Source organism: Sinohyriopsis cumingii, chromosome 5 (assembly GCF_028554795.1).
Source record: "Sinohyriopsis cumingii isolate HCF-2022 chromosome 5, ASM2855479v2, whole genome shotgun sequence".
Lineage (NCBI taxonomy): Eukaryota > Metazoa > Mollusca > Bivalvia > Unionida > Unionidae > Sinohyriopsis > Sinohyriopsis cumingii.
In genome coordinates this window covers 137,378,904-137,439,851 of record NC_142965.1, presented here as the reverse complement: position 1 = coordinate 137,439,851, position 60,948 = coordinate 137,378,904, and the positions used below count along the sequence as shown (strand labels likewise).

General features: G+C 35.6%; 3 protein-coding genes across 7 annotated transcripts; all 3 read right to left on the bottom strand.

Annotated features, from left to right (window-relative positions):
• Positions 1-7,763: 7,763 nt before the first annotated feature.
• Positions 7,764-22,745, bottom strand: LOC149800329 (uncharacterized). Of its 5 annotated transcripts, XM_089959921.1 has the most exons (9): positions 20,830-20,991; positions 17,317-17,545; positions 15,752-15,847; positions 14,957-15,009; positions 14,250-14,333; positions 12,070-12,271; positions 11,460-11,549; positions 11,069-11,170; positions 7,764-10,241 (listed from the first exon to the last, which is right to left on the bottom strand). In XM_089959921.1, the coding sequence occupies exons 3-9, from the start codon at positions 15,830-15,832 to the stop codon at positions 8,373-8,375; spliced, it is 2,481 nt and encodes an 826-aa protein (XP_089816047.1). In that variant the 5' UTR covers positions 15,833-15,847; positions 17,317-17,545; positions 20,830-20,991; the 3' UTR covers positions 7,764-8,372. The 5 variants fall into 5 exon arrangements, with proteins under 5 accessions (XP_089816047.1, XP_089816048.1, XP_089816046.1 ...); XM_089959922.1 differs by lacking the exons at positions 17,317-17,545; positions 20,830-20,991 and adding an exon at positions 22,604-22,745; XM_089959920.1 differs by lacking the exon at positions 17,317-17,545 and having other exon boundaries at positions 20,830-20,989.
• A 14,621-nt stretch (positions 22,746-37,366) lies between these two features.
• LOC149800328 (nocturnin-like) lies at positions 37,367-52,643 on the bottom strand. Its single transcript, XM_089959919.1, has 3 exons — positions 52,475-52,643; positions 43,579-43,762; positions 37,367-38,758 (listed from the first exon to the last, which is right to left on the bottom strand). The coding sequence occupies exons 1-3, from the start codon at positions 52,502-52,504 to the stop codon at positions 37,929-37,931; spliced, it is 1,044 nt and encodes a 347-aa protein (XP_089816045.1). The 5' UTR covers positions 52,505-52,643; the 3' UTR covers positions 37,367-37,928.
• A 3,780-nt stretch (positions 52,644-56,423) lies between these two features.
• LOC149800327 (protein CFDP2-like) lies at positions 56,424-59,185 on the bottom strand. Its single transcript, XM_089958387.1, has 2 exons — positions 59,075-59,185; positions 56,424-56,732 (listed from the first exon to the last, which is right to left on the bottom strand). Exons 1-2 carry the CDS (start codon positions 59,183-59,185, stop codon positions 56,424-56,426), a joined length of 420 nt encoding a protein of 139 aa, XP_089814513.1.
• Positions 59,186-60,948: the final 1,763 nt, after the last annotated feature.

Here is a 60,948-nt window from a genome sequence, read left to right as displayed (position 1 = left end):
AAAATCTTTTACATAATCTCAGTGACAACTGTTTGATATTTACATATCCATTTATATCCTGTGGGCAGATCACATGTGTTCCAAAATTGGAACCTAAACCCGTAAGAATTTAATGCTTCAACTTAAGCAAAAATTAAATGCTTGCAAATTATTTGTGACAGTGGATTATCCGATTTGGAAACTAACTGTTCCGCATAAAGTAGACATAAAATGAAAAAGACATGAATCCAGATATATTTACAAGTTTTAGTGCTCTATACTGACACCGCTGAAAATAACTAGTTTACAGGTACGTGATAAAAATACTAAAACAATATTAGACTCTAAGACGCTATCCAATTATTGTCTACACTATCCTTGTGTTTTTCGGCAGATTTATAAATGTAAAACCTTGAAAACATTTCTGAAGTGATACAGTGGGGTAACGAAACTTACCAAAGGGAAACCCATTGCCTGGAATATGATACCATTATCTCAGAATCAATTGTGCCATCAGTAAATGATAAATTCAGAAACAGAATTGCTTTATGTCTACATGAATTGAGAGAAACATATGGACATAGTATCCACAATTTTGACAAACTTTACTGTGATCCTCCCAGAATACATTTCAAGGCTGCTTCTATATTGTGGAGTTGAAGAATCTCTCCGAACAAATGTAATTAAGGGTGTGAACACATTTATCGTTACTTCGGAAGAACTAGCGCCTTCTGTGCATGACTAACAGTGATCAGGTTTCCGATATGAAATGTGTTTATGTTGCCAACCCTTGACCGCTTGCCCGACAGAAATACAGCAACTTCATTCATCTTGATGCCATGATTAAGTAGTCTTGAAATCTCTGGAACTATGACATTCGTTTAAATTCTCGTACCATTAGTAGATGGACAAAATTACTCTTTGAAAGTGTCTGTGTACTTGTGCATAAGATGTCAAAGATCTTCGATGTTTAACAAAAATTACTTTATATTTATATTTTAATTTAGATGTATCTGCTATTTAGTCTGAAAAAAAGAATTAGCATCGTCTTCTTATCTATTATATATATATATATATATATATATATATATATATATATATATATATATATATATATATATATATATATATATATATATATATATAATTTCCTGGTAATTTACATCATAAATAGTAAGTACTATGTGTAAAAATAAACTTAACTTCTTTTTGATGAAATATTTAGATTGCTTTCCAAAATTGTATTTATATCTTTATCAGTTTAGCATAAATAAACCTTTGAGATTAATCACAAAACTCACCAAATGAACATTATACATCCTCATGAAGACCAGGAGCATTCTTAGTACCTTGTGGTAAGATAAATATTTAACTATGGGCGCTGATCAAACCAAATAAATGCGACTAGACTCAAATCCACCTGCTATTTTGAACATTGCTTCTTTTATCTGTTTAATTTTGTTTTACTTAACCCATCTACTGGCGTGTATTGGCTAATGGTACATCCACAAACGTTGCTCCTATATCTGTACATAATGGAAATGACCTTCATCGTGTGTTTTCACTATCATTGTTCACATAGAAAGTATGATCTGCTTCAGCGTATATATTTGATATCATTCTAATCAGTGGGAGCATGTCATAGTCTCTTAAGATATTCAATTTCGTCTCATGATATCCTTAAATTAGCATTATAAACTAGCAATGATACACACTAATAGTGAGTACTATACTCATGTAGCTTTTTCACACCAATATGTCTAACGTTCTCGAGAATTGTCACATAGTATCAAACTATTCTTGATGACAAAATAATTATGTAGATCTCCGGTGTTTGAAGGTCGAAATATATTCGACGATACCCCAAACATACTATCAACTGTATTACGACATATATTTGAAAGTTAACTGAAGAATTCAAAACATTGCTTATTGATGTATAGCCGTTTTAGCAATTCCTTTAATATTATTGATATACGAGTATGGTTAGGCGTCCTCTGTAAATGTTTCAGCATTTAACTGTTCGCCAGTGGTTTCATACGTTCGCACATGCGTCTAGACAATCCAACTGTCCTTCTGATAGTTATTTATTTCTCTTTTACGTAACCTATCAACTATACAAACCTTGCTAAACGAAATATATTTTACATCTTTGTTTGGAAATATTGTTGCACATTTGCCTGCATTATTGTAGCTAATGCATTGACTGTCAGACGGCTTTCATAACCGGATAAGCTAGGAATGAACAGAGTATGCGTTTTGGATATTTAAAACTTAAATTATATTAGTTATGTTCTAATCTTATAAATACATGTAACGTGATTATGATCACAACAAATTTGCTAATTTTATTTTCGTTTTCTCACAAAACAAGCATTATTCGGAGAGTTGAAATGATGATCATCTTCATCTGTTGACAAGATGGTTTTAACATCTTTCGATCTTAGTTCTAGTTTTTCATTTCATTATTTGCACAGTCTTCCCAAACGAATGGTAAAATACACGAATAAGTCTGTTTCTGTGTAAGTTTATTTGAAACATGGTCAGTTCTATAAGAAAGATGTAATAGGTGCTTGGCAATAAGTTATCAAACTTATGCAAGCCCTCACCTTGCATAAAAACACTTTGCATTAAATACGAGAGAGAGAGAGAACCACGAGTAAAATATATCGACATGCTTGATATAAATAACGATATTTGGGAAGATATGATAAACCATTCTCTACATAAATATTATCAAAATCGAGAAATTGGTATTGTATTTAATTAAATCGTTCACAGCTTAAATCTAACACGTCAGATTATAATATTGTTGAGATAAACCTTGGCGTAGAATAAAAATATGTTTGTGGAAAATGTAGACATAAATAATCACCGCGATGTTTCACTCAAATAATCACATTAAAAATGACAAGATGCAGTTTCATGTGCCACTCTATAATTTGTAAAGGATATGACTCTCTATGGAAAAACAGCCCAACAAAGTCGTGACAATAATACCAAATAATAACAAATATATTTCCATTAGTAACAAGTGTGAAGTCCATAGAGTGGAAATAATGGCAAAGACATAGTTTTGTACAGTTGCAGATTAAAAGCAATTATCAGATAAACGAATACTAGTGATGATATCTTCACGAAAGCCATGAAACATTTTGAAAACATGGAATCAACATATTTGTGAATGAATCTTTACAATTACCGGTATTACGAAGATTTTAATATGTTTAAACTCGATTATCCCAGTCGAATATCAAGATCGGGGACTAAAGAGGACATATACTAGCAACATGAAAGAGATGTCATTAAGAACATTTAGCTTCTTATCTCTTGTGGAATTAACTGAGGTTTTAAAAACAAGTAGTATGGACTGTGTTTGCCTATATTGATTTTCCAGTATGTCAGTATATCTCATGAACTCGGTGGCTACGTTTGTTACGGATTCGCTATCCATGGTTCCTACCTCCAGTACAATGAAGGTTTTGAAATCACAATAATAAACAAATATAACTGTTAATTCGTGTTCATTGTTATTTGGTTATTTTTGCTATTCTGCTTTTACAAATGAGCCCTCTTCTTTATGCCTATCAAGTCATCTACCTAGTAACATAATAAATTGTGTTTTGATACTTTTCTGATTTTGAACATATTTCATTTAGTAGAATATTGTTGCATGTGATGATATTAATTTTAAAATGAAATATATTTATAGACTATTATATTCTAATGCAATGGTACTTTTCATCTTTAGAGTCGATATATTCGGAATGTGATTAACATGTAATTCTCTCTCTCTCTCTCTGTCTCTCTCTCTCTCTGTTATTCAAGCCGATATTATATAAGACGTCAGATGATTCAACTATGTCATATTCATTTAGAGATATACCTAAATTACTTTTCAAGTTCTCTAATATAGTATATTTCTATCTGAATAGTACAACCAATAGCTGCATTATATTATAGGTGGCATTAAGGTTCATTGACATATTTTGGGATACGTTTGCAAATAATGTATATCATAAGTATATTACATCTGCAGGCATGTCATATTCGTCATTTAAACCTGCACATGTATGTTGTGTGCACTTAATTTAAAGTATGTGCTTGACTTTTGTCCACAACTGGTCATAGAGTTTTGGTGTACATGATTTTCGTGATGTTTGTAAGTCAAAAATACGTTAATATATTATTACTTGAAGGTCTATTCTGGAAGACAACTTGTGCCCACATTCTGGGTATGTTACTGAGTCTTAGATGAAGTGAAATTAGTATATAAGAATGAGGCAAACAAAGTTATTAATTCATGTTTTTAATAATTGTCTTTCAGAATCTGTGAACAGAGGTTTTAGTTGTGTAAGATATAATTTGAGAGAAATAAATTATTTTAATAATTCATTGGAATTAGAAAGTGCGCATCTACCTTTAGGGATTAAACACTACTTGAGGGTTATTTCGAATCCATTAAAAGACATACTGGATTATATCAGCTTCAAACGTCAAATCTATTGGCACATAAGAACATTCAATATTGGAATTCATTCGGAACACTATACTTTTGGACTTGTGAAATAACATTTAGGATTGTTTGGGATTTAGTTCACAATACCGTAAGTTCCTTCAAATCTTACCTCAGAGAAATACATTATTTCTTATATTAATTAACTTGTTGGTTTCGACACTTTTCTGTTACTTAGTTTAAGACTATAGAGTAGTAACATATTTATCATGAATATTTTGCACGATGCCCAAATCGCTGTATATAGATTCGCATACTGGTTTAGTTATATCTAAGGCAAACCACTTAAAACCCTTAATGGCAAAATGCATTTTTTACACGAAATCTTTCCCCATATTCCGCGACTAGCTAGCGAACACGTTGCGTACACATAGTGAATGTGCCACTTGAATTCTGTACGTAGGTCGCAACATACGAATTTGCACGTTGTGTGTGTACATCGTTCTACCTTTTCCTAATCTTTATCCTAATATCTTATATCAATTCTGTTTGCGCAGCATATTGCATCTGATTTATTTATTAGTGCAACCTCTACAGATCACAAGTTATTCCTTATTTATAGAGAAAATAGTTTCATCTCTGGGAACCAACCGAACCGAAGTACTACTAATTGGTGATCTAGCGCAAAATGCTTAGAGCAAGAGGCCTTTGTTACTAACACTGTCGCAATAATATGAGGAGTTTTTCTCGCATGCTAAGGATGGTATTTTACTATAGAGAGCATCTATGTTTGTCTGATATAAATTTTCCCCTAGTCTTAAAGGGCGATAAAGCTTGATCCCAAAAGATAATTATTTCAACATCCGATGGATACGGCGAACGTCGACACTAGAAGAAAAAAAAATTACGTATAATTATACCGATTATAATCGGTATGCCTATATAAAGACAGAAATATTTTTAGTTTTGGATCTAAATAAAATTTTCACTAGTGAAGGCGCCGATTAGGTACGTTGATTGGCATAGTCTTTATCAAGGACGGCACGCGCAAAATTGCGTTATAGATTTAATGTTTTTCTTTAATACCATAATGAATTCCACATAATGACTTTCACTGAAGAAGCACTGACATTGCGAAAGTCGGCTATATATCCTCATCAACATCTTTACTTTAAGAAAGAAAGAAAAGCATTACACACAAAAATTCAACGAAGTGTAATTGTGCTAACGGGAGGAACCACTATTGGTATTTAGTTAGAAAGGCATTAACAACTGACACAGAGAGACAGACAGAATGAGACAGGGACAGAGACACAAGAACTAAGAGAAGATCGAATGCCAAAATTGATGAATCATTCAACTTCTTCCATTCGGAAACAGCTTTGAAACAGTTGTTGTACTTTGCATTTGATATAAACTGGACGGCTACCCAATCGTGTCCGGGACACGGTGCAAACGGTACAAAAATGCTACTAAGTTTCGGTAATAAGAGCATGCATGTAGCCCTATTGGTTGGTCTCTGAGTGAGATATATGTATTAAACCAACTTATAATAAATTCATTATTTATTTATATTTTATATGTATTATTATTTAAAAATCTGAGTGAACATTTTATTGTCGACTAAATGTCTTTCACATACAATTTTCGAAAGCCTAATTAGAAGGCATTGTTCTCTATGTTCAATAGATGTGACAATTACATCGAAAGGAATAGCGATGAATATGTGATAAAATCAGTGTACTTGTAGTAATTAAATTAGGGTAGCTTTCACAAATTGAAATACAAATAAAGAAGACATAGTGTAACTAGTGGCTACAACATATTAAAAATGTTTCTTAAAGTCAGTATATATTGCATACAATCAGGAAGTAACTTTTACATTGAACAGAGAGAGTAGTATTGCTGTTTAACTCTGTGTATTTACAGGTTAACTCTTTATCGACCAACTATAATGTATGCCCATCACCGCTTTGATTATCAATATTGCCGATTTTAGGTGTCATCTTTAGTATACTTCTAGTACAGAAATACAATTTCGAGAGTATCTCTTCTAGAGGTTACAGTAAACGAATCCGTCTCTAAGTATCGAGGGTCGTACATTTCCCATAATTCTTATCTACACCACTGTTTATTATAATCACGTGGTTCATACCCACATGATGATTCCATAATATTCTTTCCCTTGTTGTCAAGATGGTCACTTATTTGGTAATGTCTCTCTTTCCTGCTATTTTCATCAAGTAAGATGACATCAGATTTTTGCAACTAAACTATTCCTGGATTTCATTAGTCGCTGTGTAAATTACTTGCACGGTTCTATTTTGGTTTTTTACTTTTCTATTTTTGATAAATAAAGCAGATATTATGTATATTTAATTTGTATTGTTTGTTGGCTTTTCTCAATAAGTGCGTACGTACGTGCGTGCGTGCGTGCGTGCGTGTGTGTGTGTGTGTGTGTGTGTGTGTGTGTGTGTGTGTGTGTGCTGTAAATCATCAGTGACATCGCCTCGGATACGGGACCTCGTGGGTTCGATCCCCGGCCAAGTTATACCAAATACTTACCAAAAACGTGGTACTAGGCACTCAGCATTCAGAGGTCGGTGTTAGGACGTGTCGGCCTGGTGTCAGGATAATGTCACCGGGTGGGACATCATGCTACATGTATGTTGCATGATGCCCCAGTGGTAGACGTCACTATAAACTGCCACACTGCAGACATCGTGGCGATATGATGGAAAGTTGTTAAAGCTACGTTAAAAAGTCCAAATCACACACACACACACACACACGTGACATTTATATTATAAACAACATGATGCATAACTGAGATTTCTCTATGATTATAGAGCAAATATTAAGATGGTTGCTAACGGGGATAACATGTACACTCCTCATTTTTGGATTATTGATACTCGATTTGAGTGTAGAACATTAAGCTTTTCGCTTGGATGTTCATAAACGTTTTGACAACATGAATGCCTTAGAGACGAGACTGACCTATGTCCTGGCTAAATATAGTGTCTTAGTTTTTTATAACAATGTTGTTTACTTGAAAACGTTCTAATTCCTGCCTTAATATCCTCAGTGGAATCAGTCTTGTAGTGTTTCAGCTCTTTAATATGGGCTGATTTATTTATTTAAATTATTCATTGGAGTTAGAAAGTGCTCATTAATACTTCTTGGACTAAATCATTAATTTGGAATTGCAGTGAATTCAGTCAAAAACAGTTTGTATTATATGATTGTGAAACACCTAAAGACTGTCAACACAGAGCCACTCTCCAGTCCACTGGTACAATAATACATTCGAGACTACAGGCACATCAACACATTCGATATTGGAATTTATTTGGGGCACCACTGAAATTCAACTGAAAATTTATACACTTGCACTTGTAATAAAACTTCTAGGACTATTTGGAATTTAATTCACAATACTGTAAATTATTTTTACATTTTCTCTTTTTAGACCAGGGAAATAAATTGTTTGAATTTAACAAAACTTGATGGTTTTCGCTTTTGTCTGTTAATTACTTTAATACCATAGAGTCTTAACATTACTTATATGCTTTTCACATTGACCTTCTGCCGTCTGCATAGTTTGTCACTTGAATCATTTTCAAAAAGACGTCCTTCATTTTTGTGCACAATTATATTCATATCAAATAATTTCTCACTAACTGATTTTGTACATTCTTTACTGCCTCAATCCTCTACAAAGTCTTTATCTGTGTAATATGTTCAACACATGCTCGTGGATTTTGCTAATCCGTCAGATACACGATTCTAAAATCTGTTTATTTCTTTTATAATTTTGCCTCATTTATGTGAAATAGAAATATTGAAAATCATATTGTTATTTCATTTCTCTACATTATTTCATTCGCATGGGACGATTCGCGACTTTTATGTCACTCCGCACAACCCTCTATGATTATATTCCTCCCTGCCCCTCTTCCGATAATTTTCCTTGGTGATGCTTTTCATTCTGTGGCGTCATAGTTGGGTTTGCAATGCCGTCATCAGTGGTCACTGCTAAATCGTGGTTATTGTCATCTGCTTTCTCACCTGGCCCAATGTTTGCAGACAAACTGCAGAAATCGCCAACTCCTAGGTTTTCCTCCTGTTTAGCATACACTTCCGGTCTATTTTTATCATTGCTAGGAGAGACAAAATCATCTTCGGTTTCTTTGCCCCTTTCATTAAGCGAATGTGGGGCATCCATATCCATAGTATGATCAACTGTACGAGTTTTATTTTCTAATAGAAATATATCGTTCGTTTTCTTTCCCAGTTCCATTTCGTTGTCATGGATTAACATAATAGCATCACCCTGTTTTCCACATTTCTCTGCTTGAATCTTTTCTCCAATTGTGATGCCCGTTTGAACTATATTTTTATGTTCTACTTCAAGAGTACTATCCTCCCCATGGTTATTTGAATCCGAAGAATTATTGGAGTTCCTACCACAAGGGTTGGATGATTTATTTTCATGTTCGTCAGGTAGAGAAACCTTAACTGATGTATGTACCCCATCTTCAACGTTTTGATCTAAATCCTGACTTTCTTCATCTTCTACTTTTTGGATTCCATTGGCATCTGTCATTTCCGTTTCTCCTTCCTGGTTCGCTTTAATAACATCTTGTCCGTGATCTTCGATGAAGCAAGGGTTATCAGGTATAGGCTGTGATGTCCCAACCTGATGTCCTGTCAACGTCAATAGTTGCATATCTATCCCCACATCATCTTCTTTTCCAGACTCATCCACTTGTAGTTCAGCTCCTACTGCATTACTAACATCGGTATTTAAGGATTTCACTTGTTCTACAGCCTGGTCTTTCCCAGTAATCTTGTCTTCAGCTTCCTTGTCCCCGCATCCCCTGTCGTCCTCTTTGTCTGTAGAAACAATGTTTCCAAGAGCATGGAGCTCTTTTTGATTCAGCGTTTCTTGATTTTCCTCCATTTTTTCTTCTCCTTCATTATTACGTATTTTAAGAGATTCGATTCCATTAGCGGTATGCACTGATTGTTCAGACTGTTCTTCCTCAGTTATATTTTCTTCATTTCCTTCCAGGCTGTTCTCATTTCCTATACTTTCGATTACACCTTGCAGCGAGGACTCTACTAAGGTGTCATTTTCTATTTGAGACCTTATAACATCCTGGAACTGAATTTGAACATCATTGTCAACAGCTTCTATCAGGTGCGTATCGTCGTCTTCATTAGAAGGTCCTGTGGATGAATTACCTTCAGCTACGATCGCATTAATATCTTTAGTATCCACTTGCTGATCACTAATATGATCCTCAACAGAAATATCTTCTAAAGTGTTTGGTGACACTCTAATTGGCATGCCTTCCAAACAGTATTCATTTACTTGAGAAAACTCGGTCTCTTGATGGTCGTCTTCATTGGGCTGAACCACCTCTTTGGTCTCTGTGCTAAGTTGGGGCATCTTCTTAACAGAGTCATCGAATTTGGGTGACCCATCTTCAGGCGCATCTACTTTGCTATCTTCGGTTTGTCTTCCTTCTCCTTCGCCTTGTGCAACACCCTTTCTCATTAGCGGTCCATTCTGATACAAATACAATACAGGCCACACGACATAAGAAATCTTATGTCCTATTTCAGTATACTCCATAAAATGGTTTTTGTTGAAAATGTCTTCTTTTTCACAGAAAATATACATCGGTGGGTCCTTGATACACATTAACCAACAGATTCGGACACACTCTTCAATATATTCACTGCAGGCTTTAACTCCGTGTTGACCAATTGTTTCTACAAGCTTTTCATTTATTTCCTGTGTAAAAATAAAAGGATAAGTTCTTATAATCCAAAGAGATTGTGGGAGGAGCTAAAAGATCAATGTACGATACAAAGCCACAAGAAAGACGTTTTATTTATTTATTTTTTTTGTTTCAACCGTCTAGGAATATTTATTTCCATTTATCTGCATGAATATATATAACTGTATATTTGTTTCGCTGAAGCAGTAAGTATGTATGTTTCTTTAGTGTAGACTATCGTGAAATAAGATATCTAGAAAAAGTGAATGTGTTTTACAAATACCAGTTTGATGCTCGTTTAGGTGTTATCGATTGAGGACATGCTTCGTTACAGAATTATTGTTCTCAATTACCATAAATCCCAAAATTAAACAGACTAAATAATTAAAGAATCACCCACTCTCCTTACCTCAAAATACGTGCATCTATGTTTTAAATGGAACCCGTTTTAGATATCATGCATTTTATATGGTATATTATATCACAAGTGTTATACCATTACCCTTTATTGCGGTTACAGAGAGCTGAATTTGACATGCGTCTCAAATGTCATTACAAGAATGGAAAATGTCCTTACTTTTTCAAGAAGGGACAGAGGTGGAGGGATGGTGATGAAACATAAACAAAAGATGATTGATATAATATTAATGTATATATCCTAAACAAACATTATAATACAATTCATCAAACATTCATTGACATCAGCAAACAATATTTTTCCTTACAAGAAATGTAGCAACAGTAGTAATACTAATAGTATCGTACGATATTTAAACAGACCGCGTTTATCTGAGAATTCTGCGAAGAAAATCACAAAGCAACACAATAATTTGAGGCATACCTTTGCAATGTCTGTTGGTACAGCACTGAAATGTTTGGTACGGTAAGATTTCATTTTATAAAGTGTTTCCTGTATTAAAGTGTCAAGCGTCTTCTCGGGTTCCTGCAAGACATAACAGACAAGCAAACATATAGACATCAATCTCACAATGAACTGATGAGCGTGTCGCTACTATCTATTTGAAAGTCTCATTTTCTTTGCTTTATAACCACTTTTCCCAAAACTGAAACAAGTTCATTTCATGAAACAAAAAATGCATTTACTGTACCAGGATAATTGATGTCCACAAAGACAACGGTATTCTTATTTGGATAGTCTAATAAGGTGTTGTCAAATTATGATCTTAACATACTTATATTATTTAGATTCGTCATTTAAGATATAGACTTACCTCATCTGACTTTCCTGCTAATGCCAGTAGTACCTTTCTGGCAGCTCCCGTAATTTCCTGACTTCTGTTAAGGGAGATTTCGTATGCAGTCTGAAAGAAAAGCATATAACCAAAACAATATACTTATACCTTTCTGCATTCTGAATCCTACGGTAATTAAATTTCCAATAAAAACAGATGGACAAATCTTTGTTTTCTTATGGTGCCCTTTTTCAGAAAACCCAATTTGATTGAGATAATATTCACGGCTGTAATTTCTATATCATTCAGCTTTTTAATTGATATATATTTGAAGACAAAACAACTTTGAATCAAGTAAGGGAGACTTTGGTAAGACTGTGGAGCAAGTACTTAATGATGTCAAAAAAATATCAAGCTTTTAAAAGCAAATCATTTTCAAAGAAAGAGGAACTTTAATTTCATTCCAGTGAAAAGAACGTTGAAAACGATTAAATGATCTTCGTGAAGATTGAATAGTTAATGATTAAATAATGGTGTTGCTCAGAATTTATACATTATGGCTAACTTTCTATGACCCTTGTTATTTCTAAATCCCAAGATAACGACTGCACAATAGAGGATACGAAACATTTTGCCCGTATGTTCTAACCTTTAAAATTGTCAAAAGTGTCTCCACGGTTTCTTGCTCTGATTTCGTCGGAGGATCAGCTAAGACCTGGTAACAGTCTGTCCACTGATTATCGTACAGTTCAGAAAATTGTTCTGCTATTTTGTCGGGTCGATTCTGGTCACTAAGGTCGGTGATATTCGGATTGCCTTCCGTTAATTGCATAGCTCCCGTTTCACTTAGTCTATATAAAGCAAAAGAAATATTACATTTTGTAATTTTGGAGTGAAACATAAACGTGCCCGCTCGCATATATATATATATATATATATATATATATATATATATATATATATATATATATATATATATATATATATATATATATATATATATACGTGTGCGAGTGTGTTCTAATACTGCACACAAATATACACAGGAGAAAGATGACAACGTCAACGGCAAAAGCTGCTGCAAATGGAGTGACAAACTGTAACGGACTCAGTAGTAATGGTATTGACAGTAGTCCTCTTGCAGTGGCAAAAACGGCAGCAACTTCAAAATCTGCAGAAACGTTGGTGGCATTATCGTTGATAGCAACAGCGGACATTTAGTAACAGTAGTGGCATTAGATATATAAAAAATACCAGAAGCATCAGCCAATCTAATGAACATCAGATCCACACAGTCGTACATGGACATCTGATGGGCAACAATGATTAAAGGTAAATTATGTTGACCTTCTAGCTCACCATTCATATCACAACTTTAAAATTTTTACAAGTGAAACGCATCATTCCAAACATATGGTTGCTAACGATTACACTCCCTAGCACAATTTTGTAACGTATGATCTCATGGGCTACTAGAAATAAGTTGACAGTGAATTTCAGTGATAACCCAAAATGTCAACTTTTATCGGTGTATGTCAGATTACCTTGTAGGACTGTGGAGATTGATTTAACTAGACTGCAGCATCAGCAATATTATTAAGAGTACTAGGACAAGAAGGATGAGAAGCGATAAGCCACCGAGTGGTCCTGCTGCAAAGGAAGTGACAAATTGTAATGGACTGAATAGCAGTCCTGTTGCATTGACACGGCAGTGACGTCATATTTGCGTAAACGTGGTTGCAATAAACAATACCAACAGTAGGAGTCTCTGTGAAACAAGTAGTGGAAGCTTATTAGTGTGTGTGTGTGTATGTGACTTGGATTTTTAACGTAGCTTTAACACTTTTTTCAGTCATATCGCTACGATGTCTGCAGTGTGGCAGATTATAGTGATGTCTAGCACTGGGGCATGATGCCGCAAACATGTAACATGATGTCCCATCCAGTCACATTATCCTGACACCAGGCCGACCAGTTCTAACACTAACATCTTAATGCTGAGCGTCAAGCGAGGGAGCTGTTAGTACCATTTTTGTAAGTCTTTGGTATGACTCGGCTGGGGATCGAACCCACGACCTCCCGCATCCGAGAAGGATGCTTATTAGTAGTGGCGTTGAAGGTAAAAAGTACCAGCAGCATGAATAGTAGTAGTAGTAGGATGATGTGCCAAGTCATTGAAAGTCCTGATGTATTAGCAAAAAAAAGCAGAAAATTGAAACTTTGCAGAAACGTTGGTTCCAATAGCAAGAACAATAATAGCAGTCTCCGTAATAGAAGCTGCGAAAACTTAGTAAGAGTAGTGGTGTCGAAACTAAATGTGCCAGCAACATCAGCAACAGTAGTAGCAGTAGTAATATGAAGGTGATAAAGATGAGGAGTAGAAGCGCCAGGTGAATGAGAATAATAGATAGGTCATAGTCTTAGAGGCATCAGAAGTGGTAACAATATTACTTGCAAGCGGAAGCGGTAGGTCCTAATATTGATAGTGGGAAAATTGTGGACTTTATGTTATCGCGATCGGCAAGTAGATTTTGACATCGTTATAATACAACAGAATAAAGATAATGGAACTTGAAAAGAACTGAAGGACCATCAGTTGCCTCCTGCTTTAGAGATAGTGTGATTACGGAACACGTTTCCTCTTTGTGTATTCTACATCTAAGCATGTTTCCTGACTAAGCTTTCCGTGACCAAAAGATTACAACAGATTGTAATTCGCAACAAAATCTGGCGCTAACCACGTCATTATGTAAACGGTTTTTAAAAAAATAACTTTCAATGGTTGCATTTTTCTGGAATGATAAAAATCTATTTTGACATTAAAATTACCTTGTGCGCAGATCATTGTAATCCTTTCTGAGTGTGTCCAGTTCCTCTTCCTTTTCACTGAGTAGTCGCTGTAACTCGTCATCCCTATATAATATAAAACATAAAATTATATATATATATATATATATATATATATATATATATATATATATATATATATATATATATATATATATATATATATATATAATATTATTCCAACTAATTTTCAGTACACCTACAACAAAAGTATTAATAGCTGTAATGTCAGTAACAGCAACAACAACAACATCATTTGTCAAATTGGTAAAAGGTGTGATTGCTGTAGTAACAGAAGCAAGTGTAGAAATCTGTGTACATTTAGTACTGTTCATTTATTAGCAGTTACTATTTTGATATTACCACGTGAGTGACTATTTTCTTTTATAGAACATTTCATGGTCATTTTTCACGTGCATATGCTATGAATACATACAAATCATTTTTACACTAGAGACCTCTATTAAACGATAATTATGTGGTTTTAAAAAGGTTTTATATTTAAGAGTTAACTCCTTGCAAAATGTCTCCACGAAATTTGAGGGTCAAGTGCAAAAAAATATAAAAAGAGCAAATGTTTCAACGCTTTGTAGTCCATAAAATGCTTTTCAACACAAAATAAATTCGTACAATTATAATGAAGTTACAATGAATGAATAACACAGAGAACGGATGTGGCTATGCGTTACCCGAGGGTTAATACATACTCAGCTTTTGCATTAGCACGTGCTTTTTCCTGGCTCTGAAATTAATAATAATAATAATAATAATAATAATAATAATGTCGTTTAAGTTATAAATTCAGATATAACAGCTTTGGGAAATAATGTAGATGGCTCATATATTACATACAATAATGTAATGGTATATTATTAATCATATATGCATGATAAATGAGAAAACATTAAAGAAAAATACAAAAGCAAAATCTTATACAGCCTTATATATAATAATATGGTTTACAGTTAATACAAAAGGTTTTTATTTTACCTTTCGTCAATGAACAGCTTTTATAAATTCAAAGAGGATCTAATATATATATATATATATATATATATATATATATATATATATATATATATATATATATATATATATATATATATATATATATATATATGTGTGTGTGTGTGTGTGTGTGTATTTGATTTGCATTTGCATTTGATTATTGTCTCAATTTATGCTGTATTCCGTTAAAAATATTAATATATCAGTGTATCAGTACAAGACGGTGTGTTCAGGTTTGAAATATTAATATATCAGTGTATCAGTACAAGACGGTGTGTTCAGGTTTGAAATATTAATATATCAGTGTATCAGTACAAGACGGTGTGTTCAGGTTTGAAATATTAATATATCAGTGTATCAGTAAAAGAAATACTGCAAAAAAAGTCGTGGAGAGGTTTCGTAAAGTTTTTGGATAGTAAAATTGTCGATTTTGGATAGTAAAATTGTCGACAGTATAGTGTGATAAAAATACATACTTTTTCATTGGTCTGCCATGGAATTAAATAGCCTGACACGTGACCCACAGCTGATGCTACTATCCTAAGTACATTCCCCATTTCATCTGGCGTACGCTGTAACGGTACAGTAAACTACTGCAGCTTATCTTCCTACGGTACCTAAATAAATACCTATACAGAAGTTTTGTAAGCAGCATGTACCAATGACTACGTTCAATCATTGCCCTGCATATATTAACAGCACAGATTTATCCATAATTTGGACGAGGCCATATAAGGCCTCCCATTTTTGTGGAACCGATTTACTTCGTTACAATTATCCTTCTAGGCAGAATAATTTTTTTACCACAAACGCCTGTTAAATAATATAAATCATCTAATATCGATCTGACGAAAAGTGCACCTGCGAAATAATGGCTTTAAAAAAGAATGATATATGTATGAGTTGTCTGCTCAAAGTTTCGATTCAAACCAGGTGAATGCTTTTCGAATGTAACGTATATAAGCTGTCTGCTATACTACATTGCGTCTCAAAAACGAATGAGTGGCTTTCATCTCCAAACTGTCTTTTATATAATATACACTTAGTAAATAGCGTTTTAATTTTGTGTGCTAAATAATAAACCCCAACATACAGGTATTCTAAAGACGTTGATAAAGCCACGAGGCACGTGCAAATACCCCGGTACTACTTACAAACAACTGATAAATGTACCACTTGAAAGGAAATATCCACAATATAGGTTTAGTGTTATAGTACCATGCATGTTGATATTGGTTTTAGGTGTACTATGACTAAAGGATGCACATTTATGAGAAAATATGGCTGTGAGGGATCAAACTCAACCTTCTCTTGGGAACGGGGAGGACATAAGACGTGTTCTCCACGCAAAATGATTGATGCGTGATACGCCATATTTTACAAACAATTACTACAGTTATTTCAAGTGAGTTGTAGCCGAGATGGTTAAAGCTAGTGTGTGTGTGTGATTCGGAATTTTAACGTAGCTTTAACAATCTGTCGGTCATATCGCTACGATGTCTCCAGTGTGGCAGTTTATAGTGATGACTAGCACTGGTGCCATCGTGCCGCAGACATGTAGCAACATGTCCCACCCAATCATATTACCCTGACACCAGGCAGACCAGTCCTAACACTAACCTCTTAATGCTGAGCTCCTAGGGAGACAGCTCCCAGTACCATTTTGTAAAGTCTCTGGTATGACTCGGCCGGTGTTCGAACCCGCGACATCCAGCATTCGAGGCAAACTCTCTAACCACTAAACCACCTAAGCAGTCGAGGTTGAATGTAGCTATCGGGCTTAGCAGCCAATGGGTTAGCAGGATCGAGTATACACACCAGCTAAAACTATTGATTAACTGAGGAGAGCTAATAGCTTCTATAATTTCATTGTGTGTTATGTATATCTATATTATGTGTGTTAATTTTCATCACTATACATTGTAAGGGTTATTTATTAATTAACATATTAAATACTAATATTCTTTATAGTTGATAGTTTGTACTTCAAGATGAGGTCATTCTTAAACAAAGTACGTTGTTTCAAGGTAGTGAGCTGCACCTTAAGTCGAAGTAAATATATGATCTGACTTCAGAGCATGAGTTCTTGAAAAACTAGGCTGATCTAATTCCTGATTGGTTTGGCTGCCGGAAATTCAGTCCAGGACCTGACCTTCTTTACGTTTTAGCTTAAATATGCATCTCTCATTCTGCTTTTTACATTGCGTTTTGGCTTTTCTTTTTCTTATAAGGGATAATGGACTGGAAATTATTTATTCTGAGCTTGATATCTGAAGAAGAAACAGTTGTATTCAAATATTAGCTGACAAGATTTGAGTTATTTTTTCTATTTTATTTACTCACTTGAATTGCAAATTGCTCCTAACCTCTGGATTAAGCGACTAGTTTGGAATTACCGTGAATTCATTTAAAGACATTTTGAAATGCATCGTTATGAAACATCAGGACTATTGGCAAATCAGCAGAATGGTTGAAATTCATTCGTAATACCACTGGAACCCATTTGAAATAATCGATACGTTTGGACTTGTGATAGAACTTTTAGGACTGTTAAGGATTTCATTCACCATACTGTAAGTTATTTTTGATATTTCACTTTGCATTTTAGGGAAATAAATTATATTATGAATTTTACAAAACTTTATGGTTTTCACTCTTTTCTGTTACCACATTTAAGACTATTGAAACTTGACATGTGCCAGTATCAAAGTCGATTCCATTGAGTTCTTGAGTGAAACTACTAACGTACTCCCGCACACATCAACAAATATGGTGTACTAAATTCTCTAGGGATAAATGGCATTGTCTTGTTCATTTCGTCCAACGACTGACAGATGAGAGCTACAGGACAACCTTTCTCACACTAATAATTTTATTGACTGCACTTATTTAAAAAGGGTAAATTTGGTTAGCGCCACTCGATTTTTGGCTACAAACTTAATGCAAAGTCTGGTCAAAACATCTGTGCCTAGCGCCGCCCATGTCTTTGGCGTAAACAGTTTATGCCAACTCTACGGATGTCTTTCACTGACGGCGAGCCCGCCTAATAGTGTGGGTTTAGGAGCAAGTTCATGATTAAGGCCTTAGTTTTCTTCACAATCTCTAGCAAGCGATAACATTGGCAAAATTGCGGCAGAAGTATGAACAATAATAGCTTGTTTGTTTGTTTTGGTAAGTTGTTTTCATTTAATTGGGGGGTCTTTTTCATTCTACCCATTTTAGATTGCGGAAAGGGGGCGTAGGTCAAGCACAGATTAATGAGAACTCACGGCGATACCTTTTTAACTCTGCTCGGCAGAGATCAATTCTATTTTTGCCACATTTCGATGAAAACCGAAGTGTGTACCTTGTGAACCGCGGCCCGTATTTCATTTTTCATGGTGGTGTAAGTGTGATATCGATGCCATACTGCGCGTTTACACTTCACCAGTACGTTTTGTAGAGGGCGAGCCTCTTTTCAGTCTCAGTCGTTAAGGACGTTTGGGCTTAAACTTTTATACGAAATATGTGTGGTCCAGGAGCTTTAGTTAATATGACATGGCAATTGCTCGATAGCAGTGGTTCCCAAAACCCCAAGTCGACACCCAAATGATGGCTGCGAGGATGTTACAGAGGGATATGTTTGAGTCACCAGGCCTAGAAAAGTTTGTATCTAGGGTCGCGATCAAATGAGTTTGGTAACCACTGCTCTTTGAGGTAGTGTGATATAAAAGTTTACTTGATCGCAAGTGTTGAAGGAGTGTAGCTCTTCTGCGGACAAGCACTTCTAGCCTGCCCTCGTGTTGTACTAACAAGACTGCGATAACACTAAATAAAATATCAGTGTGCTTAATCTCTTAAGATTATGAAATGATGCGGTTCTCAACATGTCCGCCAATACGGTCGCCAAGAGACACAAACACCACGCCCTCTGTTCAAGGGTTTAGTGACTTATTACTTTTCTCGCACACCACTTTATTTCAGCAGAACGTGTCGTCTGGAATATAACTCTGGTTTGACTTGTGATAGAGGCCTGTAATACCCAAAAGGATAGGTCAAGGCTGTGACCTTTCCACTAAATACAGCGCTACAGTAGCAATCATGCCAGATACAGTCTTAGAAACTCGGTACCTGTGGCTTGGTTGTTGATGAACTGACTGAAGTGGTCTTAGAAACTCGGTACCTGTGGGTTGGTTGTGGGTGAACTGACTGAAGTGATCTTAGAAACTCGGTACATGTGGGTTGGTTGTGGATGAACTGACTGAAGTGGTCTTAGAAACTCGGTACCTGTGGGTTGGTTGTGGGTGAACTGACTGAAGTGGTCTTAGAAACACGGTACCTGTGGGTTGGTTGTGGGTGAACCGACTGAAGTGATCGGATCCAATGCTATTTTTTTATTATGCGTTATATTAGACATTCTTTTGATCCTAATATATCCTCTATCCCAAGATCCACGTACCTTAAATTAAAATCAAGCCCCTGTGGGACGGGATAAAAAGCTTTCAAGCAACTATCCGAACGTTGGGTAAAACGAGAGAAAAAAAGGCTTTTAACTCCTATTTTAGAACTGGGTGAAAAGCTTTGCAGCACTTATCTGAAATAGGCCTCTGCCTCGGAATAATGTTATTTCGTCTGGCCATTCACTAGACCGGCATTTTAAGACATATAGATATTATCTAGAGATGTGCATTTTTCCTCTCAAATTGGGGTCCGTGTATTTTGAAGCTGTCAGAAAATCAAAACAAAATTTTAAACTATTTAATATACAAATATAATCTGACTACCTATTAATATCTTCAGGATGAAGAGGAATGTACGGGAACATATCTGACTCTTCAAAGAGTCTGTAACTTTGTTAATTGTGCAAACACTGTTTATCAAAACTATAAATATGGGACTCAAATACTGAATGCATATTTTTGGGCACATGTAATTATCACGTCTGCAAGGATTACCTATTTATGTGTTACAAGTCAGGGAACTTCTATTTAATTTGCCCGTGGGGTGAGGGATCGTGGGAGTTGAGGAAACAAATGTCCCTCCTCCGCCACGACAGCGTGAAAACAGTGCTCTTGCTGTGAATCGTAGACAAAATTAACAAAATCCATCATATTAGCTGAAGACAAATTATCTGGAGTTAAAAGAAAAATATCCTGGCTTTCAATTTTGAGAAACTCCAGGCCTTCCCCATTCCCAAAGCCATCTCTACCCTCCTAAATTCAATGATTTGTCCCAATCAGACGTGACTTGTGGCGGGGAGAATACCACAGAATTGTGCAGATCTTTAAAATTATGGTGTAGTGAGAATTTATAACACTAGCTAGCGGATTTGCCAGAAAATTTTTAATAAGTATGTTTCGATACATATTATCCTACCTTTTACAAACATATTGTACAGTTAATTTCGAAAGACATGGACTTCTATTGTTTTGATTAAAGACTATAGTATGACTATGATTCAGGTATTTATCACGGATTTTGTACAAATACAGGTTCTCCTAGTCGTAAATAGTTTGAGAAGAAGAAAAAAACGAAAGGACATAATTGTTTGTAACAGTGTCCAAAACATACTAACCTGTTCGAAAATGTTTGACACGGGCTCAGCTTCTAACTTAAACCACGCTCTGTCAAGGTGACCTCTGATGCTAGATGTGGAATTGTATTACTACCGGGTTCATTTGCAGGTATTAGTCATAAATATGTGCATGCAACTACAACTCGACCCAAACTAGGTCAAGGCGATCCCAACATATACATTGCGATGAGATCTTTGCCTGTGCAACTGTATGGAGAAGGTTAACGATCTACTAAGTTGCATTGCATTAAAAAAAAAAAAAAAAAAAAAACAACGAAACCCTGCTTTACTACACTTGTCTATTATTCCTTTCAGTGGTTTTGTTTGTAGCGTGTGCACAGCAAGATGATAAAACACGTAATGGTATATTGTTGCCTCTATACCGTAAAAATTGTTACGGTCACTTATTATCGTTATTTATTTAACCTTTACATTCATTTGAAGCCACGTATGTATCACTCGCTACTGGAAGACGCTTGCATCTGATAAAACCCTCATTACTGTACAAGCATTTAATACAAACAATTACTACGTTATATGAAAGAAGTCTTGGTTGGCGACCATTTGATGGATTGGTTATGAAACATTTTATCCCTTACAGAGATATAACTAGATACTAAATCAATTTTTTCACAAAATAATTTACCGATAAACTAACACCGGATTGTGGCATACATGTATTTCTTTGTCGGCATGGAAACATTAGATCAATAACTAAATGTATTCCAGGTATGAATGTCTGACAACATTGCACCGCAGTTTGTCATGATTATTGTTCAAATGAGTATTCAATAAAATCTCAAGCAATGTTTAAAAGACTAGAAATCAGATTAAAACTACCCAGATTTCATGTAAGATACACTTTCATACATCATGCATCCCAGCTGCTACTTCTTTTCCAAGAACGTCTCGAAATGATTGTCACTACTGGAACTTGAAGGAATAATTGGAGTGTATCTTACGTACAATCAAACCCTTTACTGCTCTCGTTTTATTCATAATTCGATCTATTTTCTTTTTTTCTTTCAATATTTTTTAATCAAACATTAAACCAGTAGATCAACGTATCATATATAATTTGTGATTGTCAATATAAAAACGTCATATGAAGAAAATAATGTGTAATTTGTCAGCACCTAGAAACGCCACACAGCAGACTTCTTGAGTATAGAGATCACAATACATTTATGTGATTAAAATTAGTGTTCACTGGACAAGAAGTTTATAAAACTTGAACATGGTATGCGTTCTCTTTGTGCAGCTTTGATGTACATCAATTGTCAGAAATAATAATAATAATAATAATAATAATAATAATAATAATAATAATTTTAAGAGGCTAAAATGTTTAGCATTTAAGCTAATACCCCATGTGGTTCTCATACAAATATGTACAAACTAAATTCAACTAAAATTTAGTTAAAAATCGTATACGTATTTAAAAAATAATATAGGATGGTCATTAATTGAAAACAACAAAAGAAGAGTAAAATACTTGTAAATAATCAAATTGAAATATAAGTTTGGATAGCATTAGCAGTGAGCCATAAGGTAATAATTACACAAGGACTTGAATTTACAGCCGGAGAGTGATTTTCTAGTTTCCATATGAACAGCATTCCATTACTTTAGACCAGATATAGCACGATACTTATCAAATAGGAAAAGCCAGATCGTTGTATAGAAACATAAATTTCGGAAAAAGAACGTTGGTCACCGCCATGGATTAGTGGTCTGTTGAGATAAGATAGATAATTAAGTGCAAGCTACTGACCGTATTTTACATCACGCAACTTTCTGGGAAGCAACAGTCCACAAAAGGGTAACCAATTTAATTTCGAATACATTTCATCGGATGTGAAAGTATCAGTTTTTAGAATCATTCGGGCAGCTCCTTTTGCAATTTAATAGTCTTATCAGTTTGAGCGGTACTGCAGTTGACACAAACTGTACACGCTTAATCTAAGTTGTGTAATGTAGCTGCCCCAAATAGTGCACCCTTAATATATGTCGTTTACAATATAGCTGTTGTAATATACTTTAAGAATATTTTCAGTAACGTAATTACAAAGAATTTTTTGTAAGTACTATCCATGTACTTGGTAAAAGACGTGATTAATTTCGGTGTCAAATTGAAGATGGTTATCAATATACCTTTTTTGAGTGTATACAGTTCAGCATATACATAAATCTGAGTGCAGTATGTGTCGACAGTTCTGAGTGTAGTCACTTATACAAATAGTTTTTATAGATTTATGCGCATTTCATTTTACGCACACGACTTCTGAAAATAATGAGATACTGGTCTGAAGATGATGATGGACAACGGATGTAGATGTGCCTGAATTTTGGTTTACTTTTGTCATCAGCGAATATATCGGAATTAGAGTGCTTAAGACGTGGATGCACTGGTACAAGTAGACTTTATCTCTTACCGATACCGACCACCCCACCCCGTATTTCCGGTGCGGCAGTACCGGTAATAAATATCTTAACAATACGGTACGGCGTACACGACCGTACCGGCTTATTTCCACCACCAAAGCAGATGTTGGCTCGAGTACTTTTGATAGTTTATTAGAAGGATGGTCAAGGTTGTAAAAGAAAATTGTGTCCACCAGACGTTTTATGATTTTGATTGAAAAGAGCTATATTAAAATCACCAATGATGATATATTCCATATCAGGCGTTGAGAAATTTGGACGTACAAGTTCAATATCGATTATGTAAATCAACGTAGCAAGCGAGTGAGACGGTAAACTGAACAAAAAAGAAAGGGTTTTGATATAAAGGGGTAAACACATATCCATTTGGATTCTGCAGCATTACTTTCGACTCTGTATTTGTACATTAAAACACTGAAAATATACGAATATGGAATACACCAACTATCCAGCCATCGATTCAGTGTACTCCGACTTAGATCGTTAGATGAATCTTTATTAGGACAAAAAATTTATTTAATTCCAAGGGAATTATTATTACAAGGCAGGATGATAAGAAACACTGCATATAATAAGAATAGAGCACATTAAAATCTGCAGAGGAAGTAAGACTACGGTGAGCTATAAAAGGTTGCATTCATGGCAAATAGACTTTAACGCAGAAATGGAATTACTGCGTAAGGGTGGGTCGCCGATATGACACCCAGTCTTACACTCTTAATAAAGACCATTTCTGTCGTTGTAGGTCAGCCTACAGGGTTTAGTGTGATTTACTGAGGGATATCATCTGTCATAGAAAGTTGACTGACTATCATAAATTCTAAAGTTTAAGTCATGTTTGTTGTACACGTTATGCTAAAGTCTACGACCAAAGTATATGTTACGGTCATCTATATGGGTTGCAATTTGATGTGTGATACATCCTTTGTATTCAGAGGGCTGTCTGAATGAGATCCAGCGAAATATGTCAAGCAGTATCATCTTAAATGTAATGTCTGTACAAGTTCCTGCCGAGGGGAATGTTCTTGGTCATCTCAAATGTACTATCTGTATAAAGTGCCTGCGGACGGGAATGATCTTAGTTCAAAAATTATCGTCCTGATCTAACACAACCCCTAACGCGATCCATTAATCAATTTGTAAAATCTTACATCTTTTGGACCTCCATGACAAATTGGTATGACGCATACAAGCGAAAGAGTGACCTAATCGTTTGTGTGACACTACAAGCACACCATTGCTCAGGCAATTTAATTCCCGGACGGGCAAGCTTAAGATCTCCATGGGTAGACCTTGACAGTACGTTAGAGATCGACCTGATATTTAATACAATGACAGTTGTATGTTCATGTGTTACAACCATGCACGTTGTAAATGGGGGCCCCGAGTGACCGAGTGGTCTAAAGCGCTCACCGTTCCGGATCACTGCCATCTCACCTCTGTCTGCATGTGTTCCAGTCCAAGGCTCGGCTAGCGTGGATACGTGGGAAAGCCTGCCAGTAGCTTCTCGTGGGTCGGTGGTTCTTCCCTAGGTTTTCCAGGGTTCTTCCTCCACCAGTTATGCTGGCCGCCATGTATAGCCTATCTTGTGCTAAAAAATGGCGTTAAACCCTCGAACAACAACAACAACAACGTTGTAAATGCAAGAAAACCTGTTCACATGATATATTATGAAACTGTCTCTTTCATGTGGCCCAAAGATTGTTTACAGGTGTGCCAAAGGTTCTAGCGACCCTGACCTCAAGCATGCACATATTGCTAATCAGGCTGTAATGTGAATGGCGACAGCTGCGGATCAGTTGAAAAATCTAAGATCGCAGGCAATTCAATCGATTCAAGATTGACTACCATTATTAGTGACTTGGCAACCAATGGCTGAAGTAAGGGGTGATTGTACTTCCATCAATGGCAACAGTGAGAGCACCATTTGGTAAGAATGTCAATGAAACTGCTGAATGAGGGCTCGCCTATTCGAGAATTGCAAATGCAGTAACGGGAAGCAAGTTGTGGTTGTGGATAGGACACAATAGGTATTACACGACACTGAAAATGTGTAAGTGACGGCAAAATGTAAAGATGCATCCAACCCCACATATTTAACATGGGCTCACCTGTAATAGTAGATCACAGCGTTAGAGATTTTCAGTATTATGCATTCCTGACCAAGGGCCTCTTGCCATTAAAAATAGAATTACAAGTGCAGGACGCATTTTTATTGTTGTTTTTGTGAGGCTTTCTTGGTAATTGAGGATAAACTTATACGTGTTAACATAGGCAACGATTACGACACAAGATCGATTAGTTAACAACTCCGCTATGACGTTCAATAGCACATATCACATCTCTGGAATCCAAATTTCAACCTTGTATTCGTGCAGTGGTGAGGGCAACTTCATGGAGCATGATGGTAGTTTTCTTTGTGGAATTTTTTGGTCATATATTTGGGTTTTGTAGAGCGGTCCAGAATGTTAATTTATGGACCAAACAGTTATGTTGACCCATAAGAGCAATGCCAATTATGCAATCTGGCATGACAATGGTGTGGTGGATAACTAAATTGAGCTGACAACATTAATATTGTACATGCCCATTCTAACCGCAGAATCAACCACAGAATAAAGTCAGCTGTCATTTCTGCAGTCTAGAGACACAACAGTGCTGTCATTACTCATGCTCATCGTAGACTTGCTCCCTAGCGATGTTCAGGGACAATATGCATAGCAAATAAGCATCCAACATTGTCTCAGTGCAAAAGAACATGGGATGGCTCTGGACAAAGTGGTGGTGTCATTGATTTTTCAGCGACACGAAAGCAAGAGCCAGTCAAACATCATCCAGCGCTACCAAATTCTATCAGAGCAATTACCATAGGTCAATCTTTACTATAGTAAGATGCAATTATTACTTAATATGATAATGAGATGGCTCAAGTGGGATAATTATGTTTAGTGGCACCATCTGTAGATGATCAGCGATGGTGCGATGTGCTTAAAGATTTTATTGAAAATACACAATTACTGGACGAGGACGGCAATGATATTATTAATTTTATCACCGATACTGATGAAGCCCCATCTGTAGATGACCTCGATAGATTTATTAATCTTGTAGTATATAATGATGCTATGCCGCACAGACAATCAAATCCAGCTCGGATATTTTCTCGAGGCAAACAAAAAAACACAGACGTGATTTATGTTACTCAGCAAGATACACAAATACCTAAAAAGTGAGCAGAGATAACTGCAATATTTTAGTTGTGTGTTGAATGGAGTTGATACACATACTTTGCAAAACATTCATCAGATTTTTGGTGTTCATGGGATATAGATATGATTAAGTTCAAAAACTTCTCTTCAAAAGCACAAGCTACCCCACACGGATTTATCACGATACATTTACATGATTCTCGGTCACGATATCGTGTAGGTCTTCATAAAATGTTTGGTTAAGAAACAGCAGCAGGGGGGGTGACGACCACAAATAAGTATCCGACAGGTAAACAAAACACATACAAATTTGAAAACACGAACGACAATGATGAAATAACAAAATGAGCTAACTCAATTAGAGAAACTATCAATCAGTTAGAGGCTTCGGTTTGACGTTATTGACCTTATATTTTCATATTTTTTCTTACGAATGTTTCTTTTCAAAGAAGACTTGCTCCCAAACTGGTCTGTTCACCCTCTTAGCTGCTGAAATACACAGAGGGCTAAGTAAAATGGCCAGTTGTTTTTATTGTTGTTGGGGATGGTTTTGATAAACCTAGACCTGAAGTATTCAAGGTACAAGAGTCTAGATTGTACATAGTCATCTTAATCTGATTAAATTCCAAATTTGGAAAATGGTCACCAGTGTAAGAGTGAATCACTAACAGATGCCACCCAAAACAGTACTGTTCCAGTACCTTTCAAACAGCAACATTGTTACCATTAAGTCACAGGAGGTGAATTTTAGTTAGAAGGGCTCAGCATCTAACCGGACTCGCACTTAAACGTTTTTGCCATTTGTGTTTAAGGCTGATTATTGCATCTTGTGTTATCTGCCATGGTGGACAAAGTGTGTGTGTGTGTGTGTGTGTGTGTTTACATAGCTTTAACACTTTTAGTCATATTGTTATGACGTCTGCAGTGTGACAGTTTATAGTGATATCTAGCAATGGCGCCTGGTTCAGCAGACATGTGGTACCAGCCAATCACATTATCCTGACACCAGGATGACCAGTCCTAACAATAACCTCTTAATGTGCAGTTAGTGTAACCATACCAATATATTTCATCTTATAATGGTTTAATACCTTCATCATAATCCCAACTTCCTTCAAAATATGACTCTTCTTAGGGAGTATAATTTTACCCAATTATTCTTTGTGACTTTAATGATACTTTTATTTGCTCCATTACATGAATGGGATGCATGGCCTCAACATAGTCAAGGCTACAACATCAGATCTGTTTAGTACCCTCACCACCAATGTTAAAACAAAAAGCAAGGATATAACAAAATGCTCAAAATTTTAAACAATTTCATTCATCAATTTATAATGTATGACCCAATTGTTACAAGGGTGTCCCTAACACTGTCAACTTATTGGCATTTCAAACCCAATGGTAGATCACGATATAAACAAGTAGATAGACTGTTCACTGTCATTTTATGCTTTCTAGAACAGTCTATTGCAGTAAAAATTGTCGCATTGTCTAGTTTTAATATTTTTTAATAAAACTGAACAAATATAAAGCATGAACACTTATATACATGTATGCAAGATATGCAAATCCAAAATTTACAGAATTATTGAGATTATCGAAAACTGTGAAGTACATCACAATTATTGCTTGAATCTGTTACCAAAGAAACTACCATTTGATTAGAAAGGCTAACAAACTGACAATGTTTTGGACCCCCTTACGTTTTTAAAATCCTTGCCGTTCTAGTTTTTAAAATCAGTTGGGAGTACAAGCAAATGGAAGAGTGTAAGAATACTGTAGTTAATACTAAATGGAAGAGTGTAGGAATACTGTAGTTAATACTAAATGGAAGAGTGTAGGAATACTGTAGTTAATATTAAATGGAAGAGTGTAAGAATACTGTAGTTAATACTAAATGGAAGAGTGTAAGAATACTGTAGTTAATATTAAATGGAAGAGTGTAAGAATACTGTAGTTAATACTAAATGGAAGAGTGTAAGAATACTGTAGTTAATACTAAATGGAAGAGTGTAAGAATACTGTAGTTAATATTAAATGGAAGAGTGTAAGAATACAGTAGTTAATATTAAATGGAAGAGTGTAAGAATACTGTAGTTAATATTAAATGGAAGAGTGTAAGAATACTGTAGTTAATACTAAATGGAAGAGTGTAAGAATACTGTAGTTAATATTAAATGGAAGAGTGTAAGAATACTGTAGTTAATACTAAATGGAAGAGTGTAAGAATACTGTAGTTAATACTAAATGGAAGAGTGTAAGAATACTGTAGTTAATATTAAATGGAAGAGTGTAAGAATACTGTAGTTAATATTAAATGAGTGTAAGAATACTGTAGTTAATATTAAATGGAAGACTGTAGTTAATATTAAATGGAAGAGTGTAAGAATACTGTAGTTAATACTAAATGGAAGAGTGTAAGAATACTGTAGTTAATACTAAATGGAAGAGTGTAAGAATACTGTAGCTAATACTAAATGGAAGAGTGTAAGAATACTGTAGCTAATACTAAATGGAAGAGTGTAAGAATAATGTAGTTAATATTAAATGGAAGAGTGTAAGAATACTGTAGTTAATACTAAATGGAAGAGTGTAAGAATACTGTAGCTAATACTAAATGGAAGAGTGTAAGAATATTGTAGCTAATACTAAATGGAAGAGTGTAAGAATACTGTAGTTAATATTAAATGGAAGAGTGTAAGAATACTGTAGTTAATATTAAATGGAAGAGTGTAAGAATACAGTAGTTAATACTAAATGGAAGAGTGTAGGAATACTGTAGTTAATACTAAATGGAAGAGTGTAAGAATACTGTAGTTAATACTAAATGGAAGAGTGTAAGAATACTGTAGCTAATACTAAATGGAAGAGTGTAAGAATACTGTAGCTAATACTAAATGGAAGAGTGTAAGAATACTGTAGCTAATACTAAATGGAAGAGTGTAAGAATATTGTAGCTAATACTAAGTTACTATTGATCGAGCTTCCAAGTTCCAAGTGGATCCAATGCTGACTTTCAGAAATCTGGTCAATAATTTTTCATAATGTGATTTAGGACCTACCGGCATTTACCATAATGTAATCTAGGACCAACCAGCATTTACCAAAATGTGACCTAGGTACTACCATTATTCCCCATTATGTAATCTAGATACTACCAGCATTTATAATCCAGTATAATAACCACCTGGCCACCTTTATTAGTCACTACTTGTGCTAAACCGGTGGCCACATCAGGCCAATTCTACATACCCATGCCCACAAGGGTGGATGGGGTATGATGAACCAAATATGTGCCACATATGAAGCTGAGGAAAAAGAGAGACATGACAGATTCAAACTAAATTTTTCGAAAAGTTAAATATACATGTCCTAGTCAATAAATCAACCAATATATTAAATTTTTTGTTCCATCATGTTGAACGAAGTCTGGATTTAGTGCACATTATTTGTATATACCAGTGATTCTCAAACTGTGTGCCGCGACGCACTATTGTGCCGCGAGAGATCTGTAGGTGTGCCGAGGGATGTTTGAAAAATATTTGAAATTGCTAGCGTTTTGAAACCTTGAACATATCGAAAAATTAAATGGTAAATCAAGGTCGCAAAAGTAAAAAAAGTAACATATATAAAAACGCAATTTCTGTCAGTCTGTCATTCATTGGTTCCTTTCGTAACGCGAGACTTGCGCGAGATCTCGGGAGAACTCGATCGCTCTAATTATAATAATAGTCTAACAATAAATACATGCAGCCCATCATACAATGTTCTCGAATTTTCCACCCTAAAATAATAAATACATGACGTAACAAATCAGGGATGGCAGCTATACAATGTTCTCGTATTTCCACGCTAAACACGACGTTACAAATCAGACCGTTCCATTCCAACTTTGATGCCTATAAATAAAGTTTGTTCATTATTTAGCCATGGAGAAATACTTAATTAAAGTATGAAACTCTGAAAGGGAAACTGTTAAATGAAAAACTAGGAAGCAAGCGAAAGTACAAAAAAAAAAAAAAGATTACATCGAGTTAGCTTTCATCGTTTCGGGATCTGAAGATGCTCAACTGCCATTCTGTCTGATCTGCAACGCAGTTTTGTCGAACGAGGCGCTTGTTCCCAGCAAAATGAAGACACTTGGAAACAAAACATCCAGCTGTAAAGGACAAACCAAAGGAATACTTCGAAAATCTCGTGGTTCCACAAAATAAACAGCTAAGAAACTTACGAACTACATGAAGCTGCCTGAAAAGGGATTGATTACAAGTTATAAGTTCGCTCAGTTGTTGGCAAAACGCAAGAAAGCGCATACAGAGGCCGAACCAGTCATTGCGCCAGCCTTAGCAACTGTCGTTGAAACTATGCTTGGAACCGATGCCGCCGAAAAATCAAAGAAATTTCCTTTGCCAAATTAAACGATTTCGCGCAGAATTGAAGACATCGTCAGATTTAAAGGATCAAATCTGCGAACACTTCGAAGCGCCTGACGATGAATTGTCTCTGCTGTGGTCTTTTGAAGTTGATGAATCTATAGACGGTAGTGGCAAAGCGCAGCTGCTGGCTATATTCGATTCATAAGGTATGGAAAATTTGTGTACGAGTATTTATTTTGCAAAGATTTGGAAACTACGACGAGAGGCGAAGACATTTTCCATTTGGTGAATGAAAACATTTTGCTCTTATGCCTACAGTGGAAAAACTCTGTCAGCGTTTGCACCGATGGATGTCCTTCAATGCAGGGAAGAAAGAAGGGATTCGTCACTCTCGTGCACCAAGAAAATCCAAACGTGTTAGTTGTTCACTGTTTGATCCACAGAGAAGCTCTCGCCTCCAAAAGATTTGGAGTCTGTTCTGAACCAAGTTATTCAAGTCGTAAACTTCATCAAATCTCGACCGCTTCAATCTCGACTTTTCTCTCCTTTCTGTGAAGCGATGGATTCAGACTACAAATGCCTGCTGTACCATACCGATTTTCGTTGGCTTTCGAGGGGAAAAGTGTTAAAGCGTCTCGTCCATCGCAAGATTGAAGTGATTTCCTTCTTGGAGGTTGAAAATACAGAGTTTGGATTCTCTCTTCATGACGAAATCTGGTGGCTGAAGGTTAAATTTCTTTCCGATTTATTCGACAAATTAAATTCACTGAATTTAAGTCTTCAAGGACCATCGGAAAACATCATCACTGCAACATCAAAACTGAAGTCATTTGATGAAAAGTTGTCGCTGTGGCAAAGTCAAGGTCTCGAGGGGAGTCCTCGACTGCTTTCCTAGTGTCAACGAATTTTATTCAAACAAGAAAATCATCCCCGACATTCTGGACACACTGAGAGACCTACAATCTGCACTGCAGCATTAATTCCCATCACATGCAAGCGATGAATTATGGATGGGTGATCAATCCATTCGGAAACAACGAAACTACAAATTTTACAACCGATGAAGAAAAAAGCTCATTCATTTTATTAAAAAAAACGATAATTTTTTTTCAGCCAACATTTCCCGAAAAGAGCCTGGATGAGTTTTGGATCTCAATCAAGAAGTCATATCCTGCAATCAGTTCAAAAGCAATCAAAGTAATTCTGCCATTTGTGTCTTCGTGGTTTTGTGAGTTTGGATTTTCAGCATTGATTGAAATCAAATCGAAAGAAAGAGAGACAGACTTATTAAAATCGACGCTGAAATGCGCGCTTGCTTGTCGACTTTGGAACCTAGCTTCGATCTGATTTGCTCTCGAAAGCAGGCACGTCCTTCACATTGAATTTAAAATTAAATATATATGTAAAAATAAATAAGTTCTACACCACAAATTTTTAAAAATCTTTTAAGGTGTGCCGTGAAATTTTTTAGAGTTTTTTGGTGCGCCGCAAGACAAAAAAGTTTGAGAAACACTGGTATATACTGTAGCTTAACACTGTCTCAAAGTTGGATGCAAATCTTATGTCCAAATTAAAATGTTTGAACAAGGCTTTACTATATATACATAGTAGTCCCAAGTGTATAGTAGTCCCCAAGTGTATAGTAGTCCCCAAGTGTATAGTAGTCCCGGATATACATAATTATTCATGTGTGCTTACCAAGCCATATCCACATATCAAGTTGATTCTTTCTCAATACCCAAAAATCAGACCTAAATGGAAAACTTAAATGGGGTCACTGCAATAATAAATGCTGGTCACAGTGACCTTATTTTGGTATGATTCAACCGTACTCTTATCCTCAGAGGAATCTATTAAGTAGCATGTGAAAATATAATCACTCTCCTAGGTTTGAATACTTGCAAAGTCACATTTAAAGATAAATTTGCATGACTTAGAACTATCAATACATGAAAAACTGACCTAAATGCTAAAAATACTTGTCAATGAAACAATCAATTTAGGTCAAAGAGACTTATTTTGGGAGAAGAACGATGGTTACTTCACCAAGATACATCTACAAAGTTGCATGACTCTGGGCTCACAATATCTGACCAAAAAAAACAAATAAGGTACAAAACCAAAGGGTACTCATGGTGTGGTATATGACTGCACATGGATATTGAGATAACTTGTAAGGCAGGTTTCTCCACCAGATTTTGAAAGTTGCAATCCAGGACTGCTTCCATGAAAAAAGTTGCAGTCCAGGACTGCTTCCATGAAAAACGTTGCAGTCCCAGCACAACATGCAATCCCAATAATGATTCATTATTTTCCCAGGCAATAATTAAGAACATTATGAGTGTCTTGTTGTGTCACCAATATAGACAGATAGACTGCTAATGCTCATTCACTGTCAAGTATTTAATATTATATTAAATGAATGAAAAAGATAGTTAATACAACTGTAACAATTTTCAACAAGTTTACCATGTCATTCTTCTATTCTGTGTGCAGCTAGACGCAGTCAAGGAAGTGATTACACTTTCTTCCCTATATTCACTTCTTTAACTAGCTTAATTCCATTTCAAAATAGACACTGGAAGAAGAAACAAATGATCATATTCCATTTTTTTCATCTTTATAAAATATAGTATTCACATTCATCTTAATCAAACCTTACGAAGTTTCTTCATAGCAGGATTAAGACCAAACTTTCTCAAGTCATAGACCTGGTGTTGATTGGGTAGCCATACCCATTTTGACTTTCAACAGATGTGACACCCCTTTGCATAAAGCTAATAATATTCCATTGTTTTACTATTTTTCACTCCATGTGAATGTCCCATTTCACGATTCATTCCACAAATCTCTCCGTATCTTTGGTGTTTTGTTTTCTTTATTAAAATCTATATGCCTTTATTAATTTCTGTCTCAACATAATCATGCTCATCACATCGGCAGCAATAAAAAAAATAATATATAGTTGCTATCGAAGCAGTACACAGATGATAATAACTCAAAAATGAAAGTATATCTGTATATGACACCAAAAAACAGACAATTTTGTAACAATGATAGTTGTTATTCCTCCAACAAGCAAAGTAAGTCTCAGAATCTTGGTACCATTTTTCTAAATGTAGTGCACAATAAAATGCAAGAACACCAAACGTTGTTGTTGTTGTGGGGTTTAACATAATTTTTCAGCACACGATAGGCTATGCAAGGCGACCAGTATTAATGGTCGAGGAAGAACCCGGGAAAACCCAGAGAAGAACCACCGACCCACGAGAAACTACTGGAAAGCTTTCTCACATCACATTGGCCGATTCCTGGTCTCAACCCACTCAGACAGAGGTGAGATGGCAGTGATCCGTAACAGTGATTGCTTTAGACCACTCGGCCACTCGGGGCCCCTCAAGAATGCCAAACATCACATAGGGACTAGTAATAAGACCTGCTGAGTAATGCTTATCAAAGAAAGGTGACAAATAACAAAATGATTATCTAATGTATTAATCTCTTAATCTCCTTGTCTGCAAAGATCTGCCAAGATCAAACCTATGTGGCTCCACCTAATCCCATTACAATAGCTCACCCACTACAGGTCTGATACTCGCTTTATACAAATGAACCAAGTTAAAGAAAATTTTGGCAACAAAAAATCTTGCATACCAAGGAATGGGATGTTCTTATTCCATGCATCCAAAAATTAAAAGTATGCATAATTCTATGTGGATTTCTGCATCCTGGAGAATCTGAGCAAGGCATTCATACAAAATAAGATAGGGGCACCATACAAATTCAGTTTTGGTTTTGTATAGATTTTTTGGGGTCTAACATGTAGGTACATGTACAGTGCTCAAATTACCCAATAGTCCAATGCCCGGGGCCCCTCTAAGTTTAATTCAGGCCCCTCCTGTATTCAATGTGAGGTGCCCCCAGGGCTTGTCGGGAAAAAAATAGTTTGCCTTAGGAAACTTAGATCACACTGATGAAATGAGCAGATATACTTTCAATATGTTGACATAAATGCCATAATCTAAATCAGATTACCACGGTCCTATGTGAAATTGAGATCTGATTTTACTCAAATGGAAGCTTTGCTAAAGCTATGATTTTGTACTACTATAACCCCTGACACAGTCGTGTTACAAGAAAACATAATTTTCAGTAACCTAAAACTATGATTAAATAAAAACAACCAGTCTATGCCCATTACATGTAATATGTATAAACGATAATCTGTAATGATTGGAACAGATTAAAAAAAACTAGCCCTTGGGCAGTTTAAATAGCAGCAATTAAAGGAAAAGATTTCAGGTATAAAATCAAAGTTTCACATTAACTGGCTGACAATAACTATTGAGACGTGTTAAAGGTTGCAGTGGGTGAACCCATTGTGCTAATTTGCATAGGCAGGATCAGGAAGTAGAACCCATTATAGCTAGATGAAAGAGATGACAGATGCGTGTACAAGACCAAAAGTTATTATTGAATTGAATGAGAATGTTTAAACCGCTATGTATTATATCTTTGAAAAGTTTGTGAACAATGGCAACTTTTCTTTGAAGTCTGATTTTACTGCATATATAGAATACAAAGCAGGATCATTTCTGTTATCGGAAGAGTCTTCAAGAGTAATTAATTCCTATTAAATTTATATTCAAACTGAAACTATAGCAATGTTGTGTGATAATATTAAAAAAGGGGAAATTTTGGACATGTGGAAACTGATGTCTGGCATACCTGTCAACTTTCCAAAAGTAGGGAGAATAGCAAATAAAATTTGGACCTAAAATGGGGAGTTGTTTTTATGCAGCATTTTTTTAAGCGCCTGTTTCAATACATCTTGACTGATCTTACAGGTCCAATAAGGATGAAATTCTCAAAGGATGTGCACCCCTTTGACCCAATGTGCGAACGCCCATGTGACACACCATTTCTCCATGACAAGCCATATATTCCCCTTGACAAGCCCCCTTGTTCATATTCTTGTCAGCTGTGGCTAAACTGCATAAATAGCTAACAGTAAGTACATAAACAATAAAGTCAGTGTGACTAATTAACAGTTAATGCTTATCACTGCATTTATCTTGAGAAAAGGACTGCCTTCGGACATACTTCAAAGAACACATGTTCTACAGTGGGTATACAAGCACCAGCAATTGATTGGCAAATAAACGATGCCCTATTTTGTTGTAGCTTACAACGCCTAGGACTTCATTCAAACAGTTCAAATCTGCAGTCACAAGTTACTGTACATGTGGCAAATATTTTTCCTATGTTTTATATCCCACCTTATTTCCTTAGGTTTAACTCTCAAGGTATATAACACTGTTTACTAAATATAATATTTACTTTGAATTAGTTCTTTGGGTGCGCATATACTGCATGGTATATTCTTTCTTATTCCTTCATTTAATTTAATCACGGTAATTAAAGTTTACATATACGGTAGAGGAATGACAAGTGTTTACTGGCCAAGTTTCTTTGGTGGAAATGGAGATGCAATTTTGTTCACAGAAAATTACTGAGCACTCACAGTGATTACTCATGGGATTGAAACTAACTGGTGACAATTTTTTATCTATTTTTGTTTACTATAGTACTGTTGTAGAGGCTTTAAAAATCTGAAATTAATGGGAACAATGTTTATTCTTAACATTCTATTTTCTGAAGAAAAAACTTTGAAGTGTGATATTATTTCATCACAACAGTATTCACAAGTGATAATGTAGAATATGGCATCTGTAGATTGCATACAATATATCTATCTATGTATCGGTTTTTATTTCTGAGAAATGAAAATTGACAGTGTGTGTGTGTGATTTGGATTTTTAATGTAGCTTCAACAATTTTTCAGTCATTGCTATGAAGTCTACAGAGTGGCAGTTTATAGTGATTTGTAGCACTGGGGCATCATGCCGCAGACATGTAGCATGATGTCCCACCCAGTCACATTATCCTAACACTAACCTCTTAATGCTGAGTGCCAAGTGAGGCAGCTGTTAGTACCATTTTTGTAAGTCTTTGGTATGACTCAGCCTGGGTTCGAACCCACGACCTCCTGCATCCGAGGCGGATGCTCTAACCACTAAGCCACTGGAGCAGTTTGAAAATTGACAAACATAATGTAATAATCAAGAGTTCTCTACAAAAAATTTAGAGATATTATGAGACTGGGAGGTAGGTGTGGAATTATCTCCAATATTGGGAGGTTTTTCTCCCAGTTTTAGATTTGACAGATATGAACTGTCCGGGCTTGTGGAATTTCAACCAGGGTTTGTTAGGTTATTTAAGTCACCAGCCCAGAGGTCTGTCCCTAAAAAAAATTATTTTGAGTACTGATGTATCACACATAACACTTAAACCAGAAGGAAAATCAAATTAGAATATGTTCATTAACCTGTTATATTTTACTTTGGTTGGAAACAAGCCAGGTGAATCACAAATAATTCTTAATCATTCATTAACTCTCTCAATTTGAAAGGAAAAACACAAACAAAGAACCGAAAAACAGGCCCAGCATGCAATCGTCTTTAATTTTCATTCAATGGAAAGAAACGATACAAGCATTAAAAAGGTATATAGTATTTAGAATTTAATCCGAAAACAATAACCAAGTCTTCAAAAGTAGTAATGCCCATTTCCTTCTGCACATTAATTTACAAGTCGGCAAGCAAATATCCAAATGTGTATTTCTAGTCATGAAAGGTCAAATCTAAAAAATAACCCTTTTAGTAATTCCACCTCTGTATTTTCTACATTAAGATATGAATGACATATATATGATTTTATACAAATGTGTGTAATTTGTTTTAGATGAAATATTTAAAGAAAATGTATTGTGTAGTAATTCTTTGGTATTAAAAGTGAAAACTTGAACAGGTGAGTAAAATTTAAAATTAACTGTTTAAAAACACTGGCAAGTCTAATATCACTTCTAAACTTTGGTATTTACATCTAGTGAGTATGCTTGAAATTAAAGTTCAACAGTCCCTGAAGCAAATAAGTCATGTTTAAATAAAAGAACAAAACTTTGTCATACATGTTGTAATTCTTCAAAAATAAACACCTTACTATTTTATACTAGTTCAAAATCGCATGCTAGGGATAAGTGGTCAGAGGGATAGGTCATTGATGGCAGTCGATTTTCGCCAATCACCTCACCTGATGGAAATGCCAGTATTGACTTCACATTTATTCCCGTTTTGGTGTGCCAGATGTAGTCTATAGTCTTGCAGTTTTCTTTATTTCCTCCAAATTCCCCTCGAATTTTCCAAGTTGTGTATGGTGGTTCCTTTCCTTCCTTGTTTAAGTACGTGTATACACTAACAAGTCCAAATCTTGATTTCTGGAACAAATCATACACAGCTTCGGTTGGTTCAGCATTAAAATCCCCGCAGATGAAGAGAGGAATCGTGCTATACTTATCCAAATATTTGAGGAGATGTTTCCCTTGCTGGAATCGCAATTTATCAAACCCTTTCTTGGCTTTTAAATGTGTAACAGCAACACAAAATTCAGGGACAGTTTCTTTTGAGTTGTCTCCCTTTAACTGGAACTTGCATATTACAGACACCTGGTTTGTGTCTAAACCTGATTCATCCTGAAGAACAATACTATTTGATTCTGACAAAATCAAATGCTTTGTACTGTAAAGCACAGCACATCCATCTGGGCCAGTATTATTTTCAACCTTCATACATGGTGAGTTTGGTTTGGGATAAAATATTCCCATGTATCCAAAGTTGATCAAGGACTCCTGGAAAAAGCTGTAGTTGTCCACTTCTTGCAAGCAGAGAATGTGGGGTCGGTAACGAAGTATTTCCTCCACCATATGGAGTTTCCTGTTCTCCCAATCAAGGGCTTTCTGTGGACAACGCACAAAATTGTCATCTCCCGTAGACAGAGCTGGAGAAGAAAAAAAATTTGAAGACTGCTGAACCTACTTTATATGTCACCCTATTAAAATAAATCACCTCTCTAATGCAAAGCCTTCTTTATAACATAAGAAAATATTATTGATATGAAAAAGTACATAAAGAATGAACATCATCTTGACACTTTCATGTAAAAGGTGTATATGCAAGCCAGTTTCTATTTTTATTAGCTGGGTAAGTACATGTACATATGAAATGCTTCAAGATCAACTCAAATACCACAATCAAAAGAATGTCTTGTTCTACAAAGAAAAAGAAGTCTTTAATTTGCATCCCTGTAGCAGTCACTGCTATATGCTCCAGTGACAACTCAAGTCAGGGTTAAACCACGGATAGGTTAGAAAACACATATAATAATAATAATAATAATGAGGACTTTGTATAGTGCCTGATCTTTAGAAGCTCTAAGCACTTTACAACATTAGACAACACCTATAAGATAAAAAAACATATAATGATATGATTACAAAAACAAACACCATGAAATTAGAAAACATTAAAAAACATGCTGAGAATATTTAAGGTAGGAAATACTATTAGGTCTTTAAGTTTGTTCTTGCAGTCGAAATAAGTGAGTTTTGAGAGCTCTCTTGAATGTGATCACTGTGTCTTTGTGTCTAAGTTCAGTGGGCAATTCATTCCATGTTGCTGGGCCCTGGTATGTAAAAGAATGCTGTCCATATGACTTTGTCTTCATACTTGTAAAAATGAGTATATGATTGACAGAAGAGGAGCGTAAGTATTTTGCTGGTGTGTACACATGGGTGAGGTCGGATAGGTATGTCGGACTAAAGTCCGAAAGTGAAACATAGCAGAGAACAGATTTTGTGTTGATTCTGGATCGAATGGATAGCCAGTGTAGGGTACAGAGCAACGGGGAGGTGTGCACTGATTGTGGTACTCTAAGTATGATCCGAGCAGCTGTGTTTTGAACTTTTTGAAGTTTCTGGAGCAGATATTGAAATGAACCAGACAGAATTGAGGTACAATAGTCCAGTCTTGAAAGTACTAATGAACACACAAGTGTTTTAGTGGCATCAACTGAAAGATATTTGCGAACTGAGCTGATGCGTCTCAGCTCAAGATATGCAGCCTTGCATATGTTCATGACATGTTGGTGCAATGTGAGAGTACTGTCCAGAGTAACACCCAGGTTTCGTACTAATTGTGTAAATTTAATGTTGGTGTTGCTGATATTTATTGTTTGAGGTAAAGGACGTGAATGAGAAAGTCTTTGTGTTTTGATCAGAATGGCCTCAGTTTTATCATCATTCATCTGCAGCTTGTTACATGTCATCCATGATTTCACATCAGAAATGCACCTCTCTACACCTTGGATGGTAGCATCAACATAGTTGGGTGGCTAGACTTGTATATATGGGTGTCATCAGCATACAATTGGTGAGACACTGGATGATGATGTATGACACTTGAGAGAGAGTGAGTTTACAGAATGAAGAGAATAGGTCCAAGAACAGACCCTTGTGGAACACCATAACATAGATCAACTGGGCTGGAATTTATTCCATTTAGGGACACAATCTGTGTCCTGTTCACCAAGTAGACTTGAACTACAGTATAGCTGTATCATGAATGCCAAATACATGCTGGAGACAGTGAATATATCATGGTCTGTTGTGTCAAATGCTGCAGACAAATTAAAGAGGGTGAGGACTGTAATCTTTCCGCTATCCAACGCAGAGAGAATGTCGTTAACTACTTTTAGAAGAGTAGTTTCAGTACTGTGGCAAGGGCGATATGCAGATTGTACATTGCTAAAAAGACTGTTTGAATTTAGATGAGATACAAGCTGGGATAGAACAACCTTTTCTAAGATTTTTGATATGAATGGGAGATTAGAAACTGGGCGGTAGTTCTTTAAATCGTTATGGTCTAGTGTTGGTTTCTTCAGCAGAGGCTTTACAATGGCAGTTTTGAAAAATGATAGAAATTCCCCGGATGAGAGAGAGGTATTAAGAACTTCAGTTAGTGAAGGCAATACTGGATCTAAGCACTAAAGCAGTTGGAATTGGATCAAGTTCACATGATTTTGGTGCATTCTTCATCAGGATTGTACGTACGAAATCCATAGTGACAGGTTCAAATGCTGCTATTGGTTGCCGCTCAAATTCCCAACTGTATGGTGACGACGAGTCAATTGAAATTGTGGTGTCAAGCTTATCACTAATGGTTTGTACTTTGTCACAGAAGAAATTTGCAAACATGTCCGGAAGGTCGACTGGAGAGAAGGTAGTTGGAAGTGGTGTAGATTTGTTCCTTGACATTAGCATGTTAGTAATCTCGAAGAGCTCTTTGCAGCTGGAACTTTTCATGGTCTTAGTAGTATGGTGGGCTGATTTCGCTGCATGGACTATATTTGTGACATTCTTCTTAGCGGCTTCATAGATTTGCTTATGAATAGTGAGTCTGGTGGAAAGCCAAAGCCTCTCAGCTTTATGGCGGTTGCTTTTAGCAGTGCAAAGCTGGTCCCTAACACTGCTATACCATGGAGAACACTTTTGCAATTGGTAGCTAGGGCATGTTTGTCAAGCAATGAATGCAGGCAGTTATCAAGTTGTTCTGCAGTAGGAGGTAAGCAAGTTGTTATGTTAGCTTGGATGTCGTGCATTAGTTTGGTTCTATTTATCATATGGAGTTTTCTCTTAGTAGCAGATAAAGTTGGAGGGTTAGGGACTGATACGCCAAGATGGCATATAATGCAGAGGTGGTCTGATGCAAGGTCATGGGATACCACGGAAGACTGTAGAATGTTATCATCAGGTCTATGAAGAATCGAGTCTAAAATGTGACCATGTTTATGGGTGGGTTGGTTAACTGATTGTTTGAGGTTGAAAACATTAATGGAATCTATGAGTTCTGATGTATTTGGGTTTCTGGGACAGTCAAAGTGAAAGTTGAAATCTCCAAGAATAATCAGGTTGCCACCTATCGAATTTCCATAGTCCATGAGATTCAGAAACTGCTCCAAAAAGAGAGTCAGCCAGCTTGTTTTTTTACGAGGAGGAGGGTGGTATAGGCAGAAAAAAATGGACTGGCCTTTGCTCCAGTGTGAGTGTGGTTTGGACTAGTTCAAACGATGTGTGGTCAAAATTGAATGTTGTGGTGTGGTTAAGACATTTTATCATGGTGTTCTTTGTGATGACAGCAATTCCACCTCTGCAAGAATTATGGGGGAACGACTTGATTGAGTAACCAGTGGGTGTTAGATCCACATACTTGGGCTCATATCTGTTGACTCTGAATCACAGACAATATTTCACATCAATTTTCTATTAAACTTTTACAGGTTTTCATCATTAAGTTTCACAGGCTTATATCAAGATCTCTGATGAATCTGGTTGTGAACTGAGTATGCATGTTAATTATGTCAATATTTTTGAAAAAAGTTTTTGCAAACTATGGTAAATGAGGTGAAATGGAAACAATATATTGTATATAGTTATCAGTTGATGACCACTCCAGTTGCCTAGTGGTTAGAGCATCAACCTCGGATGCTGGAGGTTGTGAGTTTGGACCCCAGCCATGTCTTACAAAAGATTTATAAAAATGGTACTAGCAGCCAACTCGCTTGGTGCTCAGCATTAAGAGGTCAGTGCTAGGAATGGGCTGACTGGTGTCAGGATAATGTGATTGGGTGGGACATCATGATACATGTCAGCAACCTGATGCCCCGGTGCTAGACATCACTATAAACTGTCACACTGCAGACATAACAGCTATATGAATGAAAAATTGCTACAGCTATGTTAAAATCCAAAACACACAAACACACACTCAAAGTGTGTCTAAGATTATTTTTTAAACTGCATCATTTTGTCCCATATAAGGTACAGTAAAACCTGTTATGAGAGACCATCTTACTGTACCTATGTTTATATGACATAATACATGTCTGATCTATCAGTTTTTCTGTACCCTTAATAGGTCATCAATCTGCCTATCTGGGTCTACCATTCCATACATGTGCCTGTATGTCTGCTCTGTCATACTGATTACTTTGAAACATGTAATTTGTACCCTTGCGTTTAGATTTACTTGGTTCACTATCTATCACACAGATAATTAATAAATATATGAGGTATTAAGCCTTTCTTATTGAAGTTATTGGCATATGAATTGCTATGTACATGCACAAATAATGCACTGATGATGGTATTTATGCATTCTTTATTAAATGGGCATATTTTAGTTGTATTTTCATGGTAGAAAACAAAAAGAGAAATAAAACAAAATGTCATTATTTATTTTTTACAACTGCAAAACCTTGCACAACATAAACTCATTTTTATTTTAAAACAAACACTGGACTTGTTTTTCTCTTCTGTGAGTGTGGAAAAGTCATGCGACACGTAGGTAGTTTAGGTAGTTTGTGATCCTACCAACACTACAAAAACCTTCTTAGTGAAACAGTCAACTGCCATGTAATGTGTGTCAGGCGAGTGCTATAAGGCACACCTGGGTCTCATTATCTTAACAGAATGCCATTTTGTTACAGGTTGATGGCTTGAATATACAAGTATGAAAGGAAATATGAAGAAACTGCATTTGAATGCATACAAGAACCTGTATATACTAAATAACCAAGAAATACAGTCTGTCCATTGTAAACAGCTGTCTGCTTTTCTCTGATAAATTCATGACAATAAATGGCACCATAAAAGTCTGTCCATCATTGACTTTTATCTGTTAAAATCAGACTTTTTGCTGAAATTTTTTTACTGTATTAGTTAAACATCCCTTATTTTATCAGACTGACTTGTGGCATCTAACCTTGAGCTAATATATTCCACTGCATGATTCTGAGAACTGGTCCATTACTTGGCTGAGTGCTGGCTCCCTGCACTGGCACAAAAGATCTCTCAAGCAATGGATGTAATCCTCTTTTTGCACTCTCGCCCCTCAGCCAGGACATAAATTTGTCTTCTGTACTGCTGTCCGACATGACTGCTGAACCCTTTTTAAACAAGAATAGTGAAATTAAAAGCAATAACAACCGCAATGACAACAACAACTATAACACTTCAATACATACAGGATGTACAGGTAAGCATAAAAAATGGTTTAATGTTTTCTTCTATGTTTATGTTACAACTTTGTAAAAATATTTTATATTTAATTTCATAAGTATCTGGCCACCATGTAAATTTTAGTGAAAAAAATGTCAAGCAAGAGCCATCTGATTTTCAGGATTTCATATATGTCACCTACCAATTCCTGAATTGTAAAAAAGTTACTTTTAAACATTTTGTCATTTGCATTTCATTGAATATAATCCATCCAGTTAAGATCAGTGTTTCCTTCCACTTAATGATAATTGATCCAAGTCTCAAGATGCTTGCTTTTACAAAGTTGGTGTCATAAAATGAGTTTATCTCAATGAAAGAAAACCACAGGTATTAAATCTCTTTCCTTTCTTGTCCAGTCAATCGTGATCAGTGGTGGTGGTCACATGCTAGTAATGAAGCAAAGAAAAGAACATGGAATGTTTTGAGCTTAGATTATATAGATGTAGGTGGAGATTGGCAGCATAAAACAGGGTTGAAATATGGTGTGTTCGTGGACACCTATAGATGCAATTACAAAATACCAGTGATACAGCATTTTCCACTGGTCATTTTATGATGGGACATTGCTATATTCTGTCCTTGCCCCACACCAGGCCCCTTTTATTTCTGACATGTTCTGAGCTTATCCAAAGACTAGTTCTTGCAGGTTTTAAAGGTTGTTAGTTAATAACTTCAGGATATTAATGTAGTTTATTTCTCTAACTTAATACTGGAAATGGGAAAGAAAATTTCTAATGCAGTTTTTTTACTGCTCCATTCTCAAAATTACAAAATGGATGGGTGCACACAATGATAGTGACTGTTAATAGAATTTTTTAGAAACTTACAGCTACTGAATTAACACACTGGTATGGCCTTTCAATAAATTAAATTCTTCCAAGGAATTTAAACAATACATGAAAGAATTAGAATAGAAAGTCTACTAAAATTAGGAAATAGTTTATATGTCACAAACATGCACAGTAGTTATTATTATTATTACTAAAGTTTTAAATTTATGTATGCACCTAACCATACATTCAATTTCCTTTCATAGCTTTTATGGCCACATGTATATTTTGGTTGCCATATTTGATAAATAAAGTAATATGAAACATAGGATTTGTACAATTTTGCAAAATAACTATTTTCATAATTTCATTATCTTACAATAATAATAATAATATAAATTAATAATAATATAAAAAATAATTTCTAGATCCTGGAAGGAACATTATGATTTCAGATTTTTATTTTCAGTATGACCTTAATACATGTGATAACATACAACATTTGTCTGTGTGTGTGTGTGTTTTGGATTTTTAATGTAGCTTTAACAATGTTTCAGTCATATCACTATGATGTCCGCAGTGTGGCAGTTTATAGAGATGTCTAGCGCCGGGCATCATGCTGCAGACATGTAATATGATGTCCCACCCAGTCATATTATCCTGACACCCAGCCGACAAGTCCTAACACTAAACCTCTTAATGCTGAGTGCCTAGCGAGGCAGCTGTCAGTACCATTTTTATAAGTCTTTGGTATGACTTAGCCATAGTTCAAACCCACAACCTCCCACATCCGAGGCAGATGCTCTAACCACTAGGCCACTGAAGCGGTAACATACAACACGAATATAACAAATTCTAACCACTAGGCCACTGAAGCGGTAACATACAACACGAATATAACAAATGTTATTACATATACCATATATACATGCTTATATGACAATTCCAACTGCAAACTGCTCAGACCTAGATCTGCTGGCATATAATGTGCCAGCAGATATGAGTATGTGCAGTTTGTAAGGAGTAACAAACAACATAAACCCTGAGTTGTAGTTGCTTTATGCTAGTGTAGACCATCATCTTTGTTGTTTGCAGATGGACTCAACTTCTAAATATGTATATACAGTATTAAACATATACTAGTATTAACACTGAGTCTACTTCCTTCAATTATTTTGGAAACTAATGTTACTTACTTCTAATCAGGTGTTGAAAATTCACTCATCCACTCAAAATGACATGAAATTTCCAGGTGGACAAGTGAATTTTCCAATCACACCCACTCAAAATGGCATGTGAAAATTTCTGACAATCAAGTGAATTTTCCAGTCACCCACCTGATGAGACAAGTGCTGATTCAGGGATGACCGGTCTTTCTCTTTAAAGGGATGTGCTGTTGAGGATATTGCAGACTTTGTTCACTGAGGATCAATACATTCTGTTTTCAAATTATTATGATCAAGTCATTACTCTTCAAAAAAAATAAACACTTACCAGAAAAAGTGCACACACGTTTCAACTTACAATCGATTACAAAGGATGGTAAAAGGATCACAGAATACATACTGGAAAACAACCTTTCACACAATTTAATTTGTTAACATCCTGAATAATTCTATAACAACTCGTTGAGTATGAGTTTATTTTGGGCAGGTAAATTGTTTAGTACTTGCCTTACTGGGCAAGTTGATTTTTAGTACTTGCCTTACTGGGCAAGATAATTTTTAGTACTTGCCTAAGATTTTTCAACCTCTAGCATAAGTTTCAGTACACCAATACTATTATAAAGTACAGTAACTTGTGACCAGCACTTTGCCCACATCATAATGCATAGATAAACCATGCTGTGGTGTTCTCATTTTAAGTATTTGTCACTGTAGACTTTAGACTATGCATTTTCGTACATGTACTTCTTAACAATGACATTTTGCCCTGCTACATTACCTAGGACTTTTTTATGGTATTTGTTATCAGCTAAGGAACTTAGAGATATACAACCCATTATCATAAATATTAATATACTGAAATGGTTCGATATTGTTATCATTCCATTCTAATAAATATTAACATACTGAAATGGTTCAATATTGTTATCATTCCATTCTACAATATTGTTATCATTCCATTCTACAATACTATTATCATTCCATTCTACAATATTGTTATCATTCCATTCTACAATATTGTTATCATCCCATTCTAATAAATATTAACATACTGAAATGGTTCAATAATGTTATCATTCCATTCTACAATACTGTTATCATTCCATTCTACAATACTATTATCATTCCATTGATTCTAATAAACATGAACACACTGAAATGGTTCAATATTGTTCTCATTCCATTCTAATAAATGTGAATATACTGGAATGGTTCAATATTGTAATCATTCCATTCTACAATATTGTTATCATTCCATTCCAATAAATGTGAATATACTGAAATGGTTCAGTATTGTTATCATTCCATTCTAATAAATATTAACATACTGAAATGGTTCAATATTGTTATCATTCCATTCTAAAATAGTTATCATTCCATTCTAATAAATATTAGCATACTGAAATGGTTCAATATTGTTATCATTCCATTCTAATAAATGTGAATATACTGAATGGTTCAATACTGTTATCATTCCATTCTAATATATGTGAATCTACTGGAATGGTTCAATATTGTTATCATTCCATTCTAATATATGTGAATATACTGAATGGTTCAATATTGTTATCATTCCATTCTAATAAATGTGAATATACTGGAATGGTTCAATATTGTTATCATTCCATTCTAATATATGTGAATATATTGGAATGGTTCAATATAGTTATCATTCCATTCTAATATATGTGAATCTACTGGAATGGTTCAATACTGTTATCAACCCATTCTAATAAATGTGAATATACTGGAATGGTTCAATATTGTTATCATTCCATTCTAATAAATGTGAATATACTGGAATGGTTCAATATTGTAATCATTCCATTCTACAATATTGTTATCATTCCATTCCAATAAATGTGAATATACTGAAATGGTTCAGTATTGTTATCATTCCATTCTAATAAATATTAACATACTGAAATGGTTCAATATTGTTATCATTCCATTCTAAAATAGTTATCATTCCATTCTAATAAATATTAGCATACTGAAATGGTTCAATATTGTTATCATTCCATTCTAATAAATGTGAATATACTGAATGGTTCAATACTGTTATCATTCCATTCTAATATATGTGAATCTACTGGAATGGTTCAATATTGTTATCATTCCATTCTAATATATGTGAATATACTGAATGGTTCAATATTGTTATCATTCCATTCTAATAAATGTGAATATACTGGAATGGTTCAATATTGTTATCATTCCATTCTAATATATGTGAATATATTGGAATGGTTCAATATAGTTATCATTCCATTCTAATATATGTGAATCTACTGGAATGGTTCAATACTGTTATCAACCCATTCTAATAAATGTGAATATACTGGAATGGTTCAATATTGTTATCATTCCATTCTAATAAATGTGAATATACTGGAATGGTTCAATATTGTTATCATTCCATTCTAATATATGTGAATATACTAAAATGGTTCAATATTGTTATCATTCCATTCTAATAAATATTAACACATTGGAATGGTTCAATATCAGTATCATTAAAATAAATGATTTTACATCAAACATTTTTTTCTCTTATTAACACAAAGAAACCTATATGTTATCTGATAAAAGTTAAATGTGAATTATCAATATTAACTTTATCAAAATGATACAATAATAAAAAAATTTCAAGCAAATTCCAGATTAATCCATCACGGAAATGTAGTCTAACTTGAGCAAATACACAAAGGCCATACCAGCTTCTTAAGGCCTTTGTCACTCATTTTAGGACACCAGACATTTTATGTATGATTGTTGTTATTATATTTTTTTTAAAAACATTAAAAAAACACATAAATTTTCTGATGCAATTTCTGATTTCCCTAGTGACAGCAACAATCTGGTATGTTAGCATTACTTAATCCTTGTCCAGCATGGCATGTGCTCCTATTAAATGATGTCAAGCATCTCAATGCAGAGTAATTTGTTTCACATGCAGCCCAAACAAAGGACAAGTTTAGCATCATACCTGGGCATGAATGAAATCCAATACTGATACATCAATACAGACCCACTGATACACCAAAAAGGCTGCACAGACATGGGTGTCTCGTACAGCATTAATGGGTGTCTCATATAGCGTTAATGGGTGTCTTGCATAGCATTAATGGGTGTCGTGTCTCATATAGCATTAATGGGTGTCTCGTACAGCAATTATGTCTTGTATAGCAATTATGTTATCTTCTGCAATTATGTCGTGTACATCAATTATGTCTCATATAGCACTTATGCTATCTTCTGCAGTGAATGCTTTTGAAAGTGGTTTTTGATGGCTTTTTCATGTGGGTCTGATGTAATGACTCCATTGTGATAAAGAATCTGCATGCCATTGTCTTCTGATTTTGAGTTTTCATGTATGAAAACATATTCGGTCTTGTACTTGTGCAGGGTTCATCTGGATCAGTTTCAGATAGACTATTTACCAATGTTTTCAATGTCTTACCCATAAGACATTCTTATTTCCATTTGTTTAAACAACTGGTCTTAGTTTTAGGGTTTTTTTGTGTTTATGTTTGAAGTAGCATGTGATCCAGTACAAACCATATTGAATGTCACATGCATATTGAATGTTGCATACTAATATGGCACAATAAAAGCTACAAATGTTGAAACAAACATTTGTTGTACCCTATGCTCTTTTCTTGGCTCAGTTTAGTACCTGGCAACCATTCAAAAAGTCCATAGCAATCAAATATTTTCATCTGAAAGTCTCTTGATGGCAGTTAAGGTGCAGAACATAAAATAATCAGGACTGAATCCTTTGGTTAAATTATATTATTCCAGAGTGCCATGGTATCGTGGGTCTTAAAGATTGCAACTGGCAAATAAGTTAAATAAAAATACAGACCTTCAAGATATTATATATTTCTATTTGTTGTTTTTTGCTCTACATTAAAATGCATTTAATTTCCAGTATAAATCAGCTGACTGGGAAACAATCAACAAACAGACACTATACAGATTCCAGGCCATGGAAGGGGATTTACTCTGATATCATGGTAATACTGAAAAAAATACTTTTTCAATGGCATATACTTGTCATAATGTTGCAAACTTAATGTATACGTTGCACGAAGTGTAAATCAACTTGAAAAATGGATGCTACTTCCATGGTACTCAATCTGCCACCTGTGCTGTCCAAAAGAAACTTGTCAGAGAATTAAATGCACTTCTAACTACCTGCGATGGAAGAGTAACACCAGGAGAATGGACTAACAACATGAGCATGAAAGTACACATTCACCTCAACAACTCCAAGTGTTCCAATGAATAATGTATGACAAAGTTTTAAAGTCAGAACCCATCAATTGTGAAAGCCACCACAAAACAACAACCATCCATACTTCACATATTGAGTCCTACTTGCTACCATGGATTCAATCTCTTGGTTCTTAACAAATATGGTATTCCTGTAATCTAACATCATTGGTCATGATTAGATGACAAACTGGTAAACCAATCTGTTACAGTGATATTGATTTAAAGAAGATTCTGTCTGAGAGCATGGGGTATGGCCATTATCTGGAAACAGTGGTATTCATGGGTGTATTTTTAAGATAGTGTATTCATCAGGATTTTTTCCCAAAATCAACTGGTGTTGCAGAACTAGTAACTTAGGGTCATGTAGTGTACTAAGTCCACTCTAGATGACCCTTTGCAAAAAAATACCGAAAACATCTATTACCACAATACCACAGAACCCACCATATCATAGGATAGCTCCCAAAGAATTAATTTTTAGAACAATTAATATTTAAGTACATCTGCCCAGATGACCACATTGACATACACTATATCTACTTCATGTATAAAAAAAATCATTTGATATGACAATTATAACATTTCCATGACTGATTTTTTCAAATCTGGCAGAGTATCATTTCTAAATAGAACGTAATTGGACTTTAAAAAGAACCCATTTGAGGAAATAGCTATATAATCAAATTTTAATACCGTTGGTCAAACAGTTCAGAAGCAGGCCACAGTTAAAGCAAGGTTATATGTTACTCAAACCTGGACTCCTTCTAAATTTACATCTCACTGGATAGTTATGTATTTTGACACACCTTCCTTATTTTTAAGGTAGAAGGCATGAGCCTAATTATCATAAGCCCAGTGCTTATAAAATCACACAGAAGCCAATTCTGTAATGTGGTTACATTTACTTTGAGTTAGGCTTGAAAATAGGTTGACTTGTTTGGTGACTACCAGTCACAGTTAGACAAGCAATGGAGATCAAATGCGTAACTTGGGCTGCAGATGAACAGCTGACTTGGCTTATGTATGTCTGTCTGTCTGTCTGCTGCAGAGGTCAATATCTAAGACTTAGGGGTGATGAAAAATCATGCAAAAGGCACTTACTGATTCTTTTAGCTGTCTTGTCACAAGAAAATATCTAAAACTTAGGGATGATGAAAAATCATGCAAAAGGCACTTACTGATTCTTTTAGCTGTCTTGTCACAAGAAAATATCTAAGACTTAGGGGTGATGAAAAATCATGCAAAAGGCACTTACTGATTCTTTTAGCTGTCTTGTCACAAGAAAATATCTAAAACTTTGGGGTGATGAAAAATCATGCAAAAGGCACTTACTGATTCTTTTAGCTGTCTTGTCACAAGAAAATATCTAAAACTTAGGGGTGATGAAAAATCATGCAAAAGGCACTTACTGATTCTTTTAGCTGTCTTGTCACAAGAAAATATTCAAAATAGCTCTGCTGTCAAAAATATGTAAAGGGGGTTGGTGGCAGTGTCTGTTCACAATAAAAGCCTCCAGTTTTATAAAGAATCAACCTTAATCTGTTCAGTTTGCAATTGGATTCGACTTATAAGCGAATGTGGACGGTATGTTCTTGGGGTCAACATCTTACCTCCAAAATAAACTGCTTCGTTTTGCTTTTTTCCCAGTGAACTAAAAAAAATATCAGGAATATCTCACACACCTGGCAATCCATACTGACACTTTTACACAAATTTAAAGTCAAATTGCTTGAGCCTATTTATACTTACTCAGATGTCTCTTTTTTGCTGGAATCAAATTCTGTCTCAAGCAAGCGAAAAGCATTTTCAGAACTCGCGTTACTAATGATATGTAAGAATGGGAACTGGTCTAGAAACCAGTAACGCTGGCAACGATTGGTAGATAATGAAAGTAAGATTTTAGTGCAAATAATCTTTTGGGAGCTTATCCTAGTTGTAACTGCGGAAAAAAGAGACAATATTGTTGGGGTTTTTAAAAATGGAATTTCAGTCGTTTTACAGGTTTGAGATTCGAAAACATTACTGAAGTTAGCACTTTACTGGTGCGGAACACAGACAAGGCCGCGGCTCGTATGGTTTTCCCATCACACAAGCTGTATTCAAGGATGTGTCTAAATGATAAATAAAGATTTGATCGTGACCATAAAGTTACTGAATGTTTAATATCATGGTGTTTGGATAGGTTTACTATGAGAGCTTAAATTAGTACCAGCACCCACCAAGTTCCGATGACAGACATTTCAGTCAATTGAAATACGATTGTAGCCGAGGAATGCCGAAGTCCGTTGGAGTGTATTTCTTTGGCGAAACGAAGAAAACACAAATGCTGACTAAAGCGATTATCATAACAGATTTTAACGGTGAATTGTTAAGTTAAATTTACCTGACGATCAGATGTGCTGTTGTTCCCCATTATAGTATTATAACTGAAAAAGTTTAAGCTGGCAATTGAGGCTACCAATAGCCTTCTGCCAGAAGATGATGTATGAATATGTACCCCTGACGACCGCACTATAACGTTAACTAATAATCACACATAATTGCAATACACATATAGCAAACACGAGACTAAGGAGACCTCTAGCAAAGGTCACAAACACGAACTAGGGGAGCGAATTCGAGCTAGGTGAAAGAAACTTGCCTCGGATGAACACCCTTATAGATAACACTAGGAAATATAAACACCCCATCAAAAATTTAAAATAATTAAATTTTTCATTGAAAATTCTTTTTATAAAAATAAAACAAGCAACATACCTGGGGGATACACTTACACATAAAACACTTTTCACTTTTTGGGGGAAAGGAGGGAGCATCTGTCTGGTGCCCCCACCCCCGAAAAAAAAAGTTAACTAAATAGCACTTAAACAAAAACAGCATCTGCTATGTCTTACAGTGTAGGACTATATAGCTAATAATTCATCTGATCCTGTTTTCTCTGACTAATGATGGCCGCGAGACCGATTCCGGATAGGGTACACGGGTAATTTCAGTCACCTACCTCGTCAAACGTGAATGGACTATTGGTCTCCATGGCAAGAAAATACAAATGAACACACGTGATTGTCGGCTTTCAATAGGTGGCTATTTTTAATTTTAAAAAATTATTCTTTAGGATCGGATCACTAATTTAGTTCCTCATTTAAACTCAAAGTTTATTACCTTTAATGTACATGGGAAAGGTTTTATATATTATCCACTTCGGAACGGAAAGGGGTTCCCGATATCTCAGAAGGTATAGCGTAGGACTCGGATCGCGGGTTCTGTGGCCATCCAGGCCAACCTGGGTCGATTGTCTCTATTCTCGGAAACGGCAATAACCTTCCATTTCCCAGGCATAATATAGTCAATAATGTGCTTTAAAATCTATGTTAAAATCAACAACGAAAATATATTTTTTCTCTCTACCAAATAAAATCAATTGAAAATATAATGTTAGTGCCATATTATCACAATCGCTTTCGGCTGCCAGTTACGATTTTAACAAGCAGGCTTGAGTTTGCAATGATAGCATGTACTAAGCTGATTACAGTACTTAAATGACGATCATACCAAATTGTTTACCAATGACTAAGGCATTTCTGATGCAGAAACTAAAATGGGGATGATGCTTTAATTTTTGCATCAGATAAAGCATAATTATTTTGTTTTCAAGTGATAGTTCCAGGAGTCGCTGCTTTGTTGAATTAAAACTTAAAACAACTAAAAGTATGTTTCCACTAGACAGATGTTAAAATCAGAATGAAAAATATTTATGTAAGCAACCTTACATACAGACTGTCCACTGACTTATAACACAATGGAAATTTCCATCAAATTCGCAAACAAGGTTAGGTCTATTTACTTAGATTTTGCCAAAATACCTGCCAAAGATCAGGTAGACCTTCATCTTTCCAAGGGGAAAACTAATGTCCTTAACTCAAATCAAAATAAACATTTTTTACAAATCTCTTAAAGTATTAATCTACAATCATGTTGCTTAAAATGATCATTTACAATCAAAAGTTAAACACACAGTGTAGATATACATAGCAGAAGTCAGTTGTATATGTTTATATGGAGACCTCATCATCCAATCATCATCATCATCTTCTTCTTCATTATCATCATCGTCATCATCATCGTCATCAAACCCTTAACCCAAGAGGCCGTTGGGGCACTACAGTTGACTTTACAACCAATTCTCTCCATCTTTCCATGTTCTCTACTGCCTTTTGGGAATCTCCAAATCCCATGCATGTGCACTCCTTGATGCTGTCTTCCCACCTCTTTTTCTTTCTACCTCTTCTTATGCACCTTCGCACTGTACCTTACGAGATTGATTTTGCCAGTCCATATGAACTTGAGACATGACCGTACCACTTGAGTTTACGCTTTTTTTTACAGTGGTCAGGAGGTCTTCATAGGATCCGATGGCTCGTTGGATCATATTGTGGACTTCATCGTTGGTTACATGGTCAATGTATGAGATGCCCTGGATCTTGCGGTAGCATCTCATTTTGAAGGTTTGAATCCTTCTTTGTAGATCTGATGTGAGAGCCCATGTTTCATTCAGAAAGATGGATATAATAATCGAGCGCATCAGACTGACTTTGGAACCCAAAGTAATGTTGGTATCTTTCCAAATTATTCTCAGCCATGTTATTGCTGTTGTTGTCTGGGCAATCGTGCAAAACAGTTCTGGTTTGGAGCCCTCATTAGTGATAAATGGTCCCAAGTACTTGAAGCTTTTGACTCTTTCCAGTTTCTGTCCACTGACCTTTATTTCTGCACTGATGCCGTTGATGTTATTTGTCGTCACATTGGTTTTTTGGCGCTAATCTCCATACCGTATGCTGTGGAAGTCATCCAATACTTTTTCCTGTCCTGCTAAACCATCAACATCATATGCGAAGCGAATGTTGGTGATTGTTCTTCATCCAATGCTGATAGTGCCCTTGTGGTCATGCAAGGCATCCTCCATGATCCTTTCCAGGAAAATGGCGAAGAGTGTAGGTGACAGTATACATCCATGTCTGATTCCAACTGTTGTTCGAAACCAATCTCCTCTGCTGCCATTGATGAGGACAGCACTGGTGGCTTTGTCATAGATGTGCTCAACAACCTTCACCAGGTTTGAGCTGACGTCTTACTTTATCATAGTTGCCCATAAGGCCGCATACCATACCCTATCCAATGCTGTTTTGAAATATATAAAGACGTGGTATCGATTCAGCTGATGATGAAGGTATTTCTCGCATAGGGGTTTGATACTGAAGATTTGTTCTGTGGTACTCCTGCTTGGAAGCCTTCCTGTTATTCAGCAATAATTTTCTCTGCTTGAGACTTTAGTCTGTTGAGAATTATCTTCAGCTTGACTTTACTCAGGTGACTGATCAGACTGATGGTTCTGCAGTTTTGTTATAGCTGTAGGTTTCTGTTCTTAGGGAGCACGATATCAAAGGATTGAGTCCATATGGTGGGCCATTCTCCTGTCTGCCATATCTTACTGGAGGTTGTTGTCAGGACTGTGACTATCTCTTCTCCGCCAACTTAAATAAACTCTGCAGGTATGTTGTCAACGCCAGCTGACTTTCCTTTCTTTACCTAACTGCAATTTCTACTTCTTCACAAAGAATGGAGTTATCATCACTTTGTTCTGCCTGAGGGCAATTTAGTACTTCTGGATCTCCTTGTGTCTTATGATTGTACAATTCTGAGCAGTATTCTGTCCATTGCTTGAAGATCTCTTGATCTTCTGTGAGGTATTTATCTGATTTGTCTTGGATGGTGGTCATTTTTCCCTTGTTTATGGGTTGTGAGATCTTTCACCAGTTGATATGCCATTTCGCTATTATTTCTACTCAGAAAGTCTTCGATTTTGCAGCATTTACTTTCTATCCAGGATTTCTTTGCCTTTTTCATGCTTTTCCTTATCATGTTGTTTATCTCTCTATATTTTCTAGCTCCTCCGTGATCTCTTTTTCCCTTTTTCAGTTCTCTTCTTTTGTCGCATAGTTCAAGGACATCTGTTGTGACCCAATGTTTCTTTGTTCGACCATATTTGCCATGATCTCACTAACTGTACTAGTCACAGCTGTGTTGAACGTGGTTGTTAAGAACTCGAGGTCGGTGTCTTGGCTGTCCAAGATTATCAAAGTGCAAATTTACCACCCATCATTGCTTAGAAGGCTTCTGCGACTTTTGGATCTTTCAATTTTGCAAGATCAAATCTGATTCTTGGTTGGATATGCTTTTTGATCATTTTCAAACGGGAAGGCGAAACGTTGCCATTAATAAATCATGGTCACGTCCAATATCTGCTCCTGGAAAACTTCGTGTTCTGGCGATATTCAGTCATCACAGTTAGATGTAGGTGCATAGGCCTGTATGATTGTGATGTTGAAGGGAGTTGCCCTCAGGCGGATGGTAATGAGCCTGCTTGAGACTGGGCAGCAACCCATAATGCTTTTCACAATGCCCTTGTGGACAAGAAATCCAACGCCATGATTGTGTTTGTCCCCTCTTTCGTTGAAGTTGAGCGTGTGCCCTTCATCTGTGGTTATTTCTACAAAGTTTCTCCAGCGCACTTCGCAGAGACCAATGATGTTCCAGTTGTACCTCTCCACCTCATGTGTAAGTTCTTCAGTTTTCCCACTGTCCTAAGTGTTCTAATGTTTCATGTACTGATGATGATGCTGTCTCTCACACGGATCTTGGTAGTGGGGGCACCAGTATCATACTTGTCACCTCCTACTTGACAATTGATGACGTCATTGGCTTTTATTTGTGTCTCTATTTAGAAACGGCATAGTGAGCTGGTCCTTATATAGGGTGAACTTCCCCAACCACCTCTAATCCTGTAAAACCCGTAATTCACCTTTGATTACGAAATAAATAAACTGTCTTAAATGCAAATAAGTTTAAAAGTTACGTTTGATAATTATAATTCTTGAAATTATATGCCCATTTGCACACCGATAAATGTTTATGTTTATTGTATATTTATTTGAACCGAGGCTGAAATAATTTTCAATATTTGATGCATGCGTGGTAGGCGCAAAATCACTACGATTAACAAAACAAAAATTAACGCATATTTCGATGTGTTTGAGAATATTGGTAGTGTGATGATGAAATAGACAGATTACAACTCATATTTTGCAAGAATTCATAAAAGTAGTTTTTCGATTGTCGCAAGTTCAGTGTAAGAATAATCCTAGAGTTTGGCTGATAGGGTTGTATCATAAATCATCTCCTTATAGAGACATGTTCTTCCTCATACACGACGACTTTGGAGTGCAATTGACACAACAATCAGAGCTAGTTAAGGCTAAGAAATCAGAAGTGGTATACAATTTACATTTCATTAGCCACTTATAGTGTGGTATAAAAAAACTTAAAATTAAATATCACAAAACCTCTCCTGTTTTTGTGTATTACAAATCGGAATAAGGATGCGAGAACCTACAAAATATTAAAAAGAACCAAACCAGCCAGACTTAATTAAATTTTGAAGCTGATTAAAACATTGCTAGACAAGTCGAACACGATGGTATTATTTTACAAATGTCAAAGTTACTATAGCAGCCAGGTTATTCAATTCAACACTTGATACAATGGTAATTTAAATGTTATACGAGTTTAAGAAGAAAGTATCATTCCCGGTAGCAAGACACAATGTGTGTTTGTTTACAAGTTATTAGTACGATCGATGATGATTTTAAGCCGCTTATTGAGCTACTGCGAATACTTTGTAAAAAGACTTTGTCCTCGAAATAGACAAGTGTGCCTGTGGAAAGTTGATGTCTGCTAATCATTCAAATATGTAAATGGCATGGAAGATTATTAATACTGGAACTGTCTTTTGGAATAGGCTGTTTAATTCTTGAACCACCATGCTTCCGTGTCATCAACCCTGATTACAATTGCAAACATCAAATCAACTACTATTAAGCGATCAAAATCACATGATGGACAAGCCATGACACAGCATGTGCAGCTCTGTTCAAATGTAAAAATAGATTTATTCCGTATTTCAGGCCAAATGCACATAAGTAATAAACATCAGCATAATATAACGTTGGAAAACAATGCACCCAGCCCCCTCTAATCGAGTCAACGCCGTAATTACTCTAATGTATGATTAGGAAGAAATAAGGTTACGTTTCATGACACTAGTTCTTGACAGTGTTGACCCATTTGCACATGTGTGAAAATGAAATGGAAAGACGACAGCAAATGTTTTGTAAGAGCTCATAAGAACTCATAAAAGTTTTTTCGATTTTCGCATATAGCTACATCATTAATCGTTGCTGAAAGGGTAGTTTTATAAAGTCTTAACATTAAATTATCTCCTTGTGAACTATGAACACATATTCTTCCTAATACACGACTGTAGCAGAGTTAAATGCAGTTTATACAACAATCATGCCCAGTTAAGGCCAGACATCAGCAGTGGTATAGTATTTTGGATCTTCGATTCATTTCTATTGTGGTATACAAAAATGAAAATTTAAATTTCGCAAAACCAGTCATATTTTCTTCTATTCCAACTCGATATGGGGATCCGATAATCTTAAAAATCAAAATCAAAAAGAAGCGAATCAGTCAGACTTTACGAAGTTGGAAAGTCTTTACAAAATGCTAGACTAGTTTAACTCGGTGGCATTATTTCACAAATGAAACAATTACTAGACCAGCCAGACTACTGGGACCATTGTATTCAATTAAACACCCTCCAGAGTGGCGAAATAAACATTACATGAGTTTACGACTTATTTCTTGTATAGATTATTAATGCTCTGACAGATGGGCTTGATCTTATTTCTTGTATAGGATACTAATACTCTGACAGATACGCTGGACTTATTTCTTTGTACATGACAGGAATGCTCTGAGACATTAATGCCCATCATCTCCTTTATCTACGTACATGAGGATCCAAAAATACCCCCAAAATCATTGAATTAGTAGTTTTACTATTTCTAATTTGACCACCTACTTTAGTGTATTTGGTACATTTATTATAGTTTAATTTGATTAATCTCTCATTGCCTCCATCAGACTTCAGGGAAGGAATCCAGTAATCCCCTAAACCATCTTGCAAACGCATATAGCTAATTTATGGAAAAGTCGAACCTATGAATTGTTCTCAATTTCCACCAATCACTTCCGGAGGAGACTGGCTAATGAACAGTTAGCTGATGGAGGGGATCATAAAATGCAGATATAAAACTGATGATAAAAATGATTAATATCCCGTTCAAAACCGTATATACTCACTTATAAGTCGAGCCAAACTGCAAGCAACAAATATCCTGATCTGCTGCTGCATAATGCGCAGGCAGATAAAGGTTTTTATGTTTGTTCAACTGAGAATATCGGTTGTATGAAGATCAAATAGAAAGATGACAGCGCATATTTTGTAAGAATTCATAAAATAATCTTGCGAGTTTCGCAAGATTGGTACAAGATTAATCGTTGATTGTTGCTGATTAGGTTGTGATAGAAACTCTTTATATTAAATTATCTCCCCTTAAGAGCACGTGTTCCTCCTCAAACACCTATTTTCAAAAGTAGAATGCAATTTATACAACAATCAGGACCCGTTAAGGGCCAGAAATCAGAAGTAGTATAGTAATTTGGATTTCTGAGCCACTTATATTGTGGTATACAAAAATGAATATTAAATATTACAAAGCCACTCGTATTTTTTCTGTATTACAACTCGATATGGGGATATGAGATCCTTAAAAATATAAAATCAAAAAGAATTACATCAGTCGGACTTTCTGAATTTTGAAAGTCATTATAACAATGTTATACTAGTTTAACTCGATGGCATTATTTCACAAATGAAGCATTTCCTGGACCAGCCAGACAATTGAGACCATTGTATTCAATTAAACGCTGCAGGTCTGGATCTGTGCAGTGTGCAGTTGCACTCGACTTATAAGCGAGTATAGACGGTATGAAATTTTAAGATAGTTAAATCTGGAAATTTTTGGTAATCATAAACCACTTTGAACTGAAAAATATAAATGTCAGAATTTCACTTTCTCCATTAGACAAGCGCGACAGTGTTGAACCAATAAAATGGTCGTTGTTTGTACTTGTGTCACGTGGCTTTCATGAGTGGGGTAATCCCCGCCTTTCTTATCTTGAGTATGTGCTGCTTTCCGTTTTAACATTTGTTTTACAAATAAACTGCTAAAAACTAATCCATTAGAGGTATTCCCTACATTCATCCAAAGGACAAATGCACTTAGTTCCTTTTACATTATAAAATAGAAATAAAAGCAGAAAAAGACAGGAATTTGTCCAAAATGTATGTGGTCCACCAGTGGATATGTAAATCGTTGGTTTTGACTTGTAAAATCAGTTTCCAAAATAACATATTTATAGAGTGATTATAGAGAGGAGGTAACCAATCAAGACTAAAATGTAACGTTGCACGAGTGGCCTCCCTTGCGTTGTCGTTCAGCTGCTAGATTTCTAGCTAGTCGGTATATTCCATTGGGAAGTATGTAGTGTATTTAGTTTATTACTATTACCCATGGGAAATGTTGTTGACATAATCTCCACATCAAAGCGGAAAGGGTTCCACGATAGCTCAGTTTGTAGAGAATCGGACCGGGATCGTTGGTTCGATAGCCATCCAGGCCACCCTGGGTTGACTGCTTCTGTGCGCAATTGAGAGACGCACTTAGCTTCCATTTCGCAGACATATTATAGCCAATAAAAATGTACCGTAATAACCAGCAAACAAAACATAATATTTTCCCGTTCTACCAAATAAATCAGTTGAAAGTACTATATTATTGCCATATTATCATAGTCACTTTCGACCGTCAGTTACGACTCCAACAAAGTCGG

Coding starts and splice junctions, on each gene's coding strand:
- LOC149800329 (XM_089959922.1), bottom strand. CDS start 15,832: ATGGGGAATGTACTTAGGATAGTAGCATCAGCTGTGGGTCACGTGTCA. Junction 14,334..14,956: donor GAGTATGTATTAACCCTCGG/GTAACGCATAGC, acceptor TATATTATATAG/GGATGACGAGTTACAGCGAC. Junction 10,242..11,068: donor TACCAACAGACATTGCAAAG/GTATGCCTCAAA, acceptor ATTTTTACACAG/GAAATAAATGAAAAGCTTGT.
- LOC149800328 (XM_089959919.1), bottom strand. CDS start 52,504: ATGGGGAACAACAGCACATCTGATCGTCAG. Junction 43,763..52,474: donor ACAGCACATCTGATCGTCAG/GTAAATTTAACT, acceptor TTGTTTAAAAAG/GGTTCAGCAGTCATGTCGGA. Junction 38,759..43,578: donor GTGGAATATATTAGCTCAAG/GTTAGATGCCAC, acceptor TTTCTTCTCCAG/CTCTGTCTACGGGAGATGAC.
- LOC149800327 (XM_089958387.1), bottom strand. CDS start 59,185: ATGCGTTTGCAAGATGGTTTAGGGGATTACTGGATTCCTTCCCTGAAG. Junction 56,733..59,074: donor AATGTACCAAATACACTAAA/GTAGGTGGTCAA, acceptor TAGAACACTTAG/GACAGTGGGAAAACTGAAGA.